This window comes from Arachis hypogaea, chromosome 13 (genome assembly GCF_003086295.3).
Source record: "Arachis hypogaea cultivar Tifrunner chromosome 13, arahy.Tifrunner.gnm2.J5K5, whole genome shotgun sequence".
Taxonomy (NCBI): domain Eukaryota; kingdom Viridiplantae; phylum Streptophyta; class Magnoliopsida; order Fabales; family Fabaceae; genus Arachis; species Arachis hypogaea.
The window spans coordinates 121,945,904-122,017,992 of record NC_092048.1 but is presented as its reverse complement, the minus strand read 5'-3'; the positions used below and the strand labels follow the sequence as shown (position 1 = coordinate 122,017,992).

The 72,089-nt window shown below is 36.3% G+C and overlaps 3 protein-coding genes across 3 annotated transcripts; 2 read left to right on the top strand and 1 right to left on the bottom strand.

The window, feature by feature from the left end:
* The first annotated feature begins 20,593 nt into the window (after positions 1-20,593).
* LOC112733048 (ultraviolet-B receptor UVR8) lies at positions 20,594-23,282 on the top strand. The gene is made up of 9 exons (XM_025781906.3): positions 20,594-20,807; positions 21,084-21,270; positions 21,358-21,504; positions 21,649-21,730; positions 21,962-22,114; positions 22,212-22,457; positions 22,551-22,741; positions 22,818-22,959; positions 23,040-23,282. The coding sequence occupies exons 1-9, from the start codon at positions 20,729-20,731 to the stop codon at positions 23,130-23,132; spliced, it is 1,320 nt and encodes a 439-aa protein (XP_025637691.1). The 5' UTR covers positions 20,594-20,728; the 3' UTR covers positions 23,133-23,282.
* Positions 23,283-30,010: 6,728 nt separating this feature from the next.
* On the top strand, positions 30,011-36,354 carry LOC112733046 (auxilin-related protein 2). Its single transcript, XM_025781901.3, has 8 exons — positions 30,011-31,091; positions 31,385-33,005; positions 33,477-33,600; positions 33,711-33,808; positions 33,922-33,987; positions 34,343-34,432; positions 35,083-35,259; positions 35,859-36,354. The coding sequence occupies exons 1-8, from the start codon at positions 30,427-30,429 to the stop codon at positions 35,895-35,897; spliced, it is 2,880 nt and encodes a 959-aa protein (XP_025637686.1). The 5' UTR covers positions 30,011-30,426; the 3' UTR covers positions 35,898-36,354.
* A 176-nt stretch (positions 36,355-36,530) lies between these two features.
* On the bottom strand, positions 36,531-38,863 carry LOC112733047 (amino acid permease 4). Its single transcript, XM_029291694.2, is given in 6 exon segments — positions 36,531-36,671; positions 36,674-37,280; positions 37,365-37,719; positions 37,806-37,899; positions 38,224-38,457; positions 38,627-38,863. Coding segments are annotated over 6 exon segments (1,434 nt in total). The 5' UTR covers positions 38,745-38,863; the 3' UTR covers positions 36,531-36,645.
* Between the last annotated feature and the right edge of the window lie 33,226 nt (positions 38,864-72,089).

The window sequence follows — 72,089 nt, the reverse complement described above, 5'->3', positions numbered from 1 at the left end:
TTAAAGACCCACTTAGTACCCGTTACTTTCTTACCATCCGAATGAGGTACTAGTGTCCAAACCTCATTCTTGTCGAATTGGGCAAGCTCTTCTTGCATTGCTTTGACCCATGAGGGATCTTCAAGAGCTTGTTTGACATTGTTGGGCTCCATTTGTGATAAGAGGGCAAATTGGCTTGGTTCGGATTGCCTTTTGGTTGAGGATCTTGTTGTTACTCCTTGAGAGGGATCACCAATGATAAAGTCATGAGGATAACCCCTCATAGACTTCCATTCCCTGGGCTTCCGGAGTGGTGTTGTGCTTTGATGAACTTCTGGTGGTCTCTCTGTTTCAGTTTCTCGTGCCTGCTCAGGAGACAAAATGAAAATGTCTCCTCCAATCTGACGAGACAAAACTGGGCTGGCAGATTCTTCATTTTGAACAGATTTAGAATTTTCTTCACTGGTTCCTTTATTGATAACATCTTCACAATCTGTATCATCTTCTATCACAGCACTGGGAATTGTATTAGAATCACAAAAAGTAACATGTATGGATTCCTCTATGGTCCTATGTTCTTTGAGAGAAATCATAAAGGCCTTGCTAGTGGTGGAATATCCGACAAACATTCCTTCATAGGATTTTGAATCAAATTTACCAAGGTTTTCTTTATTGTTAAGTACAAAGCATTTGTATCCAAAAACATGAAAATACTTAAGATTTGGAGGGGTTCCTTTCCATAGCTCATAGGGGGTTTTCTTCAACCCTTTTCTAATAATTGTTCTATTCAAAATGTAACAAGCTGTATTTACAGTTTCAGCCCATAAAAATTTAGGAATCTCATTCTCACAAAGCATGGCCCTAGTCATCTCTTGAAGGCTTCTATTCCTTCTCTCAACCACCCCATTTTGTTGAGGGGTTCTAGGGCATGAAAAGTTATGAGCAATTCCAAAGTCATCACAGAATTTTTCAAAGTCTTGGTTTTCAAATTCTCTTCCGTGATCACTTCTCAAATAGGCAATTTTTAAATCTTTTTCATTTTGAATTTTCTTGCAAAGAGTTGAAAAAGCATGAAAAGCATCATTTTTATGAGCAAGAAAAAGTACCCAACCAAATCTAGAGTAATCATCTACCACCACAAGACCATAGTGTTTACCTCCTAAACTTTGAGTTCTTGTTAGACCAAAAAGATCAATGTGTAACATCTCTAATGGCCTTTTAGTTGAAATTCCATCTTTTGGTTTAAAAGAGGATTTTACTTGTTTTTTCAATTGGCAAGCATCACAAGTAAGATCCGTATCAAATTTGATATTTGAAATTCCTCTAACCAGATTTTTCTTAACTAGCTTAGAAATTTGGTACATGCTAGCATGACCCAACTTTCTATGCCATAGCCATTTTTCAGATTCAAGAGAGGTAAAACATGTTACATTTTGTTCTTTCAAGTCCTCAAGAGTTAATCCATACACATTATTGCACCTTTTAGCTTCAAATAAAATATTCTCAGATTTTTCATACACAACCAAACACACAAACTTTCTAAAAATAACTTCAAAACCTAAATCACACAATTGGCTAACACTAAGTAAGTTATGTTTCAAACCATTTACAAGAAGATCATAATTTATACAAGATGAAAAGATTTTACCAACTTTCCCAACAGCCACTATCTTTCCTTTCTTCGGCTTTTCTTCCTTCTTCAACTTAAGGCAGTCGGACTTGAAGTGGCCTTTTTCCTTACAGTTGTAGCAAGTCACCTTGCTAAGATCTTTCTTCTGTTTTCTTGAGCTTCACCATTTTCTTGAATTTTTTTGCAAACAACACAAATTCATTTTCAGATGAGTTATCACTAGATTCATCATCCAGAGGGTTAGTAACAGATGAGAAAGCTATTCCTTTCTTTTTTGAATCCCTTTTTAAATAGGTGTTTTCAAAAGCAAGTAAATTTTCTCTCAAATCATCATAAGTCATGGAGTCAAGACCACTACTCTCAAAAATAATTAATGCTTTTGTTTCCCACTCTTTTGTGAGACATCGCAACACTCTTCTCACTAGCACAGATTCAGGATACTTGATTCTCATAGCATACAAGCCAACAATAATGGTGTTGAAGCGCTCAAACACCTCATCAATGGATTCTCCTTCCTTCATTGCAAACATTTCATACTCTCTGTTTAACATATTTATCCTGGTCTTTTTTACAATGGTGGTTCCTTCATGAGTAACTAGGAGTTTGTCCCAGATTTCCTTTGCTGTTGTGCATCGTGATACACGTCGGTACTCCTCAAAGATGATAGCACAGTTAAGTAAGTTGATAGCCTTGGCGTTGAGTTCAACCTTCTTTCTGTCTTCTTCGGTCCACCTTGCTTCTGGTTTAGGAGTGACAACTCCTTCGGCACTTGTGACGGTTGGATATTGAGGGCCTTCCAGGATAATCTTCCAAAGTCTGTAGTCCACTGCTTGCACAAAGATCTTCATTCTCTCCTTCCAATAGGTATAGTTTTTTCCATTGAAAAGAGGAGGTCTGTTGCTTGGTTGTCCTTCAGTCAGGTTATAGGACACTAGATTTGAGCCACTGTTTTCTGCCATCAGGATCTTTTCTCCAAGCTGCAAAGCTTGATCTCTTTGAGACCAAGCTCTGATACCAATTGATGGTTATCAGTGGCTAAGAGAAGGGGGGGTTGAATCTTAGCCCCTTTTCGCTTAATAATACTTGCTAGCCTTTGAAACCACTTCTGAAAACTTTTTGTCTTTTTATCTCGTAACTAGCCACGAGACCTTTTCTTTTGTCTCATCCCCAACCACGAGACTTTTCTTTTTGTCTCGTCAGACAGCACGAGATATTTTCAGTTTTATCTCCTGGGCAGCAGAAATAGAAATGGAGTAGAAGAAAGAGAGAATTACACCAAGATATATCCTGGTTCAGCTGCTAAGTGCAAGGCAGCCTACATCCAATCTCCATCACAACAATGATGGAATTTCACTATAATCATCCTTGATTACAAACACCAATTCTCCCTAGGAACTACCCTTCCTATCTGGGACAAGTCCATAATCTAAACCCAAACTGAACTTGACTTGGTCACTGCCAAGCTTTCAACTGTAAAGTGCTAACCCAACTTACAAGGGGATTCCCACAGAATCATGAAACATAACACAGATGTACAAAGAAACTCTAAGGACATCTATGGCTTTTTCTTTTAATTTTGCATTCTCTGTCTTTTTCCGCTCTATGACTTTTTCATTACAAACCTCGCTGTTTGCCTTTTTCCATGAGACTCAAGACATGACAAAATTAAACAGAAAAATACTAAATGAAGAACATTGAAGGAGAAGAAATTCTGTCAGCTTAGAGAGCTATGGAAACTCTGTGCTCTCTCTTTTCTTTTCCTTGAATCAAACCCTGACTGTTCACCCTTACTTATAGGAAGAAGCCTTCAAGGTTGAAACCAAAACAGACCAAGCCAATCTTCTTCTTCTTCAACTTGAACCGGTTCGGCCAGAGAGAGAGAAGAGATAACTCATGAAAAACCCAACATGCAATTACCTCTAGTCCTTCATTGGTCACCACTCTTCATCAATCCGAGCCCTTCATCCTTGCCTTGCTCTCCAAGATGAACTTCTGGCCCTTGATGATTTATGATGATGATAGCTTCATCTGCTCCAATCTCTGCCTCTTCTATCACGTAGCCACTGTAGCTACCTCCTATGATAGTTGAGCAGAATCAGAGACAAGCCATCCTCCCAAGATTCTTCTTCTCTGTTGGCCGAGATCTTCACTTCCATTTTTGGTATGGAGGAGCCAAGATCTCTTCACAAAATCTTACCATAAGTGAAAGAGGATCTTAGCCACAGCATACTTTTAGTTTACTTTTTCTTGCCATCATTGTGATGGTCTTTGTTGCTTGTTCTTCCTTTCGGTGTCTAGGCTTAGCTTCCATGCTTTCTCTGTAATGATATGACCGAAGGTAGAAGAAAGATGAGAGAGAAGATAGAGCTTAGAAGAAAAGTAATTAAATGAATCAAATTAATTGAAATGGGATTGCTTTTACTTTCCTTGCAGAGTGGCGTATAGCATTGATGATTACCATCACATCAATGACCAATTCTCTCTCATATTTTCAATGCTAGTATTAACTTTACTTAAATGAAATTTGAATTCCACCTCATAGTGGAAATGGATTCCGTTGGAAGCAAGAAGCAATACATTTGCTTTCACTCATGATTGGTTTCGGACCAAACAAGCAAAATTATTTGGGCTTGTATTAATGATAAATAAAACTGGCCCAACTAACAATTTGCTTCAGCCAAATCACTTAATCATTTTAACCAAGGCTGAGTATTTACAATCATATTGGGCTTATAATGATCATGATTGAATTTTGGCCCAAATCAATTCAGCCACAATGATTTAAAATCAATTTGTATCAATGCTGAATATTTTTAATCAAAATTTGGCTTGTTGCTGATTTCTTTTATTTTCGGCCCCCAAACATACCTGCATAGCAAAAATTAATTTAATCAACATATATGAATTAATATTTTTGCAATTAATCAAATTAATAATATTTAGTCATCACAAATGTTAATTTAGAATTTTTCAAACTCATCAGATTGATTTGACCGAAGCAAGAGAGAGGAGAAAGAAGAGAGAATAGCTTTCCGTGGAAGTTTTTCAAGAAATTAAATTGGATTGAAATTCAAGTTCCAGTTACCAAGAATGAGAATTTGCAAATTAAACCCCTTGGATATTGTGATCACCGAATGGGCTTTTGAAGGCTTTGGGCCATTTTGATTTTCTTCCTTTTTAATGTTCAGTCACTATTTTTGAATCAATTTGATATAAGGCTAGACTTATTTAGTGGTCAAAACGGATTTGTATTACTGGGCCAATAGAAAATTAATTTTTCTTCTTGCACACTAAAAAAAATCAAACAAACAATTGAAAATATTTTAATAAATATCTAATTTATATTTTAATAATATTTGATCATCATTTTAGTTTTCCAAACTTAACAAAGTTGTTGGGTGCAAGTGGATTTTTTGTGTCAAGTTCAATCTAGATGGTTTAATTGAGTGGCACAAGGCCAGATTGGTAGCCAAAGGGCTCACTCAAGTACAAAGCGTAGACTATGCGAATACTTTTAGTCCAATGATAAAAATGATCACTTTTAGAGTTATCTTGACAATTGTAGCAGCCAAGAAGTGGCACCTCAAGCAGCTGAATGTGAACATTGCATTTTTACACGGCGACTTGGACAAGGAGGTCTATATGAAGCTTCCACCTAGATTGAACACCTCCCAACCAAGACCTGTTTGCAAGCTAAAAAAGCCTTTCTATTACTTGAAGCAAGCTAGCAGGCAATGAAACATTAAGTTGGCCCGACACTAGTTGCTACAAGCTACAAGAAGTGTGTTGAGATCATTTCCTCTTTGTTAAAACCAGGGCAGATGGATTTATTGCCATCCTCGTGTATGTTGATGATCTAGTTTTGATTGGTGATGACATTGCTAAAATTTATGCAATTAAAGAGATCTTACATGCCAAATTTAAAATCAAGGATCTTGGTAATTTGAAATATTTCATAGGGATAAAAGTTGCAAAGTCAAATGATGGAATTCACATATACCAAAGGAAGTACACCATTGATTTGCTTAAGGACTTTGGGTATCTTGAGTGCAAACTTCTCTCAACTCTAATGGACTACACAAGAACTCATAAGTTGGCACTCTTTTACCAGATTGCACGGTTTTATAGGCAACTTGTTGGGAGGCTATTTTATTTCATAAATACTAGACCTGATATTTTCTATGTAGTGGACAGATTAAGTCAATTCCTAGACTCTACTACTACTGCTTACTTAGATGTTGCTTTTCAGGTTCTGAAATATCTCAAAAGAAAGCCATCCCAATATTTATTCTTTCCTTTAGTCTCAAATTTGCATATCTCTTAATTCTTTGATGTTGATTGGGCCACATGTACTGATACAAGACGATCAATCTTTGAATTTTGCTTCATGCATGGGGGGAGGGGAAGGACTTAATAAGTTGGAAGAGTAAGAAGTAAACTACTGTGGTTAGATTCTCAGCTGAAGTTGAATATAAGTCACTTGCTTTAACCACTTGTGAAGTAAGATGGTTGTCTTTCCTCATGACATTTATTGATATGCCTCTTCAGAAGCTAATTACCATCTTTTGTGACAATTAATTCGCTATTCACATTACACGTAATCTTATTTTTTATGAGAGATTGAAGCATACAGAAGTGGACTGTCATATTACGTGAGAACAAATTCTTTCTAGACTCATTCATCTCATGCATGTTAGTAGTAAAAACTAGTTAGTAAATTATCATGTTTGGATTGCTATTTATACAATCCTACTTTACGAAAGGGTGTGACGTGAGTCTTACACACTTGAAAATAGAATTGTTTTATTTAATTAGCATAGGTGTCAAATAAGTTAGATATTCTTCAATTAGTTAGTAGTTTGTTACAATTTCAGTGCAGTAGTTATTTAACACGTGAAGTGTAACTGTGTGTGACTGAGATATAAGGAAAGTGCACTTATATAGTTAGCTAGATTTTCTCATTTTTTTTTTCTTTTAACTCAAATAAGAAGTTCCATCTTCTTCCCTCGATTTTCTTCAATTTTCTCCAATTCAATTAAACATTCTCTCTGCCAAATTGCTCTGTAGCTTATAGATTGAGTTAATAGTCAAAACCATCTCTGAAAGATACTCCGATTTTTATTTTAGTTCTCGAAATATAAAATTAATCGAAATTGTCCCCGAAAGGAAAGATACACGACTTGGTCACGTTAGTCCTTCCGTCAGTTGGATGATGAGGTGTCACGTTAAGTGCCATGTGGTATGATGACGTGGTGGGTTAATGCCACATGTCACAAGATGATTGGTTGACGTGTCAGATCAGTGACACGTGGCGTGCCACGTGTCGTGTCACTCGACATGTAAAAAAGTTATTTATAATCAAAATAGTCCTTAAAAATTCAGACGTAAGTCATTTTCATTCCTAAAATTTTAAAAATTAATCAAATTAGTCCTTATATAATTTTTTTATTTTTTCTTGATAATATTAAATTTGAAATATTTTTTGATACTACTAATTTTAATAGAAATGTAATTGACAAACAAAAAATTCGTAATTGTATCTTTTCTTCTTAAAATTTTTTTCAATAAAATTATCTCTCTCCTTTAATTCTTCTCAAAATCTCTCTTATTCTTTTCTATTTTAAAATCTTTTTCTTACATTATTAGATTTTGCTAGAATATATATATATATATATATATTCAAAATTAAAATGTATGTATTTGTTAACCTAAACAAAGTTATATGCTCAAAATCAAAATTTATGTAAGTTAACCTAAACAAAGTTATACCACTATTTTTTTCTACTACATCTTTTTTTTTAATTACGGTATTACTTACATATAAGATGTAATGGTAGTGATATTCAAAGTCAAAATTCAAGAAGATCCATAAATTTTGCTTCAATTTTAAACTTTACAAAATATTAAAAATTTGTTGCTTAATTATTATTATTATTATTATTATTATTATTATTATTATTATTATTATTATTATTATTATTATTATTATTATTATTATTATTATTATTATATATGCTAAACGAATTGCTTCTTAAGCGTACTACATGCAAAGATCATATTAAATTTTTGTGTATTTCATATGTTTGAGATAGATTATATAATTTTTCTTTTAATATCACTACCATTACATCCTATATGTAAGTAACATCGCAATGGGAAAAAAAAAGATGTAGTAGAAAAAAAAATAGTGGTATAACTTTGTTTAGGTTAACATACATAAATTTTAATTTTGAGCATATAACTTTGTTTAGGTTAACAAATACATACATTTCAACAATTTTGAGTATATATATATATATTCCAGCAAAATGTAATAATATAAGAAAAATATTTTAAAATAGAAAAGAATAAGAGAGATTTTGAGAAGAATTAGAGAAAGATAATTTTATTGAAAAAAATTTTAAGAAGAAAAGATACAATTACTAATTTTTTGTTTGTCAATTACATTTCTATTAAAATTAGTAGTATCAAAAAATATTTCAAATTTAATATTATCAAGAAAAAATAAAAAAAATTATATAAGGACTAATTTGATTAATTTTTAAAATTTTAGGGATGAAAATGACTTACGTCTGAATTTTTAAGGACTATTTTTATTATAAATAACTTTTTTACATGTCAAGTGAAACTGGCACTGATCTGACACGTCAACCAATCATCTTGTGACACGTGGCATTAACCCACCACGTCATCATCCAACTGACGGAAGGACTAACATGACCAAGTCGTGTATCTTTCGGGAACGATTTCGATTAATTTTATCTTTCGAGGACCAAAATGAAGATCGGGGTATCCTTCAAGGATGATTTTGACTATTAACTCCTTATAGATTGCTTAGATAATGAATTTGCACAATAACGTTTTCAGGAAAATAACATTGTCATTTTGTGCCACAATAGCGTTGCCATTTTGACCGTGAATTCTATCATCTTCCACAACGGGGTATTACCAAGGTTCTAAAAATTGGACCGGTTATCAAACTGCTCTAGTTTCATTGGTTTACTGGTCTAACCGGTCCAACCGATGGTTCAACCAGAAAAATCGTTCTAGAATAGAATAATAAATAAATTATAAATAAACATCTTAAAATATAATTATAGTCTAATATAAATTTTAATGTCTTCCAAATATAAAGTATTACATCAACCAAAATCTAATATAACCTTTGATTTCATAATTATTAATGATTTATCATTCATTAGTCATTATATGTCACTATTGAACTTATTAAAATAGTCACAAAAAAATCACTGAATTAACTAAATCAATAACAAATATTCGATCATCTACTCATAGCTAAACTCAGCATTATAGCATGACAAATCATCAACAACCAATAATGTAACTAGAAATTTCCAGTCTCAATGGGAAAATACCAAGTCATCATTGAATCAAAAGGCAAAGAACTTTTGCTGTTGATGTTGTTGTTATTGATTTCATCCAATCTTGATCCCATCCATGAAAAGGGCCAATGAAGGGTGACAAGCCTCATCAAGCTCCTTTGCTTGCCATTCTTGGGGCTGCCAGCATTCTTCTTTGAGATAACATGCCATTTCCACTCCCTATAAACAACTGGACATCAGAGACATTCTCTTAACAACTTGATATGAAGTAAAGTAGCATTAGAAGTTAGAACACAGGGTATTCTTCATAGTTCAAGTTTCAGTGTGGCATCTATCTATCTATCTATCTTATAATAAAATTTTCAGCCAAATTTTAACAAAGTTTCAGCACATTCTTAATACAGAGTAATAAACTTTTCCAAATCTTCCTGAAGTTAAGCATATTAGAAAAAGAAACCCAACTTTTAGGAGCCAGTAACAAAATCATGAAAACACGGTGGTGCTTGAGAAGACTCACCGATTTCTGAATGAGGGAGAAGCGTAGACGATCGGACGAAAACAAGGTGGTGCTTGAGAGCAACGAACGGCGGCGCTGAGTAGGAGTGTTCATGGTTTGGTTAATTCGAAAACCAAACCAGTTTTTTGGTTAACCAAAAATATAGTATTGGTTAATTAACCAAATTAGTTTTACATGATGAAATAAGTTATTAATCGGTTAGTGAAATTCAAAACTGGTTAGTGAAATTCAAGACCGGTTTTTTTATAAAAAAAACCGGTTTTTATACCATAAAATTGGTTTTTACATGTAAAAATAGGTTTTTACACAAAAATCAATATTTTTACATACAAAAACCCAAATTTTTAAACCTTTTATTAATTGAATTTTTTAATCTAAATTTTTTTTTTCTAAATGGTACGAGTAACATTTGTAAATAATGAAATCCCTTCCATTGCTTTCGTTCCTTTTTCTTTCTTATCTCTTTTTAGCATTTTCTATAAATAATTTTTTCTAATATAAATAATTTTTTTCTAAATGATACGAGTAACTTTTTCTTATCTCCTTCTTTCCATCTCTCTCCTTTTCTCTCCCCCTCCTCTTCTCTCTTCCTTCTCTCTCTATCTTTCTCCCCCTCCCCTCTCTTTCTCTTCCTCTCTCTCTCTCTCTTCCCCTCCTCTCTCTCTCTCCTCTTCTCTTCCTTCTCTCTCTCTCTCTCTCTCTCTCTCTCTCTTTCTTTTTTCTCTCTCTTTCCCCTTCCTCTCTATCTATCTCTCTCTCTTCCCTTCCCCTCTTTCTCCCCCTCCCTTTTCTTTCTTTCTATCCTTCTCTCCCTCTCTCTCCCCATGCTCTCTCTCTCTCTCCCCTTCCCTCTTTCTCTCTCCACTCCTCTCCCTCTCTCCTTCACTTTCCCATCCTCTCTTTTCTCTCTCTCCTTCTCTTTTTCTTTCTCTCTCCCCATCCTCTCTTTTCCCTCTCTCTTTCTCTCTGTGTCCTTTTTCTCTTCCTCTTTTTCTCTCTTCTTCTCTTTCTCCTATCCTTCTTCTCTCTTCTTTTTTTTTTCTTTCTCCTCCTCTATCTTCTCCTCCCTTCTCTCTTCTCTCTCGTTTTAGAGAGAAGAGGAGAAAAGAGATAGAAGAGGAATAGAGATTGAGAGAAGGTTGAAAGAGAAAGAGAGAAAGAGAAAAGGGAGAGTAAGAAAAGAAAGAGGAGAAGGAGAGAAAAGGAAGAGAGGAAGAGGAGGAGAGAAAGAAAATGGGAGAGAGAGAAAGAAGAAAAGGAAAGAGAGATGAGCGAGAGAGAGAGAGAAAGAGAGAAAAGAAAAAAAAGAGAGAGAAAGAGAGGGGAGGGAAAGGAGAGAGAGAGAGAGAAAGAGAGAGAGAGAGAGAGAGAGAGAGAGAGAGAGAGAGGGGAAAGGAGAGGGGAAGAGAGAGAGAGAGAGAGAAAGAAATAGAGAAGGGAAAAGAGAGGAGAAAGGAGAGAGATATGGGAGAGAGAGAAGGAGAGGAGAGAAGAGAGAGATAGGAGGGGAAAGAGAAAAAGGGAGAGATGATTAGAGAGAGATGGGGGAGGAGAGAGAGGAAGAGAGAGAAGGGAGGGGGAGAAAGAGGGCAAAGAGAGAGAGAGGAAGTGAAAGAGCGGAGAGAAGGAGAGAGAAACATAGAGAGAAGGAGAGAGAGGGAGAGAAAGAAAGAGGGAAGGGGACAGAGAGGGAGAGAAGGATAGAGAGACAAGGGAGAGAGAAAGAAAGACGAGGTAGAGAAAGAGGGGAAGAAGAGAGAGAGAGAGAGAGAGAGAGAGAGAGAGAGAGAGAGAGAGGAACATCTTAGTAGTGAACTCATCGATAGAGACAAATTCGTTTCACGCAACAGAGTGATACCAATAAACCCATTTAAGCCACTGTTTAACCCAACGGTAGATCACAGTACGCTCATTGAATTCAAGTTCACCTTCGAAAAGTAATTGCTCTGGAGGCAACCGTAGCTCCTTAGGCTTGAATTCCTTTCGGAGATATGCAATGATCTTACCCCTTAGATAAGGATTGAGAGGGAGACCTCTTCCAATCTAAAGGTAACTGCCCTTCCCTACTGTTAGGCCGCCTAAAGCCTTTTCCAGCGCTTACTCTAAGTAGACATAAGACGAGATCTAACACGATAGCCTGCACCTCCTAGGCACTTAAGTACATTAACAGTGAACACCTATTTGGCACAAGCCAATCGTACTCCTAGAACACAATAAGGATCTTAGAGATATAGGAGATAAATCGACCTGCATTTTCTTGACCCAGAACTTCTTAGCAAACTCGATTGCACCATTATCTGAAATGATAGATTGATTATAAGATATTGATACACCTAATTTACTAAGATGCTTTGTGTATTCAGAGGCAACCTTACTATTGGTGATGATGTTCTCATCACCAAGAGGATATTTATGTTTAGCTGCGCATTTTCTGCTGCCAACCATACCAAAAAATGGTGTGAAAGTGACCAGGAGCCATAGTAGCCGAGAGGCTGTCCAGCCAAGAATGCTACCTCATACTTTCTAGTACTTTCTAGCTGTAATAGGATAATCAACTAGAAAGGTATTGAGACCAAGAGAGGAATGAGTTTCACTATATGAGTTGAAACGAAATGAGTTTCAAAACGAATCCTAACTACACTAGACGTGTATGTTGGACCAAAGAATAGTTCAAATATGGTATAGATCAATAATAGCCGCCTATCAGTCGCAGATTGAAGTATCCTTAGCTTAGGATGCAAAACCTCTCAGGCGACTCTTGGTTCCATCCATAGGAATATGAGATAAAACCTCCATAGCCCATTCATGAACTGGGCGCAATAATCTTTGCTTTACATAATTACATATAGATAGGGGAGAGAGAGAGAGAGAGAGAGAGAGAGAGAGAGAGAGAGAGAGAGAGAGAGAGAGAGAGAGAGAGAGAGAGAGAGAGAAGGAGAGGACAAAGAGGAGGAGGAGAAAGAGGAAAATGAGAGAGAGGATGGGAGAAGGGAAAAAGAGAGATAAGAGGAGAGAGAGAATGGAGAGAAAGAGGAGAGAGAGAGAGAGAGAGAGAGAGAGAGAGAGAGAAGAGAGAAGAGAAGAGAAAGAAGGGAGGGAGAGAGAAAGAGAGAGGAAGGGGGAGAGGGAGGGAGAGAGAGTGTATAATTTGGTTTTGAAATTAGGTTTTGATTTTAATTTGGTTTTGGTTTTGGTTAACCGGTTAAAAACTGTTTTTTTTTTTTAATTTGGTTTTGGTTAACCAATTCTAAAAATTATGGATATGGTTTCTAAAATTATTTTATTAAACTGGTTAACCAAAATGTGATTTTAGTTTTTTAACCGATTAACCACATTTTGGTTTTTTTATGAACACCCCTAGCGCTGAGCCCTGTGGTGATGGGAGACTTGTAACCTAGGGTTGTGTTTTGGGGAGAAAGATTGATGAATAACTTGAGGGATTAATACTCAGGAGACCTGGCCATTTCATTTTCTAACAGAACGGAAAACGACGCCATTTTTTAAAACCGGTCGAGTCTCAGTTCAGTCCAACCGACCAATTCTCAGCCAGTTCAACAGTTTGAAAATGGTTTTGATTCATGGTTTTTTATGTTAAACCAAATCGTAAAATACCGATTTTCAAAACCATGGGTATTACACATTATCGTGATAATTTCAAGGTATAACACCACATTCTCTCTAATATTAACTACCAAAGGACATGGAAGGTAAGGTGGTGAAACGAACGAGGACAAAGCAGATACTAGAGATGTGATGTGTCACATGTGAGGGGTGCAATGGAGCTGTAGAGAGGGATCCAAAAGTCAAAAAGAAATGGAATAGGGATATGATGGACGTTTGACTTACTTATCAAGTAACCTAAATTTAAAAATTTTTTATTTTTAGGTACCACATTATTATCGTATATAAAATTGACACGAAATTCACGTTTATCAAAAAATATTTGTAAGGTTATGAGTAGTAGTATAATATTTATTTACCATAAAATTTTCTACTGATTAACCACGTGGAAATTATGAGTAAAAATATATGTATTTCACAATTAATAACATTAGGAGTGCTGAACAATTATTCAATTACTAGTAGTTCAGACTCCAGTACTGAGTACTGCTTACAATCACAATCACATGTGGTGACCCTGTGAGAGTAAAAATTCATAATTAAGAGAAGAAGTTAAAAGGGTACCAAATCTTTCTTTCTTTTTCTTCCCCTAGCGTAATAGTGACGGAATCATGGGCACCGTGACACATTATGCGACTATTATGCATTAATGATTAAGGGAAAATGGATCCTCTCTATTTTTTTTTAACATTTAAAAGAATAAAATATGATTTTTTATTTTTAATTTTATAAATGAGATTAAAAATAAATAAAAAAAAATAATAAAATATGAGATTAAACATTAAATATCATTGAACAATAAAAGGTGGTGAGAAATAAATCAGTCAATAAATCAATAAAATAATTAGTTTAACGATTTAAAAATTTAATCGAAATTTAATTAAAAATTCAACTAGTTTAAATAAATATATAATAACATTATTAAAAATATAATATATAATTTTAAATATTTAAATTCAATAATTTTTAAATTAATAAATTTTATAATTTTTTATAATAAATTATTCATAATTTATTATTAAAAATTCATCAAATAACTTTAAATATCAATTTTTATAATTAAAAAAAAATCAAAATACACTTAAATGACAAAGACAAAATATTCTATCACCAACAATTATTTTAGTCTCATAAAAATTATAAAAACAAAAATATAACAACAAAATCAAGAATATCAACTACAAGAATAACAACTAAATATAAAAAAATCATTATAAACAAAAAATTTAAGCATAAATAATGTAGTGAAATACTGCATTATAGCATCATAAAAAACTCAAAATAAAAAAAAAATCAGCAACCAAAATTAACAACGCAAAAAAAAATTAGTATAAATAATTCAGAATCAATTATACCATAAACAACTCAAAGTCATAAAAATTCCAGCACGCAGTAAAGCATACACTATAGCACCATCAATAATTCAAAATCAGAAAATCAGCCACCAAATACAACAATCCAAAATCAGCATAAACAACTCAGAATCAGAATGATGACACAAACAACTCAAAATAAAAAATTCCAACAATGTAGTGAAAGACTGTACCATATCACCAATAACAAACAGCAAAAAAAAAACATGAATAAAATTAACTCAGCAAAAAATATTTGACAGAAACATTCAGCAACTCACAACTTAGACATTCAGTAAACCACTAAAATCAGTATTATTAACAAAACTACAAAAGTATCATCAAAATCCGAAAATCAGCAACTCAATATTATTAACAACAATACAAATTAAAAAACAAGCAAAAATCATTTCAAGTAACAGTGCTTACCAGTAGCAAAGGAGAAAGGGGAGTGATGGCAACGACAAATGAGTGGGAACTACCGGCGAAGACAGAGAGGGAGAGCTTGAATAGAGGAGACGACGACGGCGACAGAACTTCCACACGACAGCAACAGAGCTTCCACATAACATTGAAGAGATTCCTACGACGGCGACACACCTTCCTAGGACGGCAATAGAGCTTTCACACCCGACGCAGCGTCCTACGATGGCGACAAAGTTTTCACATGTGACGCCTGTCTCGGGAGGAGAAGAGTTCGGCGATGACTAAGAAAAGGGACGATGGCTGCGAGGCGGGGCTACGGGGCTGCGGGGGCTGCGTTTGGAAACTAGGGTTCTCCAAATGAATTTTCAATTTTCAAAGAGAAAGAGAGGAGTGGGACTGGCGAGCTGTGTTTGGGGGATTATGACTCTTTTTTCTATTTTTTTTTCAAGGTTAAATGATGTTGTTTTAAGGGGTCGATACCAAATTAAAAACCCTTAAATAAACCGGTTGATTCCGACGATTTATTGATTAATTATCGGTTTGCCAAACGGTTTATGAAATTAATTGAACCAACTAGGTGATCGATTTTTTATTAATTCAATTGAACCAGCTGGTCTAGTTCGATTTTCAGTATTGTGTTAATCACCCTTCTTTTCTGTGTTATTTCTTCGCTGAAGTTGCTTACTTCGGTAAGAAACTGATAATCAGGGAACAACTACTTGTTGCAGTTTTCACACTGCGAATTCTTGTTTGTTTGTTAATTGTTATTAACAAATGGAAAATTCTCTGGTGTTGAGGCATAGATTTCTTCGCACATACTGATGAAAACGTGTCAAGCTGGAGTGTGCTGTTGATGCGTGAGCAGTTTCTCCCTAGCTGCAGCATGTATTTGGAGCATTCAGACGTAGGTCCCACACTTTAGAAAAGATGTGATGTAGATTTCAGTCAAACATTGCATTAAGCAATGCTAATCAACTTATGTTAATAAAGTAATTATAATATTTATTTATTTCCAATATGAACCTGGACACCAATATGTCAACAGTAAGGACTAACTGGACATGAAAAGGAGGTTGGGCTATGTCAACATTTTTGGTTAGTTTTGCATGAAAAAAAAATATGAATAAAAATTAAAAAGAACTATTGAACCGTTTCATTTTTTAGAAAACTAACATTATACATGATTTACAAAAAAAATATTTTTTTAAATTTTTAAAACCTAAACTATTAATTATACATTTTAATTAAAATATAAATAGCAGAGTGCTAGGGGCCAATAAATTTTGTAATTTGTAGTCATCAATTAGCCATTATTGATATTTTTAATGGTGTGAGATTAGATCTAATAGTAAAGATTGATTTTTTTTTTGTTGGTTAAGTGTTGGCCAAATTTTAGTAAAATTGCTGGCCCCATAGACTTTTTCTTATAAATAACTATCCTGCTAAAAATTTTTACTTTTATTTAATTTTATACATATTTAATAATAAAAAGAGTGAATTCTCTTGAAACGTTTGTGTCTGTAGATATACTAGTATTTATAACGTGAAACTAGAATTGTATATAAATAAAAAAATAATCATATTTATAAAAAATATGTTTATATGAAATAATAGAAACTTATATTACAATTATTTTTTTAGTTTTTTTTAAAATAACTAATTTTTTATATATTTTTTAATTCAATTTTGAGACAGTTTAGGATAAAGATTTTATGCATCTATTTAATTATGTATTATAATTAAAAAAATTATACATTCATCATGTACATAATTATCTAAAAGAATAAACATAATTAAATTATTATATAAAAAATATACATATATTTTAAAATATCAGAATAAATTACATGCTTTTAAACAATTATTCTAGTACTCATTATAATTTTCAATTATTAATTACCTTTAAGGTCAAATAAATTTCTTAACTATTATTGTTTTTAAAATTTGGACTACATACCTGCATTTTTTGGACATTAAAATAAATTCTTTTCTATGTTTTTTGAGACAAAAAGAGTCCAACTTTGATTGACTTGCCCATAATAATCTACGGCCCATACAATGTTTTCACGTCCATCCAGTCCAAACATCAAAACAAAAATATTTGATTACTATTATATTATACTTATTTTTCTAAGACCATCTCCAACAGGGAATTTATTCCAATTCCTGTTTATGGCCCACCTGTCATAAAAAGTAACTCCACATCAGCTTTTGCGTTATAAACAGTAAATAGGAACTCAAAGCATCTCTCTCTTCTCTATTAGGAGGAACTAACTTTAGTCCCTGTCGTGGTCTCACTTAATTAATTAATTAAAATACTTGAAATTAATGTAATTAATTTTTTTGAATAATGTAATTTAAATTTATAAATTTAAAAATAATTCACTATTAAAAAATATTAATATTAAATAAATTCATATATAACAATAATACACAATATATAATTCGGAATTACACTAATTTATAAAATTACTTAATACAAAGAAAAAACATAATTAAACTCTATAGTTGACTACAAGCATTGTGAAATTGCTATATGTGTTCAATCAAGTCCTCTTTCAATTGTCTATGCTGCTGCCTATTTCGAAGTTGGGCATTTTTTTAGAAAAATTTCGAAGTTGCCATATGTATTTAATCAAGTCCTCTTTCAACGGCTAGTTTTATAACGGCTAATTTAATATAATAATATAATTAATATACAATATTAATTTAATTACTTATATTAATTATGATTTAAATAATTAATATAAATTATTAATTAAATAAAATTATAATTAATTATTATAATTATTATTAAATTAAATATAATTTAATTATTTAATATAATTTTTTAAATAACTAAATTAAATACTTAAATCATATTTAATTTATAAATAATTATAATATTTAATTATATACGTAAAGTTAAATAAGTTGGTATATAATAAGATGAAGACCAACCCTTTATTGATAATATATTATGTAAAGTTATTAGTTATTATATTAATATCATATTATTTAAATTTTTTTTAATTTAAGTGCCACATGTTAAAATTTTATTGATTATAATGAAAACAAAGCAAGTTCCTTTGAGCAGGGCCTTCCTTGCTTTGAAATATGTGCTGGGACTCATGTTTATGTTGTTCCACCAGTTGGTCTTCAGCTTTTATCAGTACGGGTCCTTCATTTCCTTTGTTATAATATAATTAGGATTAATTAGTATTATTTAGTCTCTTATTTTTAACATGGTATCAGAGCCATGGTATCCTCCTTGAAGAGGATATGTTGTTTTCCTTGCAGTAAAATCACCGTAGTTTTTGCACTTTTTTTTCTATGCCATTTTTCTTGACCTTTTGTCACTCCTTTGATACTTTTTCACCTCATCGACTAGCCTATTCTCTCCGTCTTGTGTCTTTTCGAGTCGAACGATCAAACACCAATGTCATCCGCTGTTTTCCTATTCTCATGAAGAAATCATATAGTTTTTGCTCTCTTTCGGCAGTTCCATCTGCGTTCTCTAGTGGCAGTTTCATTTGCGTTCTCTCGTGGCAGTTCCGTTTGTGTTCTCTCGTGGCAGTTCCGTCTGCATTTTCTCGTGGCAGTTCCGTCTGTGTTTTCTCGTGGCAGTTCCGTCTGCACTTCCTTCAGAGAGCGGCAGTTCCGTCTACACTTCCTTCAGATAAGCGGCAGTTCCGTCTGCGCTTCCTTCAAATAAGCGGCAGTTCCGTCTGCGCTTCCTTCAAACTAGCGACAGTTCCATCTGCGCTTCCTTCAGACAAGCGGCAGTTCCGTCTGCGCTTCTTTCAGACAAGCGGTAGTTTCGTCTGCGCTTACTTCAGACTAGCAGCAGTTCCATCTGTGCTTCCTTCAGACAAGCGGCAGTTCTGTCTGCGCTTTTTTCAGACAAGCGGCAGTTCCGTCTGCGCTTCCTTCCGGCAGTTCCGTCTGCACCCGTTTTAGAGAGTTTATGCATTTTTTTTCTCTTTATTTCGTTGTTTTAAATAAGTTTCAAACTCAAGTTCACTTGAGTTTGAGGGGGAATGTTAGAATATAATTAGGATCAATTAGTATTATTTAGTATATCTGAATATTTATTATAGGATATTACGTCTTTATTATTATGATTCTCTTAATACCTATAAATATTCTTTTATATTGTATCATTCAAAAACAACTTAAATAGACAACTTCAACACACTCAATAATACACTTTTTAGATTACTCTCTCAGTCTCTTGTTTCTAACACCCTTACTGTTGGAGATACTCTAAACCAAATTCATTACTTTTTTTAAATCTCGTTGTTAATAAGAGAGTCTGACACAAATCTTCTGAATAGTGGAATTCTCTCATGAATTGTCTACTTCCAATTGCAGCGCCTCCAACTATGAAGAATACTTCAACAAGACACATATAGTCACCACCATGTGACATACACTCTCCACAACTGCTGAAAAATCTTTTTTTCGGCATCATAGCATCTCCCTTGACAAATACGATAAAAGGTGGATGAGAATAATAGTTAAACACATAATTCCATGCTTTAATAAGATGCCACCTAAATCGCTAAGCTATAGTCAAGTGCACGAAGTGTGACTGTTGTTTAGTGAGTAACTGATAATTTTTTTTTCGCTGATTTTTCATCTGTAATCTTAGTAATTCACCCATTTAAATAGTTCATGTTGAAATCCTTGTTCGTCTTCTCTTTAATTTGAGCAGGCAAGTGGATGAACCAAATTCACGCTAATATTGTTGACTATTTCACACAATTATAAGGGAAAAGAAAGTAGAAAATGAAGGTTAAGTTTGAATTATTAAGATTTTTATACCAATAATTTACAAGAGAATGAAAATCCACAAAAAGAAATAATATCATAAATTGTAAATCAACTATGTAGCTGCACATGTTTTTAATCCTTTCTTGGGGTCAACAATACCCGCCAAATTAGACATCGGCCCACGTACGTCATGCATTTAAAAACAAATAATTGAACCGTGACACTTTTTAATTTCAATATAATAATGAGATAAGTTTCATAAAAATCGATGTAATTTTGTTGGAAAATGCTAAGTAGACAATGATCTTGTTGAACAATATAAATAATAGGCCCTAAAAATTAGCCTAATTAAATTACTAACACAGTATATTCGTATACACCACCTCCCTCAAATCTTAATTTTAATCATCTTAATTACTAAGGTCATAATCATCCCACCCACTCTTCTTTTTTGATCTAATAGTAAAATCTTTTCTCCTTTCTCACTATTCAAACGGCATTCAAAAAGTAGTAGCCTTCCCCTACCCCCAATTGAAACGGCATTCAGGAATTACGATTCATACTTTGAGATTAATCATGAAGATTTGTGTATTAACAATGGAGGTAGTCACCGAAAAAAAGAAGTAAAAAAAAAGTGTGGCTGGGTTCCTACCAAACCCCTTCTTGAATATATCTTGCAATTTGCAAATCAAGTTAGCACGTGCATTGGAGCAACCCTGTTAGAGAGCACATCATACAATACATTGTATATGGAGCTAATCTATATAATCATAGATGCCAACTATGCGCGCTTTAATTTAATTTAATGACATTATTATCTACTACTGTTAACTCTCCTAAATTAATGAGAAAAACAGTACATATTTTAATAAAATATTTCACCTACTATTCATTTATTTGCTAGGAGACGCACAGTCGCACACTAGTGTATTGTACAAAGGAAGAGTTATATATATACATTCATAGCTTGTTAGTAGTCATTGTCTGTATTTTGTTTTTGGATTCACCCCCCAAAAAAGTGCCATAACAGCAGACGAGTATTTTCCTTTGTCCTCAACAATCCGTTAGAGTATTATAGAAGAGTATAGAAAAGAAGAAGAAGGAGATGATGAATGAAGCCACTGATCCACCGCGTCGTGTTCTTCTCATATCTGCCGGTGCCAGCCACTCTGTTGCACTTCTTAGTAAGCACACCATCCTCCACTTTTTACGTCGTTTCCTGTGGTCCCAAACAGTGGACACCTTCAAATCCACGCATCATCACTTCATTTTTCTTCTTCTTCAATTCGTCTTTTGTCTCTCTTTTATGTTATGCTGCATTGCAAGCGTTCATTATGAACATGTTTCAAATATACAAATGTAGCAGCTCTTTATATTAAAGCATTCATATTGGATTTATTGATTTATATTCTTTGAATTTGTTGCAGAATGAGGTGTTAGTTGTTTGATTTTGTTAACAGGTGGAAATGTTGTATGCTCATGGGGGCGGGGAGAGGATGGACAGTTAGGTCATGGTGACACAGATGATCGTCTCTTACCGACAAAAGTGAGTGCCTTGGAGGGTCAAGACATAGTAGCCATTACCTGTGGAGCTGATCACACTGTAGCACATTCTGTTTCAGGAAAGGGTGTATATAGCTGGGGATGGTACATTATTTATTCCTCATCTTTAACTCTAACCAATTCTTTCCTTGTGTCTTTTTTCTCACAAATTGAACCCCGGTTTATGTGCAGGGGTGACTTTGGAAGGTTGGGTCATGGCGATCACAGCGACTTGCTGATTCCTCATCCAATTACAGCATTACATGGTCTCAAGGTAAAGCAAATTGCCTGTGGGGACAGTCATTGTTTAGCACTCACCACCGAAGGTGAGGTCCTCAGGTTTGTTCTTCTTCCCCAAATTTTACTATGATGGTATTGTGTTGACTATTGTGTATAGAAGAAAAAATATGCAATCAAAATAATAATTTTTAAAGTTGAGCTAGTTCTGAATTTCTAACATATCATTATTTTGTGAACTTGAAGTTGGGGACGTAATCAAAATGGTCAACTTGGACTTGGGACAGCAAATGACTCTCTTGTGCCACAAAAAGTCCAAGAATTTCAGGTAATGTTTACACTTTTTAGAGTTGAAGCTTGTTTCTAAGAAAAAAAAAAACTACAGGAAACTAAGATTTAGAGTTAAGGGTTTATGAGTTAGAGTTTAGAATTAAAGATAAACACAATAATTTTTAAAAAATTGGTTAACGTTGGCAGAAAAAAGTTGGTTAGCATTACTTAAAAAAATGATTCCATGGATCACTTGGACGCATGATATGAATTTGTAACCGTGTTGCAGGGAGTAGCTATCAAAATGGTTGCTGCTGGAGCTGAACACAGTGCAGCAATTACTGAAGATGGGGTTTTGTATGGATGGGGTTGGGGCAGATATGGAAACTTAGGACTGGGAGACCGCAATGACCGCTCAATACCTGAGAGAGTCACTGTTGATGTAACATGCCATTAATTATTTACATACTTAAGCATCATTTATAGGTGTTAAGTAGTTGTGATGTACAATAGTATATGCAAGTGTGGGTGTTTTGCAGGGTGAGAAGATGATAATGGTTGCTTGTGGTTGGAGGCACACAATATGTGTGTCATGTAGTGGTGCAGTGTACACTACTGGATGGAGCAAATATGGGCAGCTAGGACATGGAGATTTTGAGGACTGTCTTGTGCCTTGCAGGATTCAAGCCTTGAACAAAATGTTCATTTCTCAGGTATCTGGTGGTTGGAGGCATACTATGGCACTCACCTCTAATGGGTTGCTTTTTGGTTGGGGTTGGAACAAGGTTACTACTTTATTTCTTTCTGCCTTTCTAAATTCTCTACTTCTATTCATATTGAGCATTGTAATAACCTACCTGTTTGTTTGTGAATACTAGTTTGGACAGGTTGGAGTTGGTCACAATTTTGATTGTTGCTGTCCGATGCAAGTGAAGTTTCCCCAGGAGCAGAAAGTAAGTGAGGTTGCATGTGGATGGAGGCACACAATGGCTGTTACTCAATCTGGAAATTTATATTCTTGGGGAAGAGGTGCAAATGGACAGCTTGGCCATGGGGAAACCATTGACCGGTATTGTAATTCCATGCCATGCTGCACATTATTAAGATCACAATATATAATAATGCGATCCATTCATCATGTATAGGAATTGCCCCATGATAATTGAGGCCTTGAGCTTTGACGGATCTTTTGGACAAAACATGGAATCCTCCTCAAACGAGTATCCATCATCAGGGAAAGGACCCTTTCCGCTATCAGAGAAATATGCAGTTGTTCCAGATGAAAATGTAAGTGTGTATAATACTAGTTTGAGTAAAGTGGATGTGTGAGTAAACGTGTTTTTTCTTTTTTTTTTTATGATTGGCAGGTGAGGAAAAAGTCTATTAATTCAGGCATGGAAGAGAGGGTTGAAGTTGAAGTTGAAGCTAACGTCCCTCAATATGCTCATCTCAATACCTAAATGAATATGGATGGATCGAGTAACATTGAAAATGTGTGTGAATTTTAATTCTTCACTTATGCTGGCTAAGTTTCTCTACCTCCTTAGTCACTAAAAACATTTGTGTGTAGCATTATTGTTGGACGTATTAATGAACCAGTTATTTTTTAATTTCTTAACAAATTAAAATAAAATCAATTTTTTTATAACAATAACAGTAAATCTAATTGTTATCAGATCCGGTCGAACCAATCAATTTACATAATCCACTGGATCATTTTTTTTTAAACAAAAATTAGAGATATATTTATCTTTTTATCAAAAAATTTAAATATAATTCCGTTTAGATTGTGTAAATCGATCGGATCAAATCGGATCTAATAATTATAATGCGGATAATTGAGTTTATTATTGTTGCTATAATAAAGCGATTTTATTCTAATTTATTAAAAAATAAATTATTAATCGATTTAATAAAAAAGTCTAACAATATTATGACAAGTATAAACGTTTAAAATATATATATATATATATATTTTTAGTGTGGGAGTGGTCTCCTATTTTGATAATGTGAAGAACTGAAGATACAACAGGGCGGCAAGCGACAGGCTCCTTTTATTGTTTTTACTTTTTACTACCTTTATCCTATCTACCAAACCAATTTAGTTTTTTTTTTTTCTTAAACCCGTTGCAATGGATAAATGGGCCGAGTTAATTAATTAATTTAAGGGTAAATATGAAAAGCCTTGAGTGAAATCTGATCCCCATGGCCCATATAACAAATGTGAGTAAAATTTTCACATTGGGGCCTTGGCCAATTTAGACGGACCTTTCTGCATTCTGCATCGACTCCTTTGTACCCAAGACCAAAAATGAAAAGGCTATGAGGCTTTTAGGCTCAAACTTTGAAAAAAAAATCTTTCATCGATCTCCATATATTTCCACCAAAAACGATCATCAAAAGCTCTTTCTCCCAGACCATTTATTTTCTCAAAAGAAAAGAGATCGTTGGATTACTAAAAAAAAAGATCGCTGCTATCATAATTTCATAATTAAACTTTTTTATTTTTGACAAAACATATTCTCTTCATATATATGTGGATAAGGAAATAAATTTTAATATAATAAATATTTTCACAGACAATTTTGCACACAGAAACTTTACTTAATAGACATTAGACATTAGTGTTTTGAGGAAGAGTGTGACAAAACCAAAGGGAATATCGTGATAAAGTTAATTTTAAATTGATTGGTTACAATATCACGATTCACGAGTGACAGACCCAGGTAATTTTATCAGTGGAGATAAAAATGTGCAAAATAAAATTTTGGTATGGATAGATTCGTTTTTGTTTTTTTACGGTATCCTATTTATTAAAGATTAATTTATTGTAGATTCAACTTTCATTTAAAAATTTATTGCTGGCTAAGGGTGTGTATGGCTCAGTCCAACTCAAAAATTTGGCCCGATTCAAAGATCCGATCCGGTCTAAATGCTTTAGAAGCTAATTTGACGTGATTTCACCGGATCTAGAATCGAGTAAAAGTTTAAAAAATAGACTCGGTCATTATTTTGGGTCGGATCTAAATCAATGCAAATTTGGCTTCACTTGACCTATATACACTCTAAGGGAACTAAAAAAGATATATATGTTTTAAATTTATTTTAATATTATGTTATATTAATTATAAACTTATTGTTTTATTTTTTATCACACTTGTTGAATTAGAAAATGGATCAAAGAAGCATTAGATTAAAATTCATAGACAAATTCAAGTTCAAATATGAATATCAATTTTTCGGTAATAAATTTCTTTTTTATAAATAAGTGCATCATAAAAAAATTTATTTATAAATAAGTTTCTTTATAAATTATTCTTAATGCTTTAAAGACCTGATTTTCATCCGGTTTAGACCCGGTATAGCTGTGTTCCGAAAATGTTTAGATTTCATCAGGTCTAAGGTCGGGTTAGAATCTAAAAATTAGACTCGGTGTATATTTAGGGCTGGGTCTGGGTCAGGACAAACTCGATTTCACCGTTCCATGAACATCTCTATTGCTGGCTAATGAGTTATTATATACACGAGACAAAATTTTGATTCCTAATATTTATTTAAGTAAATAATTGAGCTAATCACTTAATCAACCCAAATTGGTTTAGATATATTTAAAATTTTAAATTCGAACTATTTATGTGTATTAAAAAAACTAGAACTTCACATACAAACATCTATACACACTTACTTATTATAGTATTTAAAATGATAAAAAATAATTTCACACACATTATAATATTTAAAATGAAAAGATCATTTATAATATTTTTTTCTTTATTTTTAACATAATTAAATATTAATTTTCTATATGTTCTTAAAAAATTATTTAATTATTCATTATTTTCTATTCAATTGTGAAATCTACTTATTATAGTATTTAGGGTATAAATAAATTTTTTAAGTAGAGTAATTACTATATTCAAGACTATTTTAATTAAAAATATTAATACAATATATTAATATATAGATAATATTTTTTTATCATAAATAACTTTCTAAAAAATCACTAATAATTTAAGCCGTATTTAATTAAAAAACTGAATTTGAATTTAATTATCAACTAATTAGCTAGTATCATGGAATTAATTATTACTATTTTTATAAGTTGATTTATTTATTTTTAATTTTTATACTAAATCAAATTTAACAAAATAATAATTATTATTATTATATATTAAATTTAACAAAATATCTTTTAACATAAAACACAAGAAAATAATTTATATTTTATGTTGAGAACAAACAAAATATAATAAAAGAATAAAGGTATACATCTATATATAATTAATTAATTATTAGTATTTTTCAAAATTTTTGTAAGGATAAATACTCCCTTTTTTTATATTTGGGTCCATCCCTAAATATCAGAATATAAATTTTGTATGCTAATATTAATGTAAATACTATTGTATAATTTTTTTTATTAAAAAATTTTGGACCCTCCAAACATTTCTTTTAAATTCTGTGTTTAATTATCTTAATCAATATTTTAGGTCTAAATTTTGAATAGGTATCAACTTATCAAGCTTAGAATTTAAAAAGGAGTATTTTGTCTCGGGTTAATACTCAAATTCGTCTCTGAAAGATCACGCGATCTTCATTTTCGTCCCCCGAATGATTTTTTTAATCAAATTAGTCCCCGAAAGAATTAATTTAAACCACGTTCGTCCTTCCGTTAACTGAGTGACGTCGCCGTTAAAAATCTGCTGACGTGGACTGTGACTTGGCTGGCCACCCTAACACTTGGCATGCTGTGTGTATTGCTGACGAGATATGTTTAGGGGTGTTTGCATCAATTTAGTCCCTTAGTGTCAAATTAAAAAAACCCTAATTCCCAACCTTCGAAGAACATGATTGCCTTGCTTGAGCGTTGTCGCAAACCCAAGTGTTGTTCTTGCAGGAGGAAGTTGATCTCGGCGCCATGATGGGAAGCGGAAGTGGAGGGTCCGGTGGTGGGTTTCCGTCGCACTCACACAGTAGTTATACGTCGAGCTCGGCCATGCGAAGAATAAGACAAAACCATGAGGAAACCTGTTTCTGCGGTTTAAAAACTTTGATCAAGAAATCTGGGACATCAAAGAATCCAGATCGGTTGTTTCATACTTGTGCAAGACATCAGGTGAGTTTAATTTTGTATAAATGATATCATCATGTTGGCTTTTACTCTTGTTCTAGGGTTTACACTGTTGTTCAATGTTTTCAGAAAGGGAACCATTGTAATTTTTTTAAATGGGTGGAAGAAAATGAAAATATAGCTGTTGCAGAAGGTTCCAGGGGTGTCCCAGAAATCGAAGGAGAACTGGACATTGATTATGAAGATTGGAAGGTTAAGTTAGCTTGGAGAATAGGTAGTTTAGAAGCAGAAGTCAGAGTACATAGAATGTTAATGTGCTTCATATTCACTATTGTGATGCTAATCATCTTAGTAGGAGCTTTACTTTGCATGTCATATATGTACAAATAGGACTGGTTTCGTTGTTTCCAGTACCCTGGCTAAAGTATTGTAATCTGAAACTAGAGTTTATAAATGGCAATTTGGATTTTGAATACACTTGTGATGAAAAGATAATATGTAAAGAAGCAAATGACAAATCAGACACAAAACAAGATAATAAAATTCCTTAAATTTCTTAATATAAAGTGTCAACACAAAAGGTAGTAGAGTTCCTAAAAGTGATTCAACAGAAACACTTCATACCAAGGCATAACATGCACTCAAAATAGAGGCCTTACAAAACATTCAGACTAGATAGTGTTTAACACAAACATATCTTTCCTAGTCTATAGCCTAAAAAAAAAAAAACAGTTGCATATATTCTGATTAATGTGCTTCAGATGGCGTCGTCTTTCTTCCTTGACCGTTTGAACCCTGGAGTCGGGACGAAATTCATAAAACTTGCAAGCTTCTTGGTTGTCGCAGCACTAGATCCTTTGATTGTTCCAGCAGAAATTGGAGTTGTTGCTGTTGGTGGAGCAGGTTGGGGAGAGGCAGTTCTTTTTCCTTTTTCCTTTACAAACTTGAAGCTGGTATGTGCTTCTCTTTAAAATCAGTCTTTCTTGTACCTCTACTTTCAAACTCTTCACCCCCACTGTCAGTGTCACTAACATCTCCCAAGTCTTTGGTGGGTTTATATAGACTGTCCTCAGCACTCTCATATGAGTCATGAGAGTCACTATCATCCTGAATAGGGGGATGGCTTAACAGCTCGACCAGATCTAGTGTAATGCTGAGAACCTTTGTTCTTATTTTTAGCATTTGACTTATTTGGAGGTTGGTACATACTTCCTGGTTTAACAGCAGTGCTGGGATTTGCATGTTGGGAGAAGCTTTTTGGTTGGAACTTGGGCTGGGGTTCGGGCTTCTGAGTGGGATGAGAACTACACTTTCTGGTGGGCTTAGAATTGGGCTTTTCAATGGGCTTTTCTGTGGGCTGAGAATTGGGCTTTTTCTTGGACTTTTTTGCTTGTTGGAAAGACCTTGTTTTGGGCTTAACATAGTCCATGTTCTTTTGGTGAGGATTGGGTCCAACAGAGTTAGGAGTGGCTTTGACTTTATTTTTGGGAGTGGGATGCAGAGGGTTTGTTGTTAGTGGCTGTGAGTGGCTCATTGTGGGATGGGATGCAAATTTCCTTGCTTGCATTGCAGGCTGTGTGCTAGGCAGCTTCAATAAAGGTGCATTGGTTGGCAGAATTACATCATCTTTCTCACTCATGCATTCCACCACGTGTGGCTCTGAAACTCCATGTTTAAAGAAAATGTTCATCACATTGTGATTCCTTCTACAAGTCTTACACAATTTCAGCAGGTATTTATCAGTCTCCAACTTCCTCAACCCACTCTCAAGCGACAGCCAAGGAACCTTCCACCAACATATGCCCCCCCAGCATATCCCAGTTCCTTAAATTATCCTTTAACAAAAAAAAAAATCCAACGTATCCCCATCAACCCCCATTAACACTTTCGTATTATCTGGTTCGTAGATTCTACTTCCTTTCTCATCATTTTTAAAGCTTCCACCATGATGAAATATGAAAGTCATCGGAGGACCTTCCATCTTAGAATTGCAAGGCCTCCAAACCCTATACAAAAATTAAAACAGAACTTGAAAAACACTAAATCATCACCAACACAGCAACTAAACCAGTAACCATTATTCCATTAACACAAAAAATAGTTATCATTTTTTCTAAGCCAAAAAAACAGAGTCTTTCCTCATTTATGCATTCAGCCGATCATAAACCAAACCCTGGGACGAAACCCTAGAACCTATGCACTAACAGCTTCTTAACGATGACTCAATCAAATAATGCGGAAACTAAGGGTTTACACAGTTTTACCAATTTTTTTTGGCAACATACAAAAAACTTTACCTCTTACTTCGAACGCAGAAATAATGCTGTGTACTTGCCTTCAGGTTTCCTACCAAGCTCCAGAGCAGACGCACGAACAATGCTCGACGACTACTCCAATGGTTGCGGACAATGGGGCGGTCTTCTTCGTCTTCGTGATGCTTGGTTAGGGGCCAGAGAAACAGAGAGTCACGAATGAAGAAGAACAAGTGAGGTTAGAGATCAAAGACAAAGTCTAAAACGTTACACTCTACCCTCAAAACACAGGCGTTTCATTGCATCACTCTGGAGTTGCCAAATGACGTCGTTTGGTTAGGGTGGGCAGCCAAGTCACAGTCCACGTCAGCAGATTTCTAACAACGACGTCACTTAGTTAACGGAAGGACAAACGTGGTTTAAATTAATTCTTTCGGGGACTAATTTAATTAAAAAAATCATTCGAGGACGAAAATGAAAATTGCGTGATCTTTCAGGGACGAATTTGAATATTAACCCATTTTATCTCTTATAAGTGGCGTCAGTTAGGAGTGATGCACCTATCCCCCATTTCACAATTAAAAAAAGGAATTTTTTTCTTATGTTGGCACTTCATCTTTTTTTTTTTAAATATTGGTAAGTCACTAAATTGTAAGGATTAATTAGTAATATTAACACACGTACCATTGTTTACATTGCGTATATATTTTAAAATAAAATTTAAAAATATTTAATCACATCTTAAAGTAATGTACTTAAAGTTAAACCAATTCAATTAGATAGTCATCTATTTATTTTTTTAACCAACAATTAGAGAGGAAAGTAAAAGAAAGACGAAGAGAAAGGATGACAAATTTTTTATTAGTAGTACAAAAAATATGATTACGAGTGTCACAAAATTTCCTAAAACAAATTTAGGCAAAAGTAAATTTTTAAAATTGAGAGAAAAAAAGGAACTTAAAAAACAAAATTAAAGAAAACTTAGAAAAGAAGAAAAAGAAAGCCTTGATAATGTAACTTGATCAAGTCATGTCTTATCTGCAGATAAAATATAATAAAAAAAAATTAAACTTACGTGGATCCATGAATTGTGTGTGAAAAATATTAGGAAAATGAAATGGGAAAAAAAGAAAGGATGATTTTAATTTTTCGGGTATAAGAAAAAGGAATTTCAACTGTTGCTCCATCAATCTTTTGCAACAAAGGCGAAAGTAAGGGAGGGAGAAGAAACAAATCAAATCATAGAGGGCATAACAAACCCATCAAGAAGCTCAGATTCCGTCACCTGCATCGCATGCTCCCTCCACCCTCACACACCAGATCACCTTCTTCTTCATCCTCATTTTCTTCGTTCACCAATTCTCTAATTGATCGATTCTACTTCCGGAAATTCCCCCAAATTTCCCAGCCAATAAGCAATCCCGTCGCACCATGAACGATTTCGATGGCCTCTTGGCCTCCGAATTCGGTTACAAACCCCAAGGCAAATCCGCTCCAATGGCTCGTTCCAAAGGATCCTCCAATTTCTCAAACACTTCTTCCTCTCTTAACTTCGATTTGGGATCGCGATCCGCACGCGCTACCAATTCCACGGCTTCTGATTTCGGCTCCACTTCCGTGTTTGGATCCTCTGGTGGCATGAGGAACCGCGATGCTGGCGGTGGTTTCGACGAGATGTTCGGCGGCTCGATCGCCAGATCGGAGTCTCGCGGCGGAGCGGACTCGCCATTTGATTTGGACTCCATGTTTCGTGGCGGCTCCTCATCCACCGCCGGGGACTTCGGTTCCAGGTCGACGAACTCGCCGAAGCCGGTCTACGACAAGCCTGTGTATGACGATGATGACATTTTCGATGGGATTCCAGGGTTGAAGAGCACGTCTAAGGCTAAGTATGAAGATGTTTTTGCATCCGTGGCTTCGTCAGCGCCAGGAAGTGGCGGCGGCGGCGGCAGTAGCGCGTTTGATGATCTTCTTGGCGGGTTTGGAAGGGAGTCGAAGACTTCCGGTGGGAAGAGATCGGAGAAGGATGATAGAGGTGATCCTGCTTTTGATGATTTGCTAGCTGGATTCGGAAGCAGTAAGCCACCTGGTAACAGGTATTTATGAACATTGAACGGAGTGTGAGTTACTGAGTTGTTTTTGGTATCAGAGATTCTCTTGTAGTTGGCATTGTTCGGTAGTGGTATCCAGCTTTTACTTAATGCGCAAGTATATGCATGAGCTAACCTATGTGCGTGTCTTAAATTTTCTGTTGCCTTCAAATTATTGGAGATGGAAGGCTTGATTCCACAGAACTGGAATATAGAGTTATTTTTTTAATGTTTCGTAAATATTGTTTATTTTCGCATTGGTTGGTGCATCTTTAGTTATTTTCACACATTATTAACAGGCACACCGAAGATATCGGTTTGTCCTCAGTACCAACTGTCAGTGCAGCTAAAGCAACCTCTACGGCATCAGAAGACCCTTTCCGAGTATTTGAATCAGTTTCAGCACCAGTGGATTCAACCTCAGACCACAGTACAGATCCGTTGGAAGAAATTAGTAAGTTTAGTAGTTCTAGAAGCACAAAAAACGATAGTTCAGCAAATGCTAATGGAAGAGTATATGATGATATTGATCCTTTTGGCGGGCTTGGACAATCTGTACCTGCATTCACATCAGAGAGAAATAGCAGGAAGGGCAGCTTGTCTCCACAGTCAAATACGAGCCCTGGTTCGACTAGAGATAAAGAACAAGTTGAAATGTTTTCTGCAAGGAGTCCTGAGAAACGGTCGCAAAACAAGATCCCTGTTGAAAATGATCGAGAGGTTCCGCAATCCCCTTCTTACATGCCTTCATATTCACCTGGTTCTAATAAACCGGTTGGCCAAAGGTCTACTTCCCCCAATTATAATAATGCTAATTTTAGACAGGCCAATGCTGAGGAAGATATGTCTCCAAAATATGAAGAAAATGTAGAATTTGGTGAGGATATATGGTTGACAGTGTCAGAGGTTCCTCTTTTTACACAGCCAACTACTGCACCACCACCATCAAGACCCCCTCCCCCACGGCCGGTAAATATTTCAAGAATGGGAACAGGCTCCCCAGCTTCTGCCAATTCTAGAAAGAAGGCTAATGAGTACTCTACTTTCCCTAGTTCCACTCGATTCTCTCAAGCTCCTAAATCTGCTCCTTCTGCAGCAAGGGCATCCCCTACACCACCACAGTTTGATGAACTTGATGATTTTGCTATGGGCAGGAGTCGTGCTAATGATGACCAGAGTGGAAATGGTCTTCTTGATGAGGAATTAGAGATGAACTCTGCTGCGGCTGCTATGAAGGAGGCAATGGATAGAGCCGAAGCTAAATTTAAACATGCAAGGGAAGTTAGGGAGCGAGAAAACACAAGGGCAGCTAGAAATAGAGAAGGTGTGCAATTTGAAAAAGATGAGATGCTAGAAGAGAGAGAAAAACAGGAAAAGTTAGACCGTGAGCGGCAGCAAAAGGAGAGGGAGGAAAATGAGCAAAGAAGACTCATGAAAGAAAGGGAGGAGAAAGAAAGAGAAAAGCAGCGGCTTGAGAGAGAAAGAGCAAGGCAGGCTGTAGAAAGAGCTACTAGAGAAGCACGTGAAAGAGCAGCTGCTGAAGCTCGCCAAAGAGCTGAAAGAGCTGCTGTTGGGAAAGCAGCTGCTGAGGCTCGAGAGCGTGCTGAGAGGGCTGCAGTGCAGAGGGCACAGGCTGAAGCCCGAGAAAGGGCTGCCACAGAGGCAAAGGAAAGGGCTGAACGGGTTGCTGCAGAGGCAAAGGAGAGGGCTGAAGCTGAAGCACGAGCTAAAGCAGAACGTGCTGCTGTAGAGAGGGCTGCTGCAGAGGCTCGAGAAAGGGCTGCGGCTGAGGCCCGAGAAAGAGCCGCTTCTGCTGCTGCAGGAGCAAACCAACAAAAGAATGAAAATGATCTCGAGTCCTTCTTTGGCACGGGTGCAAGAGCCAGTAGTGCTCCAAGACCTCCTCGGACTACCTCTTCAGTGAGTACCTTTTTTCTTTTTGAACATTGTCTAGAGTTCTGTACTTATACTGTAACAAATAATAGCAAAATTTATCTTTCACAATTCGTCCCATACCGTCATGCAAAATTTCTCCTGTAAGATAGGATGTTAGAGTTAGTTAAAAACAAAAAATCGCTTAAGCAAGTGTCGAGGTTCGAATTCCGCCTTGTGCATGCAGCAACCCATTGGCTAGCGGCAAACTCTTAAATGGAAGCTCAGATCCGCGGCGGATTAGTCCTTGGCCTATCGGACTAGAGGATACCGTGGAAAAAAAAAAGGTTAAAAACAAAATGAAAATGTTTAAAAACAATGACTTGTAGTTAATGAAGTATAAGTTTATTTTTTTATGATTTATATAAAAAATAAATGTAGGAATAACATGCATGTTAAATTCAGTGTTATACTATTGCAAATTTTGTTATGAAGTTTTCTGAAGCTGTTTGTTTACAGGACTCTCTATTTGAAAATCAATTTCAGTCAGATATAACAAGGAAATCTGCTGGTGCATCTTCAAACATGAAGAAAGCATCATCATCCACTAATATTGTTGATGATCTTTCTTCAATTTTCGGAGGTAGATTTGTGGTTCCAGTACATTGGTTATTGATGCAAAAGTGGTTTACATTTTCAGCTGCCATTGCTTAGTTCATCACTCTTTTTGTCATTCTCTTTTATGGTCTGAAGCTGCTCCGTCATCTGGAGAATTTCAAGAAGTTGAAGGGGAAACTGAAGAAAGGCGAAGAGCCAGGTTGGAACGCCACCAGAGGACTCAAGAGCGTCAGGTATGTGTTTACATGTTTGTTTCCTTGATTTCATTCCCTTTTAGTATTTCTTGATATAAAGAATAGGTGAAGAATAATCTGCATATGTTATGACTGTTGACATTTTATATTAGGCAAAAGCTTTGGCCGAGAAGAATCAACGCGACCTGCAAACTCAAAGAGAGCAAGCTGAAAGACATGTAAGTAGTTTCTTTTTTCATCTTGTTCCTGTTTACTTACATGCACCAGTACTATGGTGCATATGTACACCTATTTCGCCTTCGTCCATGTTCTGCATTTTAAAAAAAATCCATTTTTCAGAAGTCACTAAATATATAGATGCAGATCGGATAGAGATGGCTGTAACGTGGTCCTTGTCAGCCAGTATTCCTGTTTACTTTTATATATTTAATATTTAATTTAATGATGAATGAAATTATGGTTTTGCTCTGCTTGTTTGCGTCTAGAAAAATTATGCCCTTTAAATTTCTCTTTCCATTGATTATAGTTTTCAAATATTTATTATTATTATTATTATTATTATTATTATTTCAGAGGCTTGCTGAAACGCTGGATTTTGAAATTAAGCGCTGGGCTGCCGGAAAAGAGGGGAACTTGCGTGCTTTGCTCTCCACCTTACAATATGTATGTACTTATTGCACACACACTGAATAATTTGATATGTTTTTGTTAGATCCATGTAATGCCAAGAAGTATATAGTATTCTAGTCTTAAATAACCTGTTTATTTCTTCCTTTAGAATTCTTGAGTACAAATTCTTTGAAATTGAACGGTGGATCTTTGTAATTTTGGATGTACATTTTCTCACACATTTGTCATCAATCTACCACCCTAGGCCGAGATGTACATGATGTCCTTATTCTCATACTGTCTTGTTGATTGTATAATTTTCAAGTGTTACTGCTTGGTAAAGGTAGACCACTCTAGCAATTTTTGGTTATAAACGTCAACCTCAGTAGCAAACAAGCAATTTACAATCAACTACTAACTAGCGTACCACATCCCTGGGAGGCAAGATTGATTTTCATTTTTCAGAAGCTTATAATGTGCACTTCTTCTGTTAAAGTCAATCCTGCGGTAACATGAGTAGAAGTAAAAGAACCTGTTCTCTTAGACCACTCCCCTTCCCTCACCCAAAAAAAAAAAAAAAAGATAATCCATTTATTTAAGTATTGTAGGATTCAACCTGTGAATTTGCGGTATCTAGGTGTTGGTTTTTTTTCCTCCAAAATTTTGGCAGATGTTAACTAGTTTTCTTCGTGAACAATGTTCAGGTGTTGTGGCCTGAATGTGGTTGGCAGCCAGTTTCTTTGACTGATTTGATAACAGGAGCTGCAGTTAAAAAAGCATATAGAAAAGCTACATTGTGTATTCATCCTGATAAAGTGCAGCAGAAGGGTGCCACTCTTCAGCAGAAATATATAGCAGAGAAGGTGTTTGATCTACTCAAGGTATTTTAGGCCATTTACTGTAACTTCTATATGCAACTTGAATGCTTTATAAGAAGAAATAGTATTTGGTAGCCGGTGGCAATCAATGGTTTTCTGAATGTTGATTATGGACTGCTATCATGATTAAGTGGTTTCTAAAAGTGGGTTTCAACATAGTTTGTGATCACCGGACTTCCTCAGTAGGCAGTTGTTGAATATGGATTTTGTAAAATGTGTGAAACTGAAACCCATACACTTTTATGTTTGCAGTTTTGATTTAATATTAGGCAATAAAAGGATACCCTGGCCGTTTATGTGGTTTTTTGAGTGATCACATGACCTTTTAACAATTTTTAATTCTGATCACCATCATCCATGTATGGTTTATATGCCCTTAGATTTGTGCGTGCCGCTCACATTAAACCAGTCCTCTCACTTGATACATTTCCCCCACTCACACTCAGTTGAAGAAGAGTTGTCTCATGACATACATTTTATTTTTATTATGTATAAAGTGCTGAATTCCTGAAAGTTTCAGCAGTTCATACAATCTATTTTCTAGTCCTGAACGTACATACCTTCATATGTTGCCTGAAAGTTTGATGATTTATTTATAACAGGAGGCTTGGAATAAATTCAATTCTGAGGAGCTTTTCTAATCTCTGATGAAAGCATCTACTTGAGGCATTTTGTTCAACGATTATATTGAGAGGAGACCACAACGCTGTTTCAGCCGTCTCCCTCGATCACTGCACATTTGTTTTGATTGAAGTTATAGTGTATCTATGGAGAAGTATTACTTTCCCGCTGCCTTCTCTTCAATGGGATCGTGTTCTTCAGGAGAGAGAAAGAAGGGGGGGGGGGTTGGGTTTCTACAGATGTTTATCATTGTAGCATGTTTTGTTGATGTAAAATATCATTATCAATTTTATTATTCATTAATCATTATCCCTAATTTTAGTGAGGGCTCAAGAGCATTTTTTTTTTTCCTTTCCAAATTCTTTCTCTCTTCTTTGTTGTGATATAGTACGATCTCTCAGGAATATATACGATTTTGTGAATTATATGATTTATGCAAGGATCTCAGCCCGAGCTTCTGCATTTCATGAAACTAAATTGACTGTCAGCATTGTGTTGGATCTGTTGCCTTGTCGAATTACTTTTCAAGCCAAAGTCATCTTTCTACGTTTTATAATTATTTCATTGTTGTAACTCTGCTGTTCAATTTGACGTTTGCTTCTGGACTGGAGTGACTCGTGAGGAAATATAACATGTCAATTTAATATACAACATGCTTAATGAGGGTGACCGACAGGAAACCCATTTTCCTTCATTGATGTATTAGATAACAGTGCAAAGTACAAGAAAACCCGAACCAAATCCATGACTGCCCACATTAGAGCTTAACTAGTAGTCAGATTGGAATGGTTTAGGTCAAGCAAGACACCAGCAAGAGAACCAACAGCAGCAATAAGTGATACCATTAGGCATGCCATACTGAACATCTGTAGCGTTATCCATTTGGCACTCCATCTTGCTATATTCTTCTGTTTAATGTACATCATCACCGGAAAGTAAACCGTCAAAGGCCAAAACCCCATTGCTCCAATCACTCCCACTATGTCGTTAAAGAAAGGAAGCAACATGGACGTGACAGTTGTAAGCATAACAAACACTGTCCTCCAACTCAGTCTAAACAGGCTTAGTTTGTACGGGGGAAGACCCGGAATCGGGACTTTGAAATCCCTGTTAATGTTGGGCCATCTTTGCGCCGCCCATTTCTCCACAAATGCAAAGATTGGTTGCGCAAACACTTGGTATGCACCCACAAGGTGGATCACTATTGCGGCATTAGCAATGTCTACCAGCCAATATGGGTTGTAGAAACCAAAACCAGTGAGCAGGTTCCCCGGTGCTGCATCTCCAAAAGCAGCATACCCCATGCACCCACAAAGCATGTAGAACGTTGTGGTTACTGCAATGCTAATCTTTGTAGCCTTCTTCATTGTTTTTGCTTCACATGGTGGGGATTTCAGGGTGTCCTGTTATGTTGTCAGAGATATTAATTACATCAATCAGAATTCAATTCATTGAATGAAGAGAGGGCCAGAGGGGTGTGGGTGTACCTGAATTTCAATGAGAACAACAGCATATGAATATGCAAAGGCAATATCACCAAGAGCTTGGGAAGTTCTCCATATCTTTTGGGCCTCTGAGACAGCTCCAACACTGATTCCTATGAGGGATCCCTTGAAACTACCCCTTTCTGCAACTTTGGCAATCCCAAGAGAGAGACCGATTATGGAATATGTGAAAGACATGACTGCAGCAACTGTTGAAAGCCACCATATTTGATCAAAGTCTGGAATCTGTGAAAGGAAAATCTCTATTATCCCAAATATCATGATGTATTGGCTGCTTGACTCGTGGCATGGCCCTTTGTCCCCGCTGCTATGGAAACAATTTGACTTCTTGATTGCCCTGTATGTATGTAACCCATCAACTGTCACAAACCAATTAAATTATGATGAATATATATGGAAATTAGAATGTAAAATTAATCTGACATCATGCTAATAGAAGCCGCAATTGTGTATCCTACTACGATTCCCAGCAGGTTCAGGTACTGAAACATCCCACATAGCTTAACGTTCACTCCACCTGCCATTATTGCCAACACAATATATACATGCATTCAGCCACAGAAGACCATCTATCTTGCCATGCATGGTCACCAATATTTATTCATTTTTTCCCATCAAAATTTAACTCATAACTTTTTACCAACCGACATGAAATATCTTTTCTTTTCCTTAAGCAGAAAATTAAATAAAACGATGCAGCCCTGCTAGTTTTAATTAATTAAGCTACCTAGGCATGCATGATAAAACAAAATAAAAAATATTATTCGTAAACCAAAATGTTTGACTTCGGTATATATATAGCATAGCCCAAAGAAAATAAATGTGGTAGTTAATTAGATACCGAGAATGGAGCGAACAGCGTCCATGTAAGTGTAGTTTCTCTTGCCGGAGATGGGGTCGCTGCTGCGGTAACACTGAGAAAGAAGGGAGGAAGTGTAGAGAGTGACGAAAGAGAACAAGATCATGACGGCAGGGCCAGCAAGCCAACCTAACTGAGCAATGGCCCAAGCCAAAGATAGAACCCCAGATCCTATCACTGCTGTTATTATGTGCGAGCTTGCAGTCCACACACTTCCTGCATATGCACATGGCCACATACACATACACATACATGCATATGCATGCATGCCCCCTCTCGTTTATTATACTTATATTATTAATATTGTATATGCAAGATTGAAATTATAAATCATCAGGTCAATTAATGATGGGATGAATTAAATTATAATTTGTTTTTCTTGTACCAGTTCGTTTGACACGGCCATCGTCATCATAGAATTTGGAGTCATCCATGGCCAGTGCTTCCATTTGGAAAGCTTGATGGTGACTACGGTTGGATGTGGCTGCGTTTTCTGAAGGCATCTTTGGTAATGAGGTAGCTAAGATATATGTAGTGTTGTGTGGATTGTGAGAGTGGGAGAGAGAAAGAGACTCAGAGAGTCTGGGTATGTTGTTGTTGGATGCAGGTACAGTCCTTCATGGCGAGAAATGGCAGCTATTTATAGGGAAGTTTAATGTTCGAAGACGGAAAAAAACAATTAACCCAACTAGTTAAATTTATCTTATTTAATATTTATTTATTATAGAATATATTAAATAAAATAAAAAATAATAAAATTTGATAATTTTTTAATAATATTTTTTTATTATCAAACATTTTTATTTAGATTTTACCAAATTACACTAATTACTACATTAGGTGTCACATTTAATAAATTAAAGATTTTTTTTGTGAAATAATAGGGTTAAGTATGATTTTGGTCCCCCAATGTAGAGGCCGAAAATCGATTTCGTCTCCGATTTTTTTATTTTTGTTACAAAATAGTCCCCAAGATTATTTCAGTTTGTTTTAAAATTGTCTTTTTCATCAATTTTATTTTTTTATTACCAAATTATCTCTCATTAAAAAAATTATAAAATAAAATAAATATAAAATAAATAAAAAAAAGAAAAGAAATGGATACAAAGAATCGCGGGGGGAGGGGGGCACGAGAAAAGGGGGAGAGGGGAGAGAAGGGAGAAGGGAAGCTGCACTGCCGCACCGCCGTCCTACCGCCTGTGATCCGCCACTGCTCTCTACACTAATGGCAAGAGAGGAGAGAGTAGAGGGAGAGAGAAAGAGGAGAGGAACGAAACCCTCCATAGCACCGCAACCCCTCCTCCTCCACCACCGTCGCAACCCCTCCTCCTCCACATCGTCGTTCACCACCGCAGTCCCTCCTCCACCACCATCGCCGCAACCCTTTTCTTCTGTTTTAATTTTTTATTCTTTTTTCTTTAATTTTTCAGATTTAAAGGATTCTATTGTTGTTGTTGTTGATGATGCTTCTGGTAGCTTCTATTTATTCCTTTTATTCCATTGTTGTTGTTGATGCTTTGGTTGCTTCTGTTTTTGCTGTTTCTATTTTTGTTTCTACTTCTAGTTTTGTTTTTGTTGTCGCTCTAATTCCATTATCCATTATTATTGTTGTTGTTGTCCTGCTGATTGTTATCTATTGTTGCCTGCTTTTGTTTCTGTAGTTGTGCATCTGCTTCTACTTCTAGTTAATGTTGAGGAAGAAGAGGGGTGTTGAGGAAGAAGAGGGAAGGGATGGGTATTCGTCCGAAGGATAATTTTAAAACAAACTAAAACTTTGGGAACCATTTTATAGCAAAAAAAAGTTGGGGACGAAATTGATTTTCAACTTCTACGTTGGGGACTAAAATCATACTTAACCCTAAATAATACGTTCTCTGTTTTATATTGAATTTTTTTTTTTGTTATAAATTAAGTATCACTTTCTAATTTCAAAAAATTATTAATTAAATTTTACTTATCATGCTTTCTATTATTAAATAAAAAAAAGTTAAAAGAAAAAAATTGATAAAAAGAGTTAGCATTAAGAATATTTTGATCGTCTTCTTTTAATTGATTACATTTTCAACAAAACTTAATTAATAATCGTTTTAATTAAAAAGGACAACTAATTTTTTTAAAAAAGAAAAGTATAAAAACAAAGTGTGGCTAAATACAGTATCTGGTTAAGTTAATGATATTTAATGAAGTAGAAGACTTTTTGAGTAACATTAAAGAGATAATAGTATAAAGTTATTTTATTTAACTTAACGTTAAACTAATATGAGCTTCTAAGGACAAATGATAAATCACGAATAGTGGAAGTTTTTAATTTAATAAATGAAAGACAAATATTTCGAAAACTTAAATTTTTTATATTTTAAATAAAAACTTTTTTAATATGTGAATATATATCTATTTTGGTTCTCAAAAAATTTCGGATTAGACACTTTAGTTTTTAACTAAAATTAAGGGATAAGTATGATTTTGGTCCCTAAAGTAGGGGCCAAAAATTTATTTCGTCCCTTGGCTTTTTTTCGCAACAAAAAGGTCCCTTAGGTTCCGGTTTGTTTTAAAATCGTCCCTCTGACGATTTTAACCCTGTGGTTGTTGGATTTCGTTACGACCATTTTTTAACGGATATGGGAAACATTAATTAATATAAATAAATAATAATAGAAGGATTAAATCAAGAAAGTGAAAGAAAATGAGGTGCAGGGGAGGGAGGAATAACGACGAGACTTGCTGCTGAAGGTCGACGGCTAGGGTTTAGGAGTCAGTGGCGTCCATGGCTTCCCAGAGCTCAAGAGCCTCACGTTTTCGTTCAAATGCAAAGGAGTTGCTCTGTGGCCATGGTGAGAGGCCGGTTTTGCGAATTTCATCGACGAAGGATAACCCTGGACGAAGATTTTGGGGTTGTGTATACTATGAGGTAAAGTGTTCTTCCTATTTTGCTATTGTGGGTCTGAGAATTTGAGATTTCTTCATATGTTTCTGTGGCTTGCACTAGGTTCAGGATGGGTGTGATTTCTTCAGATGGGCAGATCCGGAACCTGGAGCTGTTCAGGAAGAGGTTGAATTTGCAAGAAATAGGAGAAAGATAACGAAATTAAAGGCAAGATTGAAGGAGTTGGAGACGAAGCTTTGGGTTGTGGCTGCTCTATGTTTTGCTGGGTGGGTGGGTTTTCTGTTCTTATTCCTGCAGAATCATTACAACTTGAAGCAGCCGAATGGAATGCACTTAGGTTATAGATGATTTGGTAGGGAATGTTATGAGGTTTACTGTGTTGTGTGGGTAGAGTTTGAGGGTATTCTCTGATGTTACAGTGGTTTAGGTTTGTAGCAACTTTGAAAGTGTTTGAACTAATGAAGAAAAGTGTTGTGTAATGTTGCCCAAATTGTCACCTTCTTTGATAGTGGACCTGTTTTATTTTGTAATGTAAAAGTAGTTTATGAGCAAAGCAGAAAAGCATTCAATAGAAGATCTGGAAATTCAGTAATTAGTAATGCAATATTTCATTTGATGACTAGTTAAAACATACACAAATATTTTGTCTTTGGCTCCACATGCCTAGTACCAAAAAACAGAGAAGCAACACTGCAAGTGTCCTCAGGCACTTAATACCAAAATACAGTACTCAAACTAATGTAACTAAGGTAAAGTTCTTAATGTAAATATCCAATACCAAAATTAAAAACACTTCTTGCAAAACATTAACACAAGAGTCACAGAAAATTTCACACTCTAATCCTAAAGATTTCCCCACTGAGATGGGGGTAACTTGGCCATCAACCTCAGCTTTTGCATGGGTAGATGAGGTGCACTGCATTGAATGACAGAAAAGGGCTTCTTCCTCACAGATGGCTGGCTAGGAGGCTGTTTGTTGCTGGTGGAGGTTGCAGAAGATGCAGCCTTGTTCTTGGGCTGGGCCAGGATGTTGGGCTGATTGGAAGCTTTCTTGGGCTTGGTGGAAGCCTTCTTGGGCTGAGGTGCTTCTGTGGTGGGCCGGGCTTCACGTTTCTTGGGCCTTGTGGGGTTTTTCCTGGTATGAGATGCTGGCAGATTGGATGGTGATGGTGTAGTAGTCCTCTTTCTCCCTCCCCAAGCTGTCTGACCAGGTGCCAGCTTAGCTGCATTCTTCTTAGCTCTGTTGGTTGAACTTTGGGCCTACAATAATTATGTAAATCATATAGAAAGTAACACACATATCATATAGTAGTAAACTTATATAGTTGGCAATCATGATGCTAGTTGAACCCTAGAATAGCATATCACAAACCCTCTTACCCTCTTCTTAGGAAGGCTGCAGCCGCTTTTCTTGTGTCCAACTCCACCACAGTTAGAGCATCTTTGGACTTCTCCCCTCCGTGACATATGAGTCTGGCTTCTAAAGTCTTCATCTGCAGCCCCTCTTTTCCTCTTCTTCACCGGTCTGTGGCTTGGCCTCCTGTAAGGAGGTGGGATGACATCATCATATTGAGTCCTCTCCCATAGCTCCGGGCCGTTTACAGGGTGTATCACCGCCTCGTAGCACCTGATATAAGCCTCCTTCTTGTAGCATTCATCCACATATGACTCCAAATTAAGGCCCTTGAAGGTGATGCAGCTGATGGCATGAGGACAAGGAATCCCACTAAGTTGCCAATTCCTGCAAGAACATTCACCAGCTGCCAAATCCACAACATACTTATCTAGACCACTCATGACCTCGTATTGGCTAGCAGATGACCAGTAAGGCCTCCAGTCCCTAGCTAAGCTTGCCCGTTTCTCTAATTTCTTACAAATCATTGGCATAATGTTTCCTGGATAATTAAGAACCCTTTCCCTATTTGCAGCCCATCTAGTCATCATGTAAATCCTAATATCCTCTAACATGCTCACAATTGGTTTTTCTCTTGCTTCTACTAACACAGAATTGAAACTCTCACTCATGTTATTAACAAGACTGTCACATTTAGATAGGAAGGTAAACCTGGATCTTGACCAGAACCTTGGTGGAATGCCATTCAGATGTCTAAATGCTCCCTCATTCAGAAGTCGCAAAGTTTTCATTTCCTTCTCCCAGATCTGCCAATGACTTGCTTTAGCACACCTCCACATCTTGTTCTTTAGCTCTAAACCAGGAAACTTCTTCCTAAAGTTGCTGTAGAGATGCCTGACACAGAACCTGTTATCCACACCTGGAATGACCTCTTCAAATACCGGCAATAAGCCCTGTTTACAGTTAGGTAAGATTTCAAATTGTTACTTCATTTATTAAAATAAATTCAAGGACAACTTGTGAAAGGCTGATATATTGTGAGTTTCCTTTTGCTGATCAGACATAAACGTGCACTTTGCAATATTGTGTGGGCCTAAGTCATCGGACAGGTGACGCAGAAACCATACCCAAGAGTCCTTATTCTCCGCCTCCACAACCGCATACGCTAAGGGGAAAATCTGGTCATTTGGATCTCTTCCGACTGCAGTCAACAGTTGTCCACCTTGGGGGGTTTTCAAGAAGCAACCGTCCAGCCCAATGAACCTTCTGCAGTGTTGAAAACCTTTCTTGCAAGCCTCAAAGCATACATACATTCTTTGGAAGACACAATAGTTCATCAGTTCTGCATTCTGTCTCTCTTGAGCAAAATCTGGTGATCTAATAACCTTGAGAATCACTGTGGAACCTGGGTTTGTTCTTAGGAGTTCATGGCAGTAGTCATTTATTCGCTTGTACTGCTCCCTAAAGGCCCCCTGTATCTGACTCAAAGCTTCATGTTTTGTCTTAGCTGCCATTGCCTTGGTAACAGTCAAGTTCCATTTTTTGTGAGCCTTTGCAACTAGCTCCTTCACCTTGATCTTTGGGTTGGATTCAACTTTCTTCTTAAACTGGGTACCCAACCATTTGCTGTGCATAATCCCAACCCGGTGTGTCTGCATGCAGGTATGTTGGAGATTCATGCTTCTTAGTTGCCAAGTGGACTCCTCACCCACCCTGTGTGCATATAACCAAAATGGGCAGCCTTTCTGACAAACAGCTCGGACCCTCACCAAGTCGCACTTGCTGAATTTAATGTTTCTAGCTGTGTTGACTGCATAGGCCGCCACTGTGTCCTTGAACTCCTGCCGAGATTCATACAATGTGCCAACCTTCCATTGGTACTTTCCCATTTCCTTTTGTGTCTTATGCACTGGAAACCTCTGCCCCCCCTCCTCAGCATGATCCTCCCCATCATCATCACCCATCCCTACTCCTGCAATTACATGATCCTGCTCCAATTCATCACTGTCAAATGCATCCTCATCATCCAAATCACTTGTAACAACTTTTTTGCCCTTCTCCACATTGCAGTCCTTCGGCACAGCATTATCTTCACCAAATCCACTTTCATAGTCGTACACATCATCACTGTCAGTGAAGTGGATGTCTTCCACACTGTTTTTTTCTTCATCAGATGGCAAGTATGTTGGGTCATCACTGTCTTCGCCACTGCTAGCATCATCACCATCCGCCTCATCTCCCTCTTGGCCTAATTCCACTCCACCATCCTTATTATCGCACTCTTGTTGATCTGCAACCCTAGCTCCATCACTGTTATCTACATTGCCTTCGAACAACACTAAATCCATAGCACCACCTAAGGGTTTCTCATTCTGGCCACCAACCGTTTGTCCCCCCACGTCCAGAAAACCCACCTCCGGAAATCCCTCGGCATCCTCAACATCATGCACCACAAACAGATCAACATAGCCTCTCCTCCCTGCTACGGTACACATTTCAATTGCCTCTGTGTCACCTACCAATAGCCTCAAATGACGCTCATAATCATCCTCAGTTGGGTCTATGTACCATAACGCTGAAATGTTGGATTTCAGGTATCCAAGGTGTCTTAGTTCCTCGTATGCCTCAAACACACTCCACCGATCGCCGTCAATGTCCTCCACAACTGTAGATTGACCCTTCAAGTACCTCAGCACACCATTATCATATCCAAATAACCCACCATGGTGAACCCGCATGTTGAACAGCGCCATCTCCTTCCCGAAAAACCCTATTAATCAACACAGGGAGTTACTCAACAAACTATGAACAACAACAACAACAATCAGTTCAAACCCTACCCTTTCACACACCTTCGCACGTTCCACATTAAGAAACGAAAAATTACATTCACATAATGCTTACCTTGCCGAGGGATTTTTGTTGGAACGAAGCCAAGTTAACAAACCACGAAGTTTTCCGGCAACCTCTCTCAAGCTACCAACGCCGGACGTCGCAGGAAGGCCTTCCAAGGGTTTCGCACAATCGTTTCACACAAACGTTTCACTCTCTACTCCTATTCTCAGTCGAAGCGTTGCTTGGGAAAGGAAATTTGATCTCGCGGGAAGTAATACCAACCAACAAGGGCATTTTCGTATTAAAAATTTATTTTTGGGGGCAAAGGACGTTTTTAAAACAAACCGGAACCTAAGGGACCTTTTTGTTGCGAAAAAAAGCCGAGGGACGAAATAAATTTTTGGCCCCTACTTTAGGGACCAAAATCATACTTATCCCCTAAAATTAATTATTTGATTGGTCTCTAACAATTAACTCCGTCAGACACTTAGGTCATTTGCTCCGTCAACTCTAACGGAGGACAAAATGGTCCTTAATAACTCTAACAGAGAACAAAATGATCTCTGACCCCTCTGTTCGGAAATGACACCGTTCTCCCCCAATTTCCATCATATCTCGTATAACATTAACATTCATACTCTCTTTCTTCACCTTCATAGTCTTCTTCTCCGATCCATCTTCTCCTTCCTCCTCTTCAACTCTAAGATCAAGCCATGGTGTAAGTGTCACGCGTGTCACACTCACACCTACCTCAACATGTCATGGACCACACACTTTTCAAATATCTATGACTAGTATACCCACCTGCTCTCCACTTTGCCCACCAAAAGCATACACCTCAATATTCTCGATAACAGTATCACTTCCAACCCCGACAATGTTCACTACATCTTCAAGATCAAGTTCTACAACTACCTTAAGAGCACATCTTTCTCCATTATCTGCCAAGCAATATAGATTGTTGGACACTAGGACATCACGAGAAGATTCTCTTTTGACATCATATATAAATTCTCATTTAGAATGGACCCCAAATACTTCATTCCTTCTCTCTCTGGGTCCAAACTGGTAGATAGCTTCAACCTTACATCCAAGCTATCAGTATAGCAAGCAATGTCACTGTCACCGCTCATATGGAAACTGAAGCGATTACTGAACATTAATTTTGAGAAGAAGATGAAGGAAGCGATCGGAGTGATGGACAATGTGGCCATGAAAATAATAGGGCAGAGGAGGAGGGAGATGGAGACGACAACGACGGGTCTTAACAAATCGGACTTGCTGTCTAGATTCATGGGATCCATCGAAGACGATAAGTACTTGAGAGATATAGTCATTAGTTTTGAGTATGAATTGGTTGAAAATAAGTTGAGAATTTTTCTTCTTGTGAACATTGAAGTTGCAGAGTGTGCACATGTAGCTTGAAGTTGTAATGTTAGACTGTTAGGATTATACGAGATATGATAGAAATTAGAAGAGAACAATGTTGTTTCTGCACAGAGGTTACCAGGGACCATTTTGTCCTCTGTTAGAGTTGTTAAGGACCATTTTATTCTCCGTTAAAGTTGACGGAGCAAATGACCTAAGAGATTGACGAAGTTAATTGTTAGGACCAATCAAGTAATTAATTTTAGTTGAAAACTAAAGTGTCTGGTCCAAAATTCTTTGAAGACTAAAATGACTATATACTCTATAATTTTAACATATATTCTTATGATATAAATTAGTTATATTTTTTAATTCATAATTTTATATATATAATATTTATAATTATATATATATTTATTCTATTTAAAATTATGTATTTATTTTAATAATAGTTAAAAAATATAAAATAAGGAAATAAATGCATTAAAGAAAGCAAAAAATACAAATTATGATTCTCTATAATTCTTAAACAATGGCTCCAAATTTTTTTGGTGAAGTTAATATTATTAGTATTAAAAAGACTTTAATTTTAGCATTTAAATGTTCCGAGAATGTGGTCCATACGTAACCTTCTCGTTTCAAGCACCCCATCAAGCACAGTCACGACTTGGCCAACAACCTAGCGTATTGGATAATTGATTATGCACATCCCCTATAACATTGCATAAATTAAATGCTTATAGAAAGAAGGAGAGTATCACGCAGAATTTGCATTTTGTAAAGTGTAAATAATTAAAATAGTCAACAATTATACGAAGTGTATAAAAAAATTAGTTATGAATATAATATATATGTTAAAATATAAAATATATATAAAAAATGAGTTAAATAAATTATATATTTATATATAAATATATAATAATTAATTTAATAATTAATTTTTTATGTCTACATAATCTTTTGAGTCCTTGAATATCAATAGATTGAAGGGTATATTTATGCTCTTCATGTAACGTATGTTAGTGTTGCAAGTGTGAAGAGTGTTGAAGTTAGTCCCACATCAAAGAAAGCATGGAAGAGTGAGGAGTTTATAAGATGAGAGACCCATTAACTTGACTCCTTAAGGTTTTGAGTTGGATGTGGTGTCTTCTCATCTTATGTTCTCTCACTTGATTCTTCCCTGAATTTTCTCCGGTTGTCGAGAGCTCGGTCTGGTTTTTAAGGGGTATTAAAGGTGAAGCATCGAAAGTCCGGGCGGCGTGTCCCGCGGTGTTTTGCGGCGGTGTAATGGACGAATACTCATATGTGGTGGAGGAGCTAGAGGGGAGTTGGTGCTTGATGTGGAGGCTCACACTTGAGGGGGAGATTGTTAGTGTTGCAAGTGTGAGGAGTGTTGAAGTTAGTCCCACATCAAAGAAAGCATGGAAGAGTGAGGAGTTTATAAGATGAGAAACCCATTAACTTGACACCTTAAGGTTTTGAGTTGGATATGGTGTTTTCTCATCTTATGTGGTTGTCGAGAGCTCCCCACGGTATGCATTTAATTTGTCTTAATTATGTATCATTTAAATCTTTTTTCCTTTATCTAAACCAATGCGGTGTAAGCCACAATAAGTTAGTTATATTGATGCAAGATATAGCTGTTTTTTGATATTTTTTGGTGACTGAAATAAACTAAAAAAAGAAAAACTAAATAAAGGATCTTCTTAATATATTATAGGTAGTATATATTCTGATAAATTAAATCGTTTATTTGAAGGCCACTCTTTATTGATTAACTTAAACATGAGTATCCTCCAATCAAGTAGAAGATTAATATAATAGTGCCCTTGATTCGTGAAGGCTAAAAAATCAATAATAGAATAATGTTACCTAATTAAGTATGTATGTATCCACTAATATGCTAATTTGTATATAACCCTACAAGAATAAAAGAAAAAGAAAAAGAAATGACCAATAAGAGGGGGTTGAGAGAAGAATTTGAGCATATATGTTGTTACCTATAAATCTCACATGTTACGACATGTGTCTTAATTATTAGCTTTAGTTTGTGATGCTTGATATATATGGTCCTACACAAAAAAACAAGTCACAATTTTTTTCAGAGAATCTTAAATTTGAATTTGCACTAGATTTTGATATTGTTTTGGTTTATTGCGACAATGACCAGAGAATAATAATCACAAATAATGATGATTATAGAAATATATGAATTGAATGAGGAACCACTGAAAGTGGGTGTTGAAGGCTTTGACCCCAAAATTGATTAGTGCTGCCTCATCAACATCAAAATTATCGCTGCTCATACATGTATTTGGATAGCCCTAACGTCTCCGTCCTCTCTCAATAGCATTTTGGAATATTGCAAAATTGAATTATTAATTTATTATCCATCCCCTACTAAAATTCTTAAACAAACTATTGAATTGAATTATTGATGTTAAAAAAAAGTCCAAATACATCAAGCAGAATTCTAGTATAAATACAATATTAACTAAAAATATTTAGGGGTGAGCACGAATAACGATCCGTCTAAATTCAAACCGAACTAATTAAATTGGTTCTGAAATCAACGAGTAATCGGATCCAATCCGAATTAAACCGATAACTTTTGTTATTGATCGGTTCGAGTATCGATTCTAGGAGTGCAAAACCCGAACCAACCCGTAAACCCAATCATATATTAATTAAATAAAAAAAAATGGCTTTTACCTTTTAGTGAATTTTGCAACTCGTAACCCTAACACTTTGAAAACTAGACAAATATTTCTATTGCCCTTTTGTATTTAACTTCTAATGTTTGTATTTTAATGTGTTTTGATTTTAGCTTCTTTAAAAGATTATTCACTAGACTTTTGTATTTAGCTTCGAATATTTTTATTGCACTTTTGTATTTCCATTAGACAAAGATTATTCACTATTAATATGTTTGGATTTTAATGAGTTTAGTTTTTCATGTTTGGATTATTTCTATTGATGTTACACGTTTATTGTATTTGTTGAATTTTTAAGATAAAAATTTGATTTTTTTTTTTATGAATTTCAAAGTCATCGAGTACCCAATTACCGAACCGAACCAATCCGTTCTTAATCGATTTAATTTGGTTCGATTCGGATATATGTACAAAAAAACGTAAATTCAAACCAAATCGAACCAATTATATTTTGATCGATTCAATTTTAATTTTACTTTAAATCCGAATCAAATCGACCCGTACCCACTCCTAAAAATATTGATCATCAATATAAATAAAAGTTGATGATCTCCGAAATTTTCTTAAAGCGAAGAAATTCTAGAAACTGAGATTCCGTTTTTAAAACAAGAGCCATACGCCCGGCATATAGGCATGGGCCAATTAAGTTTAATTTCAGGATCCACTTTATATTCTGAGTAATATCTGTGAGCACTATAGAAGAATATAGAAAGCCACAGACCTAAAAGGTCACATGCAGGGTTTTCAAATTTCAATTATATATATGTTCATTATGTTGCTAGCAATCATGCACTAATAATACACTTTCAATTTACAAGATTGTTCTATATTGGAGAATATATACATATATATAAATTAAACAATATTCCATTATAATGCACATTAACTGGCTCTTAACTCTTAAGTAATAAGATATATATACCTAAGATTGTATTGGATAGACTCTTGCCGCAATATTTGAGATCACAAATCATTTGATGCTAAGCCACCTGTAAAGAACGACTTTCTAAGATAAATATATATATATATATATATATACAAGTTCAAGTGGTAACAATAATAAGCGTGCATGCCAGTTATAACCGTCCTCTTATATGCAATGCCCTGATCTAATTAATTGCTTTTACCCCTCAATTAATAATTAGGGAAGCTTTAATATCTTGCCAATTATAATTAATCTTCTACTTGATGCGCAAAGTTGAAGCAACATGTAAAGAGGTTGTGAAAATCATGTATGTAAGCAAAAGTGTCAAATAAGAAAGTGCAAATGGTTATCCTCAATCCTCCTTTTCGTCAAACATTACAGGCTCAGTTAGCTTATTGATAACTTCCATTGGCTGTTCTTCCACCACTAACGTTTCGGATAACTAATTTATCACCTCGTCATTATCAATCCGACCAAATCTAAACTACATTATATATATATATATAGCTGCGTCTCTGGTGGCCACATTATCGGTGGCTAGCAGTGGTTACGTGCTGATTGTCCAATGAGATGCTGACATTTAAACTCATCGTTAGTGTCGCTAACATGTGTTTAAGAGATTAAGTATGGTTAATGTTTCCTCCTTTACCGTAGGGGTACGATTGTAAATAGGTGATGTTGCAAGGTTATGAATGTCAATTGGCAGAATTGCCTTTATCAAAAAACGGGGATGCTGGCAGTTGCCGGAGATGGGCGAGCTAGGCAGAGAACGTCGTTGGAGAAAATCAGCTCAAAGTGGAGGTTACAGGCTTGGTTATGTGTGGATTGTAGTCGGCTTATTAGCGGTAGCTACAAGAAAAATGTTCGTCGGATTTATTATCGGATTTAGCATCAGTTTTATCGGCAGATTTTTCGACAATTTTTTGGTGTTGAGTTCGTCATGTCAAATCATTATCGACGTATTTCTCTTTTTGATGATAAATTCGCCGCTAATAATTAGTAGAAAAAAAAAATAGGTGTGAACTTTAGCATCAGATTTACTGTCGAAAAAATACGATGATAACCACTTTAGTGAAACGCTACGTTTAAGTGACCCGTACCGCATTACCATCGGATAAATCCGAAGGTAATTGTGTTCTAAATTCAAACTGCGAATCCTCTTTCCCTTCATTTCGAATTTCACACACACACACACACTCTCTCTCTCTCTCTCTCTCTCTCTCTCTCTCTCTCTCTCTCTCTCTCTCTCTCTAACACTATAAGAAAAATGTTGAGTACCGTCAGAATTATCGTTGGCCGTTAGCAGCGAAATTTCTGTCAGATTTACCGGCGGTAATGGTGTCGAATTTTTAAGGTTTAGTAATTACCAGCGGATTTTGGAATCCGACGATAACTTCGACGGTAATTATTGGAGGAAAAAAAATGGCGTGTTCTTTACCGTCGGATTGATTGGCGAATTTTTCCGACGGTAAAGCCAATTAGTGAAACGATGCGTTTTGGTGATCGCAAAGTTTTACCGTCGAAAAAGTCTGACGGTAAATCTGATGGTAACTAGGACGTAAATTCAAAATGCGAACCCTTTTCTCCCTCATTTAGATTCACTCCCTTTCTCACTAAACCACTGAAACCACCATCTCCTTCCCTTTCCCTTCCCTCTCCCCAAAAACGACCCTCTGTCGCCGCTGACACCGCCACCACCACAACCCCCTCTCCATTGCCGTCAGTCCACCCACCCCCCAGACCCCTACGTCCTTCTTCTTCTCCCTCTTCTCTCCTTGCCACTTCACTATTAACCTTCTCCGTTCTCCGAACCGTTGCGCCACACCACAGAGCCACCACCGCAGCTCCCTAACTTCGCCTTTCTGGTGTCTGCTCGTCACCGCCGCTACCCAACTTATCCTATTCGAATTGATTCTGCCTCTGCAATAATAGGTAATAAATTTAAATGCGAATATTAAAAATAGAAGCTTGTATGCTTAATGCTGATGTATGTTGAAATTCAATTGGATTATATTTTGTTTTGTTGTAAATTGAAAAAATTGTCAAGCTGTCCATTTTAACATATGCAAAATAATTGAGAAATTAAGTTATATTGAAGCATATGTTGCTTAATAAGGATGCATATTTGAAAAAGAAAACTAGTTTAACCTGTTCTTCTGTTTGATGAAAGTGGAGATGGGTTATTATGTCTGGTTGTTTATATCCAACTGTTTTTTTATTAATAGATTATATCCACATGTATGTAAACTATATATTGAATAAAATATTATCCTAACAGATTTTGTTAGTAGGGTGAAAAAACTTTGTTTTCTATTTAATTGTTTTTACTTTTTTTCTATAAAACTTGGTTAGATGATGTATATGATGAGTATGGAGATTGTATTTTTATACGTGTTTGAAGATGGCTGAATTTGAGTTTACGAATATGCTGAGATTTTTTTTAGTGTTGAATTAGTTTTTCTTATTTTGATGTTGAATTTGAACTTTGAATTCAACTTTAAAAAGTGTTTCAATTATTGAACTGAATTGTTGAATATTGTTGCTGGAGTTGTTTGACATTATCTGAACGATGTGCATTGACTGTGTTATGGCTAGTTTTGATACATGCAAAGATGATGACAGGAAGAGGTGTTGCGAATCAGGCTGTCAGTCGTGGTCGTAGCCATGGTCGGGATAGAGGGAGGGTTTTCTCTGGTACCTCCGGGACTTCTGGATCTGCTCCCTCTACTCCGACCACCCCGATGGCACCACAAGTTGCAGGTTTAGCAGACTAGCCATTCATCACGGTCCATAACCTTAACTATATGTCGCCGTCCATGGAGACGATGCCGCCTCCTATCGCTCAGCAGCTCGCATCCACGGCGACGCCGAGTCCAGCGACAGATACGGCGGCCCCGAAGTTCAGCCACGACAGTGAGGCAACAGCTAATGCCCTTCCACTACCTACTATCATACAGTTGCGCATTTGGACTAATGGCAGCAAGGGACAAGTATCACGTTTAATGCTCATGTATTTCCTGTTTATTGTTTTCTAGTTTTATTGATTATGATTTTCGTTGTTGCTGAGATTTCTTGAAAATTGATTCCTGTTTAGTGGATTTAGGTTGATTTGGAATGTTGATGGTTATTATTTTCTAGTTTTATTGATTATGATTCCCGTTGTTGCTGAGATTTCCTGAAAATTGATCCCTATTTAGTAGATTTAGGTTTATTTGAAATGCTGCTGGTTGCTGTTTTCTAGTTTTATTGATTATGATTCCTGTTGTTGCTGAGATTTCCTGAAAATTCATACCTATTTAGTGGATTTAGGTTGATTTAGAATGCTGCTGGTTGTTGTTTTCTAGTTTTATTGATTATGATTCCCGTTGTTGCTGAGATCTCCTTAAAATTGATTCCTGTTTAGTGGATTTAGGTTGATTTGGAATGCTGCTGGTTATTGCTTGTTAGTTTTATTGATTATAATTCCTATTGTTGCTAAGATTTCCTAAAAATTGATTCATGGTGAATGGATTTAGGTTGATTCTTGTTTGTGGGTTGTTGTTAGATTTTTGCCGAACCTGAACGCGTGTACTCAGGAGATTACGAATGTCATTAAAGCTGATGTATGACCAGCACTGGCCCAGCAACACGAAGATCCCTGCTGAGACTAGGCAGTGCTGGTTTGAGAAATGGGCGGTAATTACTTTCATTGTTTCTGTTTTAATTCTTTTGTGTGAGTAAACATATGTCTGATTATCTTCTGCTATGAAATTATTAGATATTAATTGCATATCTCTTAGCTTACTAATCACAGTAACTTATGTTAATTACACAGGAGTCTTACACACAGAGACTGGAGGCCACAACTCAGCAGTCTTAGCAAAGTGGGGAGGATGTCACCGATGGATCTACAGCCTTAGTCGTCAATCCCGATGCGGTTTGGCGCGAGATTGCCTCTGTCCCGTACAAGAACCACGTATACAAGATGGGATCGTTCTTCGCTAGCAGCCTCTGTACCTCGACGTTGAGGCTGTCGTTAGGTTCCGCCACCAGTTGAGCCGTCCAACCCAAGAAAGGCGTGGATTTGAGGCTCCAAGTGCAGGAGCTCCAACGCAGCCTTCACCAGCAGGCTCAGGAGCTTAATGATTATTGGAAGAGGTATCAGGAGATCCTCACCCGCGTGACATCTATGGATGAGCTTAGGATGGAGTTTAGGAAATTGCTAGAGTGGATGCAGTGTATGGAGGCTTAGATGGAGGTGTACCAGGCCCAGATGCACACCGCTGGCATCGACCCTGCTGGTGGTAGCGGTCCTGCTGCAGGTGGCTGCAGTAGCACTAGTGGTACACGGACATCATCACTGCCTCCTGCACCGCCGACTCAGGGCCATGGGACTAACGACGATGACTACCGGGATCTGTAGATATTAGATTTTAGTTTTCTTATTTCATAGATTTATTTGGTGTACTTGACTTTATATAATTTGCACATTGTATTATTTATTTATTTTAAATAAAAATTATTTATTATTTATGAATTGACCACTAATTGTGTGAAAAAAATTAAAATTAAAATTAAAATTGACCATTTATTTTAAATTTCAAAAAAATAAAATAAAATGACATTACCGTAGGAATAATCAGACTGCAACATGGCACAAAACAACATGTTTTGGCGCCAACTTTACCATTGAAAACATCTGACGGTAACCAATTCATTTTATGAGCTGGTAATCTGTCGCAAAATCCGATGGTAATTACCAGCAGACAAAATAAATTTGACGGTAAGTATTTACTGGCGAGGTTTATACTGTCTGATTGTTTTTGATGGTAAATTCGACGGTTGATATGGATTTTACAAACCACAAATTACCAGCAAGTGCATCGGATCGTATCAAGTAATACCACAGTGAGTGGGTTATCGATCCCACGAGGATTAATAAATTAAGTAAGCAATGATTGACTAATTATTATAGTTAGACAAGTGAAATTGAGAGTTTTGAATATCAAATAACATAAAAGACTGAGAATTGAAAATGCGAACAGTAATTATGAAAAAATAATATGAGAAGAGAGTTAAGGCTTTGGAGATGTTTAGATTTTCGGATTAACAATTATAGTCATCTACCTTGATCATGCAAAGATTTAGTTCATAGCAAACCTTAGGTGATTGAATTCCAATTTCTTGGCAATTCAATCTCTTCTAACCTAATCAACCGCCAATTTCTTGATCAATTAATTATGTCAAAATGTTAAGTCTAAATTCTGATTTATAAGCCACACAATTCTTAAAAACCCAGAAATAATCTGATTATATGTCACGTGTCACATTAAATCCAGATAATTGAAGAATTATGAGAAAAAGGTTTCAAGCTTTAATTCCAATGATGTAACTTTTTCAAGATTCAAAGGGATTTAATTTAGATTAGTGTTATTCTCCAATATACCCTAATCCGTAGGATGAAGAATAATATCAATTCTTGAATGTAAACCAATGCATTAATTAAAGAGTAGAAGAACAAACAGTATTAATCTATCAAAATAATCAGAGCTCCTAACTTTAACATTCGAGGTTTAGTTGCTCACGGTGTAGAGAAAATCCTAAAAAGGTAAAAGTTGTGTAAATGTAAAAGTGCAAAAGTCCCAGAAGAGAAGAGTCCGCAGGGCAAATCCTTTTCCATTTTTATAGTTCTAATCCAAATTGATACTAAAATTAATCCTAAACCTAATAATATCTTTTGTTGTTTAAAAATTAAATTCAATTCAAATTGATTTCCTTCGTGTGATTTGGTTGCGTGCGTAGGGACCACTTCAAATCTCGCTGCCGGTGATGTGGTGTTTAGTGCCACCTTGGCAGAGAAGGGTGAGAGCTTTATATGATCTGGTGGTAAACATCGATGATGTGGCATTTAGCGCCACCTTGCCAGAAAAGGTTGGTGAGCTTCTTCAAGAATTTTGCCTCATCTTTCACCCAAATGCTACCTGTAATCAACACAATGCAACAATAACTCAAAGTAGCATCTAATAGGGTGTAAATGACTTAAATCTTCTAGGAAATCAACAAATCACCATATAAATCATATAGAAAAGATATGAATGATGCTCATGCATCAACGGTAAATTGATTACCATCGGATATATTTGAAGAATTCGACGGTACTCAACGTTTTTCTTATAGTGTAATCTCTCGCCTCTCACTCTCTCGCTAACCCTCTCATCTCTCATCTCTGTCAACATCCTCCTCCCCAGCAGCCCCCTCCAATGGCACCATCTCACCATTCTACTATCGTTGTTGTAAATGCTTCTGTCGCCGCTTCTGCTTTTCTTCTTCTTTTGGCGCCGGCGTGAGGTCTGAAGCTCTTGCTATTCTTACTTGTTATTTGTTATTATAAAATACGTTTTGTGTTGATTATTGTTGATTTGTGTTGATTATTTATTCGGGTTGTTTAGTGAAGTTTCCATTATATATTTTTTTCATTATTGTTAATTTTTTCTTAATCTTTTACTTAGAAATTATTTTTTGGTGCTTTAATTTTCTTTTCAAGTTTCTTGCTGCTTCAATTAGATGATAATTTAGAATCAGTTAGAGAATTTATAAAAATTGGTTTGACGATGAAGAAATTAAAATAAATTATATGATATATAAGGTTTGTTTGTTTTACAAATCTAGAATGCTTTGAAAATTTAGCAAATGTGTGCATTTGAGTTGCTTAATAACAATGCTTGAAGCCTCTTGGTGAGTGGATTAGGATTTGAACTCTTGTATGTTGCCTCAATAATGATTGAAAAAATTAAAACAGAACAGAATTTAAAGTTACATAACTTTCTCATATAATGTGATATGAGTCTGAAACTTATTTTAAATCAAATTTGGGGGTGTCTAGTATAATGCCACCAAAATTTAGGAGTAATGAGTTAGAATTAAATTTTTCATGATTTTTGTAAAATCCTAGCTACCTGTTGTTTTTCAAAAATTGCTAGGATATGGGTAAAACTTTGAAAATTTGTACAAAATTAATTTTTAAAGCGATTGTAATAAAATTTGATTTAAATTAAAGTTTAGGATAATGTATTTTTTTAACTAAGTTTAACGTAGTTTATTTTGATTAGGCATTTTGAATGATTAGTGAATATGTTTAGCACATTTTTAATTGGTATATGCTCTTCGCAGACATAACGAGCAAATTTTATTCATTTTTTCAACGATATTCTGGTGAAGAAGGAGAAAAAAGTGTTATGTCTTTGTGAAAATCTAACACAATTGTCATAATTTTTTTTGTTTTACTTTGATATCAAAACAATGAAGGTTGGTAGGCGGGGAAGATGATGATTAATGGAGATGTTGTGGATAGTTGATAAGTGGAGAAGATGATGAACAATGGAGACTTTTTTAGTTTTTTATCAGCTTTTTTTGGTTGCGATAGATTTTTATGATCCAAATTACTTTCTTCAAAAATTTTTTCATCATGTCTTTTCTTTTAGGTTCAAAATAATTCTCATCCTTACTGTTTAGTTAAAATAAAAAGACTTCTCTGGCAGCTTTGTTAGCATCTGGTGGTGGTCTATGGAAGAATTGGAGGTCAAGAGTAGACCAATGTAATGGAGGGAAGATAGAAACTCAAAATCGAACATGGTTGAGTAAAGAAAATCAGGAATCAAAGGAGATTTCTCAGAGTGGGCGACTCTGTGAAGATCAAGGGAGAGAGATTTGATTTGAAGAGTTATGGTTTATGACAAGAGGCATTTCTAAAGCTGAGTTGCAACATTATTCCTTGCTGGGTGTGGGAACAATGGCTAACCGAGGAAGGCCCGGTGGTAACTGATCGGCCAAATAGAGCTTCAGTGACGAGATGTTCCAAGAAAAATTCATCTTCCATCTACAAGACTACGACCATGGAGTAAAACATAGTAGATACATTCAATGGAATAGGATTCAAAATTTCAGATTGAGTTGGAAACTGGGTTGGAGACTAAGTCTCTAATGGAGTGGGTAAAATAATTGGATCAGATCGACTTTTATGGACCCTAATCCAAAAAAAAAAAAAATCACCCATAGAAATTTCCAAACGAGTAATTCACTCATATAATTTTACCATAATAAAAGTTAGGCAAATCCTTTACCCCACAACACACACAAAATTCACCCATAGAAATTTCCAAATGAGTCATTCACTCATATAATTTTACCATAATAAAAGTTAGGCAAATCCTTTACCCCACACACACACACACACAGATATATCGTGGTGTAAGGGGCAAATTTTCACATGACCTAATTCCATCTCGTCTTACTTTATTCTATATGGAATTTATCTCATTATTATCTTTGCTCTAATATGCTTTTTACTAAGTACCTGCCTTGTTCCTATTTGCTCATATAATAACCTTAAGATTTAGCATATAAAATTAAATTTCAAAATTTATAAAATTATGAACATCATCTAAATATAAAATAAATTAAATAATGAGAGTCATACAATACTAAAAATGAATATATAATTTTAAATTATCTTTTTTATTATATATATAAGAAATGCTAGGAACTATTAAAATTTATTATTTTTGGTCATCACTTAGCCATCAATTCAATTTATTTAATCTAGTTCTTTTAGTTTAGTAATCCAATAACATAACTCTGCCTATGTTACACCTGCGGTACAAAACTGGCCCCAAGCTTGGATAAAGGAGGAGGGTTGTGTTAGGCCTTCGACAGTTAAGATAAACACTTATTCGAATCTTCATGACATGGATCAAAGACATTACTGCGCTAAAACTAGGTCATTGACCGGAAGCAACGCATCGTATGGCTCGCGTACAGTGTCAAATTAGTAAGAGCCGCTGCATTGGTATCCGGGTGTAGTGTTAAATGAGCAAGGATTCTCGCATTTTTGTGAACGGACGAGGGTAAATAAGCTAGTTCACAAAGAAAAAGGTAAAGGTAAAGGTTGGAGCGACAGAAAGTTAAGATTTGAGACATGGAACATAAGCACTCTAATAGAAAAATTCATGGAGGTGGTGGATACCATGACAAGGAGGAAGATTAACATCATGTGCCTACAAGAAACAAAATGGGTCAGCGTGAAGGTTAGGGAGTTAGATACCTTTGGGTTCAAACTTTGGTATATAGAAAATGTAAAAAATAGGAATGTGGTAGGTATTATCGTGGATAAGTAGTGGAAGAATGACGTAGTGGATGTCAAGACAGTGGGTGATCGAATCATCTCTATCAAACTTGTGGTAGAAGGAGGTACTTTTTATGTGATTAGCGCCTATGCACCGCAAGTGGGTTCGGACAAGTAACACATGATAAGGTTTTGGAAGGATCTAGAGAGTTTGGTGATGCGTAAGCATCTTGTACCTTTTTTCCCTTTATTTTCTAGTGTTTTTAGTTATAGATTATTAAGTTTTATATTATCTTAGTGCAAAAAACCTCTTTGGAATACTTTTAGTTGTTTCAGGTGAAATTCGGAACAATTTAGCAGAGTTTTAAGTAGAAACAGAGAAGTTGGCAACATCCCTTTGGGCGCTAAATACCAAGATGGTGTTTAGCGCCAGCAACACGCCACAAATAAAATGCCTCTGCCCCCTTATGGGCGCTAAACACCCAATTGGCGTTTAGCGCCATCAAGCCTAATCCGAATTGAAGGCCCACTCTTGGAGCATCTCTAGTTGGACTTAGCTTTTATTAGGTATCTTATCTTTTATTTTTGTAATTTTTATTTACAAACAATATCTTTTAGATTTAGGATTTAATATTTTATCTTATTTCCAAATCAAATTAGGTTAGATATAAAAGGGAAAAGATTCTCCCTTTAGAAGGATTCGAACCCTTTCGATTTTTGGCATACTCTTCAGAACCCTAGTTTTTCTCTGTACGTAATAACCCACTAAACCTATTTGGTTAAGGTTAGGAGCTCTGTTTATCTTCTATGGATTAAGACTATTGCTTTTCTATTTTAATTGATGTATTGATTCAGTTTCAAGGATTACTTTCGTACTTAATTTTATGAATCTGGGTGGAACGAAAGTATGACCCTTTTTCTATATGCGTTCTTATGATCATTGGAAGAGGTCTCTCACCTGAACAACAGCTTGAAGTAAATTCCTCCTAAATTGCTAATTACATGAACTAATTGGGATATGTGACATATAATCCTTTTAACTTTGGGTAATTAGAATTTTTGTGACCATAAACTAGTTTTGAACTTAACCCTCTAATCGGAATTAAGTGACCATGACGATGGCGGTTAATGAAGGTTAGAAGAGACTAAATCACTAAGACATTAGGGTTTAGTCATTTACAGTTTGCCATGAAATGAATCATGTATTGTTAAAATAGTTGGTAAGAAGTTTTAATTCGGAAAAGTAAACATCTCTGATACCTTAACTATTTTCTCTCACTGTTTTCACACTAAACTCATTATTTACTTTCTTTACTATTGTTTTACTGTTTAATGCATTTTAAAACCCACCAAACCAACTCTTCTATTCGCCTAACTAAGCCAATCAGTTGACCATTGTTGCTCAGTTCCTCAGTCCTCGTGGGATCGGCCCTCACTCACCTAAGGTATTACTTGGACGACCCAGTGCACTTGCCGGTTCAATTGTGGATAATTCAAAAATTCGCACCAAGTTTTTGGCGCTGTTGCCGGGGACTGACGGTAATTGACAACTGCCAGTTGTCTGGTTGCTTAGATTAGGTATTTTTTCTTAGTTTTGTTCATTTATTTTTTATTTTCCTTTAAAATTTTCGAATTTAGTTTTATTTATTTTTCCTTAATTTTTTTATTTTAAGTTTGGTGTCCCGTTAGTGATTTTTATTTTTCTAAATTTTTTTGAAACTTTTAGTATTCTTCTTTGTTTAATTTTCAAAAATTTTATGTCATTTTTCTTTCTTATTTTTTTGAAATTTTTAGTCTAATTGTTGCTTTATTTTATTTTATTTCTTTTTACATAAGATATCTCATTGAGAGTCCTCTATACTCTGATATAGAGACTCCCACTTTTATTTGTTTTCTGTTTGTTAATGAGCAGGAACAGGGACAAAGAACCGTTCTTGAATTTGATCCTAAACCTGAGAAGACCTTGAGGCGGCGTTTGCCACAAGCAAGAGCTTACAAAGCCTAAGAGAATCTCAGAGATACTTCTGAGAAGGAAGCTGAAGAGCTCACCATGGATCCTAATAGAGGGAATCCGAATGGTAATGAGCAAGCAAAGAGGACTCTGAGCTCCTACACTATCCCCACTCCTGACTTTTATGGGCACAATATCTCAGTACCTGCTATTGGTGCTAATAATTTTGAGCTGAAGTCACAGTTGATCACTCTGGTGGAACAAAATTTCCAATTTCATAGACTCTCGCAGGAAGACCCGAATTTGTTTATCTCTAATTTCCTATAGATCTGTGACACTGTGAAGACTAATGGAGTGAATTCGCATGTCTACAAGCTCATGCTCTTCCCATTTGCAGTGAGGGACAGAGCTAAGCAGTGGTTGGATACTCAGCCAAAGGAGAGCCTGGACACATGCGACAAGGTGGTCAATGGATTTCTGACCAAGTTCTTTCCACCTCAGAAGCTGACTAAGCTGAGGGTGGATGTTCAGACCTTCAGGCAAAAAGATGGAGAATCCCTTTATGAAGCCTAGAAAAGATACAAGCAGATGATTAGGAAATGTTCCCCAGACATGTTTTCAGAATGGACCAGACTGCAGATTTTCTATGATGGCCTCTCTGAGATGGCTAAGATGTCTCTGAACCACTCCACAGGAGATTCCTTGCACATGACGAAGACACCTGAAGAGGCTAATGAGCTCATTGAGATGGTTGCCAACAACCAATATCTTTACTCTTTTTAGAGGAACCCTGTGAATCCTGGGAGTACAATGAAGAGAGGAGTTATGGAGGTGGATACCTTAGATGCCATTCTAGCCCAGAACAAGATCATGTCATAGTAGATTAGTATGATTTCTCAGTACTTGAGTGGGATGCAAGTCTCAGCTGTCAGTACTCAAGATGCATCCTATGACATGAGTAGAGGCTTCAACCAAGGGGAGAACTATAATTGTGCTCAAATTACTCCTGAGCAAGTAAATTACATGAAAAATTCCTCCAGAAATCCCAATAATTACCCTTATTCGAATACATTCAATCAGAGATGGAGGAATCACCCTAATTTCGGGTGGAGAGAGCAACCCCAAAAGCCTCAACAAAACTTCAACAACAACTTTCAGGGCAGTTTTAACTAAAACAAGTTCAATAATTTCAACAACCACCAATTCCAATCCTCTCAACCATAGCAGGCATCCACTCAGCCTCAGAATACTCCTGACTTGGCCACTCTAGTGGCAGAACTTTCAAAAAGCACTCATAGCTTTATGTAGGAGACCAGAGCGTCCATTCGAAATTTGGAAGTACAAGTGGGACAGTTGAACAAGAGAATACCTGAGAGACCTCCTAACACTCTTCTCGGTAACACAGAGGTAAATCCAAGAGAAGATTGTAAGGCCTCACAATGACAAATAAAGCTGTGTCTAAGGAGGTGCAAGTTGTTGAAAGGCCAGAGGAGAAGGAAGCTCCAGAAAAGGATGAAGTTGCATTGTCACACGCTCCACCTAGGGTGCCTATTCATGAGCCTAAAGCACCACACCATCATAAGTCCCAAGAGGAGACCAAGGATGATCAGTACTCTCAATTCTTGGAAGTCTTTAAAAAGCTCCACATTAATATTTCTTTTGCAGAGACTCTGGAGAAGATGCATCCTTATGTTGCATTCATGAAAGGATTACTCTATGAGAAGAAGGCCTTCAAGGGAGATAAAACAGTGGTGTTAACCAAGAAGTGCAGTGCACTTATTCAGAGCAAGTTACCAAAGAAGATGCCAGATCTGAGGAGCTTTTAGATTTTTTGTACTAATGAGAATGTCACTTTTGACAAGGTTCTCTGTGATCTTGGCTCAAGCATCAATCTGATGCCATTGTCTGTGATGTGGAAGCTGAAAATTCAAGAGGCACAGCCTATAAGGATAGCATTGCAGATGGCTGACAAGTCTCTGAGGCAGGCACATGGGATAGCGAAAAACGTCTTGGTCAAGGTTGGAGAGCTATTCCTCCCTACTGATTTTGTGATACTTGATATGGGAGAGGATGCAAATGACTCCATCATCCTAGGAAGACCATTCCTAGCCACGGGGAGAGTGATAAGTCCATATTTTCCGATATATTTTAGCTTAATTTGAATGGATTTTATCACATAAACTCACATTTAAGCACTCAAATAGCATACTTTTGTGTTATCTCCCTAATTTAGACTTAAATATGAAAACATGTGTTTTTGTGCTTAAATTAGTGACTTTAATTCTACTTTCATGCCATTCAATGCCATGATATGTTTTGTGAGTGATTTCAGGTCATTTTGGCAAGATTGGCTAGGCAAAAGTGGAAGAAAGCATGTACAAGGGAGAACACATGAAGAAAACAAGGCAAAGCACACACAGACAACTGTGCGTGCGCACAAGCATGCATGCATACACACAAGAAGGAATTTGTATATGTGCGTGCGCACAACCCTCTGTGCGTACGCACAGGACCCTGCACGTGGTTTCATTAATGAAACATGTGCTGTGCAATTTCTGAGGGCTTTTGGCCCAATTTTGGAAGGCTATATGCTGAATTGAAGTGCTATATGAAGGGGATATCAACACATATCAACACATGAGGTTTTCATTAGGTAGTATTAGGTAGAATTAGTTAGGAAGCTTCCATAGGAGTAGGAGTAGGAGTAGAGTAGAATTCCTCTCTTAGGATTTCATTTCCATCTCCATGTAGCATTTTATAGCAAGCTTTGATTTTGGATTTTGCTTCTTTAATTGTAAGTACTCTTAATTTCCTCTTTAATTCCATCATTTTTTCTTTTACTTTCTCTTGGTTCAAGTTACTTTGTTAATATTGCAATTTTGAGTTCTTGAAGTTTTGATTGATGAATTTAGTGTTTTATGCTTGCTTTATGTTTGTTTGGATGTTTATTATTGATATGGTGAATAGTTGGTTATAGTTTTTCCCTTTTCCTTTGCAATTTCTCATGTTTTACTTTTATGCCCACAAGGTGTTTGTGAAAATGCCAACTTTAGATTTTGAGTAGATTTTCACACCTTAGCTAGGGATTTTAGTTCCTAGGATACTAGAGTCATAATGTCCGACATTTAGTGGTAATTCTTGGGTAGTTAGTTGATTCTTGTTTTCATTGACGCTAGCTTTTTATCAACTAGTTTGGTAAGTTAGCTAGGACTTATGAATTAAGGTCAATTATGCTTGTTTGACTTATTCCTCGATGTTAGGGATAGACTAAGCGAGATTGACTCATCATAATTACCATAGTCGTGGTTATGGCGATGATAGGATTCCTTGGATCCTCTTATCCCCAAGTCAAGGCTCTTTTTATGCATATCTTAGCATTTTCACTAAGTTTTGATCTTTTTTCCCTTTTTACTTGCATTAATATCAAGTTTTGATCATTTCTTAGTTCTTTCATTTCTTAGTTCTTTCAATCTTTCGTTTCTTACTTGAAAACCCCCCTTTTTTTCTAACAACCGAAAGTGTAACATTTCAATTGCATCCTAGGGAAGATGACTCGAGATTTAATTACTCTCGGTTGATATATTTGATTTGAAAGTCTAAACTTTGATGATTGGGATTGTATTGCCGGTTTGGACTATACTCACAACAGAATTATTTTATCTAATTTCTGAATCGGTGTAATTCCCTTTCACCAAGTTTTTGATAAGGGAATTGGTCTTAAGGCTGTGGAAAGATGTTGAGAGAGGTGAATTGGTCCTAAGGCTGTGGAAAGATTATTTGGTGTTCAAGGTTTTTAAACCTTTACCGCTCTCTGGAGAAGGAGACACCTGCATGCAGAGTTTATTGCTTAAGCCTCCCCCTTTGATGGAAAACCATACAGTTTTCCCAGACACCAAACCTAAGTTTTGTGTTGGGCATTCACTACCCACCGAGGAGGGAGGAAGTCCCAAGAAGAAGGTACCCAAGGGCTGGAGGAACAAAAAGATTCTTACTGAAAACTTCTCACCTAGCATGAAGTTGGTGTTCACTAGGAGTCCAGTCATACCTCACACAATGAACAGGATCCTGTCCTTTGAGCATGTTGAGTTGATTCATGATATCACAGGAAAAAGGTTCACGGTGAGGGGTGAAGATATGAGCCCTTATGACCCTCCTCCTTAGAGGAGTTGACCGTCAAGCTAATGACGATAAAGAAGCGCTTGTTGGGAGGAAATCCAACCATAAGTATCCTTTAGTTTATTTCAGTTTTATTTTCATTTTATTTTACATTGACTTTTATAGTTTTCCTAGGTTTAATCTAGTATGTGATCATGCACAATGCTTAGAACAGGGACAGGAGGACTCAGAAGGAAGAACAGAACGCTCTGGAGTAGAAAGTGCCCTGGCGTTTCCTGGCGTTTAATGCCCAGAATGGAGTATGGAGTAGGCGTTTAATGCCCATAATGTGCGTTCCTTCATCAAATTTTACTCCCTCAAAGGCATTTAGCGCCACTTGTTCGTCCTAAAAAAAAAGAGAGAGTATCCCTTGTTGGCGCTGGCGTTTAGCACCCAGTACGCAGTTTCAAGTTTTGAAGGAGGGGGTTTAACTAACAGTTAAAACCCCAACCCCTCACCCTTTGACCATTCAAACCTACCTCTTCTCTCTTCTCCTTACCCAATATTTCATCCACATTCATCCACTTCATTCCCTAAGATCACCTTCTATCATCCTATCAAATCCCACCTATCTTTTTGCTCACCCCTCACTTCACCCAATCACACCTCATCTTTTCCATCAATCTCTCTTCCCCAAAACCACATTCAAATTCTCTTCCCCCCTCCCATTTCACCCCCCATAACCAAACTTACCCCCTCCCCTATAAATACCCCACTCTTCCCCCTTTCTTCATCATACTCACAATTCACATTACCCTCATACTTCCCCCTCTTTCCTATTCATCATTTCCCTCTTTCTTTCTCTCAAACCGTGAGCACCCCCTCCTTCAACTATATTTTTATTTTCATTTTTATTACTTTCTCCTATCTCTTCTTTCCTATACTCTCTTTTTCTTTACTCAGGAATGAGCAAAACTTTTAAATTTGGTGTTGGGTGCTTCGCTTTCCTTCAATTTTTTTCACTATCCTCATGGCACCCAAAATCGGTGAATCCTCTTCTAAGAAGAGAAAAGAGAATGCGCCCGCCTTCGGTCCTTACGAATTCACCTGGTTCTTCTCCAAGACCCATGAGGATCACTATAATGAAGAGGTGATCAAGAAAAGAGTGATATTGGAGGTCTGCTTTAAGCTTCAGCCGGAGGAGTACCTGGAGATCCAAGAGCAGATTTTGAGGCTGGATGGGAATGTTCTGACGAACCCCATAACTGAGGTTGGAGCATTGATGGTTCCGGAGTTCTATGCCAATGCTTGGGTCACTTACAAGCATGTCCGTTGTGTGAACCCGGATCCGAAGAACTGGCGCACCATGGTCAGGGAGCATATTATGGATTTCAGCCCGGAGAGTGTGAGTGTAGTGCTGCAGTTAACACTATCTAGAGAGGACCCTTATTCCTACACTCGGAGGGTCAACACTGACCAGAGGTTGGATCAGATTCTTACTGACATTTGCCTCCCCGAAGCTCAGTGGAAGAGGGATTCTAGAGGTCAGCCGTACCAACTAGATAGGTATGACCTCAAGTAAGTTGCTTGAGGATGGTTGGAATTTATCCAATGCTCCATTATCCCTACAAGTAACTGCTCTGAGGTTACAATTGACCGAGCAGTGATGATTCAGTGTATCATGCTCGGTAATGAGGTGGAAGTGCATCAGGTGATCCCTTAGGAGCTGTACAAGATAGCTAACAAGCCCTCCACCTCTACGAGATTGGCTTTCACTCACCTTATCTATCGCCTGTGTAGAGCAGTTGGAGCCCATATTGATGGAGATACCCCGATCGATGTTGATAGACCTATCACTAGGAGGGGTATGGAGCACGCTAGAGAGCTTGGGCATGCACCACCACATGAGCTAGTTCCTCCACCTCAGCAGGAGCTTTCGTAGATGCCTCAGGGAATCTATGTCCCTCCCCATGACTATTGGGACCAGTTGACCACATCTATAGGGGAGCTGAGATCATCTATCGATCAGCTGAGGATTGAGCATCAGGACTACTCAGCCCTCGTCCACCAGCTAGTGGAGGCGCAGCTGAGGCAGGGGCATGATATAGAGGAGCTGAAGCGCCAGAGAGGATTCCCAGGAGGGAGTAGCTACTGCCATGACTGGGTGGTTGAGTTTCTTTATCTTCCGTTTTCCCTATTTCCTGTTATTTTCTTATTTGAATCTTTGCATGATCATTAGTAATCTTTTATTACCTTCTAGGTTAGTTACTTAGTTTGTTATTTCATGTTTATCCTAAAAGTTGTCTCATGTATTATGAACTGAGCTAAAAGAAAATTTTAAAAGAAAAGAAAAAGTAAAATGCATGAGACTTGAAGTTATATATTATGAATTGTCCTAATTATTTTGATGTGGTGGCATTATCTTTAATTCTGAATATATGAATGAATAGTGCGTATTTGATATTGAAGTTAAGAATATTGGTTCTTGAGGTACAAAAACTTAGAGAAGTATTATAAATTCTCTAACCAAGTACGACATTGATCCTTGAAGCAAAACAAACAGCAAGAAGAAAAGAAAAGAATACGAAAAAGAAAATAAAAATAAAGGTCCAAGGCTTTGTGCATCAATGGTTAAGAGGGTCAAAATTGATCTAAAGCTCAAAAGAGTGGTTTTTCCTAACCATATGCTTGTGGTGGAATGTGTCAAGTAATCCTTGAGACAAAACACCAAGAGTCGTGACCAAATAAAATTACAGAGTATACCAAAGGCTCTGAGCACCACTGACTAAGAGAAGTAAAAGAAAAATTAGAACTCAAGGAGTTTCTCAGTTAGGTGCTTGTGGTGTTCTTATATCAAATTAAACTTGAGGACAAAACACTTAGAGTCACGACTAGGCTCAAGGTGCAAAGCACCAAGGAAAAGATAAGAAAAAGCTATGTTCAAGGATCAATCAGAGCTTCAAAAGAAAGAGAATTCATAATATCATACGGGTTCTAGTGCTAAGAGACACCAATACTTCTGAGCTCTAATGTATAGTGAGATGCCGAACCTATTCAGAATTAGAGTGTCATTAGCCCCACTCAGTACTTAGACATGAGCTTAATTCAAGTCTTAAGCATTTTCTCTTCTTTTCTCAGTCCTATATTGTTTTAGTTGCTTGAGGACAAGCAACAGTTTAAGTTTGGAGTTGTGATGCGTGAGCATCTTGTACCCTTTTTCCTTTTATTTTCTAGTATTTTTAGTTATACATTATTTAAGTTTTATATTATCTTACTACAAAAATCCTCTTTGGATGCTACTTTGAGTTATTTTAGTGTTTTTATGATTTCAGGTGAAATTTAGAGCAATTTTGCAGAGTTTTGAGTAGAAACAGAAAAGTTGGCAGCATTAGCGCCAACAAGCCTGATCCGAATTGAAGGCCCACTCTTAGAGCATCTCTAGTTGGACTTAGCTTTTATTAGTTATCTTATCTTTTATTTTTGTAATTTTTATTTACAAATAATATTTTTTAGATTTAGGATTTAATATTTTATTTTATTTTCAAATCAAATTAGGTTAGATATAAAAGGAAAAAAATTCTGCCTTTAGAAGGATTTAAACCCTTATGGTTTTTGGCATACTCTTCAGAACCCTAGTTTTTATCTGTAAGTCATGAGCCACTAAACCTCTTTGGTTAAGGTTAGAAGCTTTGTTTATCTTCTATCGATTAAGACTATTGCTTTTCTATTTTAATTGATGTATTGATTCAGTTTCAAGGATTACTTTCGCACTTAATTTCATGAATCTGGGTGGAACGAAAATATGGCCCTTTTTCTATATGCGTTCTTGTGATCTTTGGAAGAGGTCTCTAACCTGAACAACAATTTGAAAGTAAATTCCTCCTAAATTTCTAATTACGTGAACTAGTTAGGATACGTGACAATAATCCTGTTAGCTTTGGGTAATTAGGGTTTTTGTGGTCATAAACTAGTTTTAAACTTAACCATCTAATCGGAATTAAACGACCATGACGGTGGCGGTTAATGAAGGTTAGAGGAGACTAAATCAATAAGACATCAGGGTTTAGTCATTTACAGTTTGCCATGAAATGAATCCTGAATTGTTAAAATATTTGGTAAGAAGTTTTAATCCGAAAAAGTAAACATCTCTGATACCTTAACTGTTTTCTCTCATTGTTTTCACACTAAACTCATTATTTTCTTTCTTTACTCTTGTTTTACTGTTTAATGCATTTTAAAACCCACCAAACCAACTCTTCTATTCGCCTAACTAAGCCAATTAGTTGGCTATTGTTGCTCAGTTCCTCAGTCCTCGTGGGATCGACCCTCACTCACCTGAGGTATTACTTGGATGACCTGGTGCACTTGTCGGTTCAGTTGTGGATAATTCGAAATTCCGCACCATTTAGTCCAAGACATACCTTCGGGAGATAAGATTTTCTTAGGAGGAGATTTAAATGACTATGTTAGAAGAGAAGTGATTGGGTATGGAAGTATTTATGGAGGCCATGGTTTCGGGGTGGTCAATACCGAGGGTAAAACTATTTTGAATTTTTTTTCAAGCTTTGACCTTCTCATTGTAAATATATGTTTTAAAAAGAAAGACGAACATTTTATAACGTATAGGAATGGCATGACATGCTCTCAAATCGCCTTTTTCTTGTTGAGGAGAGTCGACAAAAAAATTTGTATTAATTGTAAAATTATTTCGGGAGAAAGTTTAACAACACAACATAGGATTCTCGTCATGGATTTTCGCATTGAGAAAAAGTTGAGAAAAAGATATCATACGAAGGATCCAAGGACAAGGTGGTGGCGGATGAAAGGTAAGGAACAAAGAAGCTTCCTAAGATGGGTAGGAGAAGAGGTAAAGTGGGAAGGTGATGGAAGCACGAAGGAGATGTAGAGGGAGATGACAGAAGTTATTAGAAGAACGCTAAAAGAAAGTTTTGGTAAATCTAGAGGGATAGGACCAATAGACAAGGAATCTTGATAGTGGAATGCGGGTGTATAAGAAAATATAAAGGCAAAAAAGGAATGCTTTAAAGAGTGGTCTTTGTGTCGCAATACAGATAATTGTGAAAAATATAAGGCAATTAAAAAAGAGACAAAAGTAGCTGTAAGTGAAGAGAAAACAAGAGCATATGAGGGTTTCTGCCAGTCTTTAAGTACAAAAGAAAGAGAAAAATGTATATATAGAATCGCAAAGAGCCGTGAAAGAAGAATGAGAGATTTATATCAAGTTAAGTGCATAAGGGATAAAAACGGAAATGTTTTGACTCAAGAGGAGAAGAAGATCAAACTTTGACTACTATCGAATGATTCGAGACTTTTAGGTAAAAGATACTTTAAAGCGGATGAAAAATGGCGAGGCAGTAGGACCCGATAATATCCTGATTGAAGTTTGGAAGAGCCTTGGAGAGAAAAGCATCAATTGGTTAACCAAGCTTTTTAATGGGATTTTAAGGTCAAAGAAGATGCCAGATGAGTGGAGAAAGAGCACCTTAGTACCTATCTACAAGAATAAGGGGCATATACAGAGTTGCAGAAATTATAAAGGGATCAAGCTCATGAGCCATACCAAGAAGTTATGGAAAAGGGTGATAGAACGGAAGTTGAGACAAGAGACACAAGTAACAGAGAACCAATTTAGTTTTATGCCAAGCAGATCCAATACTAAAGCTACATACCTGTTAAGAAGGATGATGGAGAGTGATGCCAAGGCATCATAGGCTAGTTTCACTAGCATTTTTCTGTTAGTTTTAGTTGTTTTATGCATTTTCTTGAGCTTAAAGTAACCAAAAATGGTTAAATGAAGAACAAAGCAATGAACCATCCAAACAACATGATTTTGATGCATATTCCATGAGTTTTAGTTATAATACTTAAATGCTATGAATGGAAGATTTCTCATGAAATTTTGCAAGACTTTGATGCAATTGTTTGGATGATTTCAGGGAAGAAGAGGCTAGGCAAGGAAGCAACAAAATCAATAAAGGAAGCTTGAATATCACATGTGGAGTTAAAGTTCCAGTTTAAGCCTAAACTAGAGCTTAAACGCCAAAAATCATGAAGGATAAGAAATGCTGGAATTGAAGTTTAACCTCCAGTTTGACCTCAAACTGGAGGTTAAACGCCAGAATGAAAAGCCTCACTAAAGAAGCATTCCACGTTTAACCTCCAGTTTGACCTCAAACTGGAGGTTAAACGCCAGAATGAGTATGCCACCCAGGGAGGAGTTCCACGTTTAACCTCCAGTTTGACCTCAAACTGGAGGTTAAACGCCAGAACCAGGAAGAGTACCAGGGAGCCATTCCACGTTTAAGCTCCAGTTTGACCTCAAACTGGAGCTTAAACGTGTTCGACAGCTTTTCTCCTCCAGGGTTGCTCTCTCCATTTCCACGTTTAACCTCCAGTTTGACCTCAAACTGGAGGTTAAACGTGTTCGACACCTCCAGGGATACCATTCTAAGCTTCCACGTTTAACCTCCAGTTTGACCTCAAACTGGAGGTTAAACGTGTTCGACCTCCAGTATGCCTCCACCCTTTACCACGTTTAACCTCCAGTTTGACCTCAAACTGGAGGTTAAACGTGTTCGACCTCCAGGGCTGCCCTTCCTAT

Excerpts from the sequence above, each read along its gene's own strand:
- LOC112733048 (XM_025781906.3), top strand. The coding sequence starts at position 20,729 with ATGATGAATGAAGCCACTGATCCACCGCGTCGTGTTCTTCTCATATCT. Across the intron at positions 21,505-21,648 it reads ACCGAAGGTGAGGTCCTCAG|TTGGGGACGTAATCAAAATG; the intron begins GTTTGTTCTTCT and ends GTGAACTTGAAG. Across the intron at positions 22,742-22,817 it reads CATGGGGAAACCATTGACCG|GAATTGCCCCATGATAATTG; the intron begins GTATTGTAATTC and ends CATCATGTATAG.
- LOC112733046 (XM_025781901.3), top strand. The coding sequence starts at position 30,427 with ATGAACGATTTCGATGGCCTCTTGGCCTCCGAATTCGGTTACAAACCC. Across the intron at positions 33,988-34,342 it reads GAGAGCAAGCTGAAAGACAT|AGGCTTGCTGAAACGCTGGA; the intron begins GTAAGTAGTTTC and ends TTATTATTTCAG. Across the intron at positions 35,260-35,858 it reads AGGTGTTTGATCTACTCAAG|GAGGCTTGGAATAAATTCAA; the intron begins GTATTTTAGGCC and ends TATTTATAACAG.